We start from the raw sequence: 72,089 nt of genomic DNA on the forward strand, positions 1-72,089 counted from the left end.
AACATTCCTTAGAAGCCATTGGGTGGCTTCCAATTGCTTCCATATAGGCCAACGCAGGGCGTGTTAATAACTGCTCACATGGGATTTGAAAGAATGAATAGTTCATTTATAGAGACGATTTGGAAGATTTAAGTAGACATTCCTAGTGATGAAGAACTTGCTGTCTGCTGGGTAATCAGGCAAAAAGGATTTTTTAACCCACTTCCCCTTCCTTTCTGCCCTCCACTGGGGAAGATAGGCCTACCCCTCCCACGGAGGACAGGAGGTGCCAAGGAATTAAAACGCCTTGACGGGGTTCGGGACCTGTTTTCTCTCTTCTGGGACCTGCTCACTCGGATTTCGCAGGCAGGTAGACTGACCGGGCCAGGCGCAGGTGGCGCGCTGACGGTGGGAAAGGTGTGGAGTGACAGATGACACAAAAATGTGCACGACTGGGAGGCCAGAGATCAGGACTCCCGGGGCGCTCCCCACTGGCGGGGCTGCCTTGGGGAGGCGACCCGTGACCTGGCCGAGGGGTCGAGCCTGCGTTATCCCTCAGGTCTGGTGGCGGTGTCGCTCAGGGTTCCTCCATCCTTTCCTGCCGGCCCTTGCCAGTTACGCCTGCGCTGGCTTCTGCCCGAGGAGTTTGGGGTTTAGCTTCAGAGCGCCTGGACCCGGCAGATCACGGCCGCCCAGGGGAGGCTCCCGGGGCGCCACGCTGGGGACCCGGGGAGACGGCCGGGCGCGCTAGACGCCGACCCTGCCTCGCTGCCAGGTGGCAGAAAGGGACGCCACCAGGGAGCCTCTCCCCGCGCTCCCGCATTCTCGAGCTCGGACGTTGGGAGTAAGAAGGGGCAGGGAAAGGGCCAGTTTTGGGGAAAACGTGGCGAGCTTCAGGTGAAGTGGCCCGGGTCGGGAGTCTCTGGGATTCCGAGGGCTCTGAAGCCGGAGAGGGGTTTGGGGGCGCGGGCGCCGGCGCCGTGCCTTGTCCCCCGCCCAGCTTCTTCTTCCTTCCCCGCAGCCCAAAATGAGGACGCCGTCCTGGCTGCTCTGCGGAGTGTCCATCGCTCTTCCACTTCTTGTCCGAGCAGGTACGTTCTGAGTCATCGGGTCTCAGAGGATGCCCACCAGGGTAGCCAGTCACCGCTAGCCCCCCTGGGCAGACCTCCTGGGGTGTGAGCCTTGTGAATTACTCTGTCCCTAGAAGGCCCTCCAGAATTCCACAGAATGGGGAAATGGCAAAGCTGTAGACTCTAGTTATCTGATGCTCAGCCCCCCAATGTCACGTCGGAGCTTCCAGGTTATTCTTGGGATGGGAAGAAGTGAGATCAATATGCAAGTCAAGATTTGGGTGAAAGTGCTTAAATGGAGGTAGTACTGTCTACTTACAGGACAAAGGGCTATTTTATGATCCAGGATTAAAAACAAAGAAAACTTCAACAGAGCAAATTTCTAAGAAAAATCTAAGTAGCTTGGTAAAAAAAAAAAAACAACCCATTTTTGGGGTGGGATACCTTTTACTGAAGATGTAGTAATTAGGTGGCAGAGTAAAAAGAAAACAGGACCAAGTGGGTTCCCTTACAATGAGGAGGAGGACAGAAAATTAAGTCTAAGAAGGGAAAGAAGGAAATCATTCCAAATAGGAGAGGCCTTTGTGAAGAAGGAACCCAGGATGGATAGGTTTGATGAACTTGGAATTATGTTTTCGAATCAGTAGGCTATTGATGTTTTTTTTTTTTTTTTTTTAGAAAACAGATAAAATTTCAAGTTGACTAGAAAACTGAAGAGGTGTTCATTAACACTAATAATCAGCACGACTCTTGTGTCCCCCTCCCCCATGGCTAATTATTCTTGCTTTTTCCTTTCTTTTCCTAGATACTTGCAAGGACACGGATATGCATCATGAGGCAGCATCAGCAGACCAGCCCTTTGCCTTCAATTGTACAAACCCTCCGCTCACATATGGGGAAGTAAATGTAGTGTGGTACCACCGTGCTGCTAGCAAAGCCCCCATTTCCAAAGACAATCAGTCTAGAATTCACCAGGAACACACCTGGATTTTGATTCTTCCCCTGAAACTGGAGGACTCGGGCATCTACCTATGTGTTATAAAGTAAGTTCCTCATTTAAAGTGGAACTAATTCATATGAATCTTTCTCTTTATGTGTGCATGTATATCTTTTAATAAATTTTTAATAAACATAGAAAATGCAATCAAACAAATAATATTGTATAGTTTTATGGTTGTTATACAATGATTTCCAGTGAACACATTTTAAAATACGATAGATTTGTAAACCATTATTAGAACATGAAATGCTTTTTTCCTATTGAAGTGAAGCCTCAGGCCAGACCAACTTACAAAGTGTGTTTATTAGTATAATATTAGTATAATATTATTGTTGCCATCTTTCTTGGAATGCCAAAATTTTTTGTGACAAGCGGCACACCCAGATAAGGATAAACCTCTTTCGAGCTCTCTTCATAAAGGATCTGTTTAAGGTGAGGATTTAAAAGTCAGTAAGCATTAAGTATTTTCCAAACCCACACAAGGTGCTGTGCTAGGAAATAAATTGATAAGGGACACAGGTCTGGTGGGACTTTTGAATTGTTTCCTATTTTTGGACATTTGAAATAAAGGCGGAAGGAGACCACTGAGCCTAGAAGGGCCTGTGGTCAGCTAGAAAGGGCATATGCTACCAAAGGTAGCTGTCTATTTGAGATTTGAGTGTGTGTGTGTGTGTGTGTGTGTGTGACTTTTCAATTTGTAAAGCTCTGTGAGATGTGAAGGAAATCCATTTGTGGACCACATTTGATCAAAGGGTCATAATTCTGTGATTCACTCTAACTAACTTGTATGATAGTAATACATTATTTGATCTTTCTGAAACTTGGATCAGACAGACAGACTCAGGGTACAGAACGGCTGACTGAGTGGTGTACAGTGGAAGTGGTCAGTCACCGCCTGGCTCCTTTCCCCAGCGCTGGCCACTAGGGGTCTGCTGCTGAGGTCTCAAGGAACTCTGCTCTCCTGCTATAGTCTAGGCTGTGACTTATAACTGCAGTTGGAGATTATGTGCCACATAAATTACTAGGGATATTGGAGCCAGATTTAAAACATTTAAATCTGGAAGTCATGAAATGAAGAAAAATCATCTTTTACAGAAATTAAACAAAGATATTATTTGTCGTGGAAAAGAATAAACATGAATTTTCCCAGATCAGTAATATCCATATATAATATGGATATATTTTTACTTTTTACCTTGAAATGATTTCAAAGTTACATAAAACTGCAAAATAATATAGAGAAATCCTATCTACCCTTCCTCAAGAGTTCTATTTGTATAAGAATATTTTCCTTATAATTTTCTGTCTCCACATAATATCTGTGTATGTGTATATTACACACAATATTTTTTCTAAACCATTTCAGTTGTACATAGCATACCCCTTTTGCTGCACAATATTTAAATGTATATTTCTTAACCACAAGGATATCCCCTCACATAATCATAGCGTAGTTACCAAATTCAGAAAATGTAACCATACATACTTTAACTTGTTGTTTCTAGTCTAATCTTATCAGGGGTCCTATCAGTGAACTGTGCAACTTTTTCTTTTCTTTCCAGAAATGAATTCAGTCCAAGATTATGTAATGCATTTGATTGCATAAACCTTTCATCTCTTAATCTGAAGGAGTTCCTCTATTTTTCATGACTCTGATATTTTTAAGGAGCACAGGGAATTAGTTTATTATATCTCGCTTCCTTTGGGTTTAGGTTTGGGCGGGTTTCTTTGGCTGGGATCCTGGGTAAGTGCTCTGTGTTCTCTGCAGAGAAATGCATGGTGTCCATTTTGCCCCTCCGAGGCTGAGTTCAATTTGATCTCTTCCTTAAGATGTTGTCCAGTTTCTCTACTGTATACATGTCATCTGTTGTTGGGTCATCAATGTTTTGTAGGCTGCAAACTGTTTCTTTTAAGAAAGGATTGGTATGGTGACTTGAAAATGATATGAAAAATGAGAAGATGACCTGAATCATTTGATTTTGTGGTTGCTTAAGACTGTGGGTTTCAGCCTGCTGTTTTCTTACAGGAATGCCAACAACTGTGTCAGAATATGGATGAACCTAACTGTTTTTGAAAAACATTGGTGTGATAATTCCAGAAGGAGTCTACCCAACTTATCAGATGACTACCAACAAATATTACGTATCGGACCCAGTGACAGTCTGACCTGTCATCTGTACTTTCCAGAGACTTGTGTTTTGGGTCCAATAATGTGGTATAAGGTAAAAAAAAAAAATCCTAATGATATTTTTTCCTCCTTTTAAAAAAAATCCATTTGATTTTTCTAGATGAAGTTGGTTCTTTTAAGGCAGATTGGGAAAAGAGATTCATGTGCCTAAGATAGGTCTGTTAGTCTTAGCTATGGATATTATTACTTTGCTAATTAGGTAGTATTTATACTTTCTGGTTATGACTTTGTAATGTCTTATTATTTGTATCATCCATATCCCTGCAATTATCCATATTTTTCAGGGTATCATTTTTCCCCCTGACACTAATTTGTTCAAATGGTTGCTGTATGAAAGTGGGTCAAAGATTACAGATTATACAGAGACCCCCAGGGAATGCCTTTTCCCACTCCTCCTCTGGCACCTTCACGTAAGGCCACCCAGACACACACCTGGGCATAGTCTCGTGCTTCCATGTTTATGCAGACAGAGCCTCCTGTGCTCATCTTTCGGCAGCTCATGTTTTTACCTCTTTTCATGACTGCACTGGCACCTGCCCACTTGGAAGGCAATCCTTGGCTTGGAGGAGCACAGGCTGGTTATTTTAGTTTGCAATTACTTTTTCCTAACTTCTTGGTTGTACTTACCAGTACGGGACGGAGTTTCCTTTATGGGAGGGTTTTCGTCTCGTGATTCTTTTTTTTTTTTAGTGGTAAGATTGAGTCAGTTTCAGGAAGATCTTTTTTTTCCTAAGAAAATGCTCATTTTGTTCATGATTTTATACATATTGGAACATTGTTTTTCATCTCTTTCCATGTCTGCTTCTGCACTGAGTTCAACTTTAGTTCTTGTTTCTCTCCTCTCTCTCTCTTTCTCATACACACACACACACACACACACACACACACACACAAACATAAGTATTGCATTTCACAAGAAACTTGTGAGTTCAGGCTTTTCAAAAAGCTACCTTTTGCTTTTGTTGATAGTCTTTATTAAATTTCGAATGTTTATTTAGGTTGTTTCTATTTTCCTCTTTATTGAGAAATGTGGATATGAATATCTTCATATCGGTCTTCTAGTGGACATTTGACAGCATGAGTTTTTCGGGGTACATGATCACCAGCTCCAGAGAGACATATGAGTGAAATGTTCTACTTTATTGATGTCAAATTACTCTACAAAGTTTTACATCAGTTTATATACTCACCAGGATTCCCTACAACCTCATGTAGGACTTTGTATTATAAACTTTAATTTTCTACAAAATAAGTGAGTATAAAATATCTTCTTATTGTTGTTTTGGTTTGCTTTTTCTTAGTTATTAGTGAGACTGACGACTTTTTTCATGTTTGATTACCATTTCTGAATTCCTGCTTCTTGGTGACTTATAGGATATTTGAGATATTTCTGTATCTTGGGTACCGGTGTTTGGCATGCTAGCCTGCGAATACTGTGCCTCCCTGTTTCCAAAGATCGATTTTCCTCTGACTTAACAGCTTTATAGATTGTATTTGCCAGTGTTTGAACTTTATTTAATCTGAATCACATTATGCATAGTATTTTGTGTACAGTTTCTGTAAATTTATAGTAAACCTGTGAGAATCAACCATGTTGTTGCATGTTCCTCTAGCTGGTTTTTTCTTTTCCATTAATTTTTAAGGGTCAAATTTAATTTTTCCACGTGGATTTATAGTTCACCTGCTCTTTCTACCTTGCTTGGCACACCATTGCTAACTTACATCTGATTGCTATTTGCATGTGGGTACGGTTGGGAACTCTCTGCAGTGTCCTGTAGAGCATTGTTCTGTTTATTCTTGTTAGTTGTTGTGACATTGGGCAAGTCTTATGAGTTTTAAGTCTTCTAAACTTTTCTTTTTCCCTAAATATCGCTTTGGCCATTATTGCACTTATACACAATTTTATAAACTACTTGCTAACTTTCACAAAAAAAGTTTTGGAATCTTGATTGTAATTTCACTGAATTTATAGTTCAGATTTGACATGTGGTAAAATTTCCTTTCTCATGTTGTGTCCTTCTCCTTTTGGGTTGTCTTCTCTTTTGTAGTTCTTCAAATTTTTATTAAAATTTTTGAATGAGTGTTTGGAATTTCACAAAAAACAATATTTGAGTTTCATTGTGATTGAAGTGTAAGTAAATTTAGCATAGGTTGATATCTTTACAATTTTGAGTCTTCTAAATGATAAACATGGCATATCCCTCCTTTTGATTTTCCTTAATGTAATTTTTCATAGAATGGTTTTGTAATTTTCTATGTAGACGTCTGACATTTATTTTGTTAGCTTTATTTCTGGCAGCTTGATGTTTTTAAATATGGATTTTGTGTTATTATCATCTGTTCATTGCTGAAATGTAGAAACACAATTTATTTTTGTGCATTGTCCTTCTATCTAGCAAACTTGGTAAATTCATTCATTTATACTAATAATTGATCTGCAGAGTCTTTTGGATTTCCTACACATTCAGTCATGTTTTCAGATTAATGACAGTTCACTTTTCATTCCCTCCCACCCTTCCATTCTTCATTCATTCATTCCTTTTGATCATTGCAACTTCTATGTCTTTTCCTTTATTCTATTAGCCAGGATCTCTGAACACTTTGGAAGTTATTACATTCCAGGGTTATTACTTTATTCTAGTAGATTATAGACATTTGACATTTATTTTGTTAGCTCTCCAAAAATGGCAACTATAGCATTTTTATATCTTTATACTGGAGGAAAATTTCCCCATTAACTGATATTTAAGATACTACCAAATGTCTTTTATGAGATTAGGGAAATTTCCCTAGCTTACTTGGATGTTTTATTAGTTATTGGGGCCAAATTTTATAAAACACCTTTTTACTTTTTTTATGATTTTTCTTTTTATTCTGCTAATGTGTTGAATAACAAGGCTGGTTTTTGAATGTTGTACCAATTTTGCCTTCATGTATATAACTCAGAATGGTGTGTAATTCTTTTTATACATTTCCAGGTTTGGTTTGCTAATATTTTGTTCAGGATTTTTGCATCTATATTGTAAGTGATACTGGTCCATAACTTTGGTTTCTTGTTAAGTCCTTGTCAGATTTTGATATGAAGGATTTTCTGGTATTATAAAATAAGTAGAATTGAGGCATATGGTTTTTTTTTTAATAGAAATTCTTAAGATGGGTTTCATTTCTTTTTTAAATTTTTGAATTATTTTTTATTTATATATGACACAGGAATGCATTACAATTCTTATTACACATATAGAGAGCAATTTTTCATATCTCTGGTTGTATACAAAGTATATTCACACCAATTCATGTCTTCATATATGTACTTTGGATAATAATGACCATCACATTCCACTATCATTTCTAACCCCATGCCCCCCTCTTCCCCTCCCATCCCTCTGCCCTATCTAGAGTTCATCCATTCCTCCCATGCTCCCTCTCCCTATCCCACTTATGAATCAGCTTCCTTATATCAGAGAAAACATTCGGCATTTGGTTATTTGGGATTGGCTAACTTCATTTAGCATTATCTTCTCTAACTCTATCCATTTACCTGCAAATGCCATGATTTTACTCTCTTTTATTGCTGAGTAATATTCCATTGTGCATATATGCCACGTTCTTTTTTTTTTTTTTTATCCATTCATCTACTGAAGGACATCTAGGTTGGCTCCACAGTTTATTGTGAACTGTGCTGCTATAAACATAGATGTGGCTATGTCCCTGTAATATGCTGTTTTTAAGTCCTTTAGGTATAGACCAAGGAGAGGGACAGCTGGATCAAATGGTGGTTCCATCCCAATTTTCCAAGGAATCTCCATACTGCTTTCCTTATTGGCTGCACCAATTTTCAATCTCACCAGAAGTATACTAGTGTGCCTTTTCCCCCACATCCTTGCCAACATTTATTGTTGTTTGTCTTCATAATAGGTGCCATTCTGACTGGAGTGAGATGAAATCTTAGAGTGGTTTTGATTTGCATTTCTCTAACTGCTAGTGATGATGATTTTTTTTTATGTATTTATTGACTGATTGTATATCATCTTCTGATAAGTGTCTGTTCGGTCCTTGGCCCATTTATTTATTGGGTTATTTGATTTTTTGGTGTCTAGTTTTTTTGAGTTCTCTATATACCCTAGTGATTAGTGCTCTATCTGATGTGTGAGGGGTAAAGATTTGCTCCCAAGATGTAGGCTCTCTATTCACTTCACAGATTGTTTCTTTTGGTGAGAAGAAGCTTTTTAGTTTGAGTCCATCCCATTTATTGATTCTTGATTTTAATTCTTGTGCCACAGGAGTCTTATTAAGGAAGTTGGGGCCTAATCCCACATGATGGAGATTAGGGCCTACTTTTTCTTCTATTAGATGCAGGGTCTCTGGTTGCCCTTAGTCCATTTTGAGTTGAGTTTTGTGCATGGTGAGAGATAGGGATTTAATTTCATTTTGTTGCATATGGATTTTCAGTTTTCCCAGCACCATTTGTTGAAGAGGCTATCTTTTCTCCAATGCATATTTTTGGCATCTTTGTTTAATATAAGATAATTGTAATTTTGTGGGTTTGTCTCTGTGTCTTCTATTCTGTACCATTGGTCTACCAGTCTGTTTTGGTGCTGGTAAGATTGGTTTCATTTCTTTAGAATGTGCTTTTAGAGTTTAGCAGTGAAGCTAGTTGGAATTGGAACTTTCTTTGATGGAAAGAAAGTTTTTTCAGCTACATATTTAATGTCTTTATGAGTTAAACAACTGTTCATATTTACTTTTTCTTATAACAGATTTAGTATGACGTGCTTGTGCAGATATTTGTGCTTCATATTAATTTTAAAATTATTAAGATAATATTGCTAAAATATGCTCTTAATGTCCATATAAGGTTTGTAGGATTTGTCTTATTTTCTTTTTCATGCCTAATATTGTATATTTCCATTTTTCCTACTTTTTTGTTGATTACTCTTGGCAGGAATTTATCAATTTTTATTAGTGTTTTTATAGTGCAATTTTTAGATTTTGTTAATTCTCTCATTAGTTTGTTCTCTGATTTATTAATTTCTGTTCTCATCTAGTTTTCCCCCTCTGATATTTGCTTTTAATTTAAATTTTTTATTAACTTTCTGAGATAGAGTCTCCTATCATTCTTCTATCATAAGCCTTTCTCATTTTCTAATATACACATTTGAAGTTGTAATTTCACTTTGAACCAAGTTTTAGATGCATTCTATATGTTTTGATATATCTGTTCTGTGTTAGGATGGGTGATATGAACTTTGCGTGCTCTATCATATTTTCCTTAGCATTTAAAACAGTTCTGTTCCCTCAGAAGGCACTGACGGCCAGCCACAGTGTCCTCAGCCTCAGTTGGATTTGATTTCAGTATCACCTATTTTTCAAAGCCAGCTGTGGACTTCTCAGGATATTGTTCACACATTCCTCTGTGCGGCGCTTTAGACTGCACCTCAGGCTTCCTGGTCATACACCTGCAACCTTGAAACCATCACATCCTGGCCCCGGAAGTATGATTTATAGTCGTGACAAAAGGACTTTCCTGGCAATTCTTTTCTCCTGACTTGTGACCTATAAATGTGAAAGCACTTGATATTGGTAGACAGTAGATATGTAAGAGTCACCTCTGTCACTAACTTGGTGGTGTTAAGTCCCTGGTATGCTGAGTCTCAGTTTCCGCACTTGAAAGGCAAAGTTTATTCTATGTTATTTCAGAAGGCTTGCTACTGCACAAGAATATTATCTTGAGGACAAAATCTATTCTTTTCCTTTCCAGTGTGATTAGTCTTTGATAGTCATTAGCAATGTAGGAATGTTTGAATCATTTATTATCATCTAATCTAAATTTCCATAGAACTTGGAGATGGAGTCAGAGCTGTGATTAACAGTCTCAAGTAGGCATCCAATTTTATCTATGGACCTTTAAAAAATCAGATGCTTGCCCTTATTCTCCACTCTATGAGAGCATCTATGGTGGGTTCAGATTCTTCATTAAAAAAAATACCTATGGGCTTAAGAGGTAGGAGGGCATAGGAGGCATGCAGTATAAGAGGAAAGGCTCATTCTGAAACTGCCTCACCTGCTAGACTCAGTGACCCTAGTTATGTCTTTGTTTCAGCCACTAACTAATTGGGCTCCTCCATCCTCCCTAGTTTCATCTCCATCAGTCTTTTATAGCCATTGTATCTTAGCCAGAATGCTCTGGGCTATTTTGTGTCTCTGAAACATTGTACATGCCAGGTTAGGGGTGTTCATCTTGATACCTGGAATATATAAGACATTCAAATATTGGCTCTCTTTTTATTCATATTTTAATCATAAATCTTGATAGTGAAACATCACTCTCAAAATTTAAAATAAAGATGAAACCTTGCAGAGAATTTACACTCTGAAATAATTTTCCATTGGATCAGACAGGGCATTCCACTTCACTCTAAAGGGAAAGACTTACCCTCAATTAGTAAGGCCAATAATTAATATTATCAAATATTTGCATATTTTGAAAGGACGAACAAGTCAATCAGCAGGAAGACTGTTCAACAATGGAAGCATATAGGAAGAGACAGCCAGAGATTATGCCTAGCCAGGGACTATCAAATGAAGACTACCCAGGGAAGAGATTTCTGAAGTCTGAGGACTCAAAATTAGTGTTTATTTGTGTCCTGAAGAATGAGACAACATATCATCAGGGTCTGATGCCTTCCATCTGACTCTTAATACTAATTCCCTTTCTATGTGATGAGCAGTTGTCTACGTGATAATTTGGTTTCCCAGGTAGGGTACTTATGGGGAAATAATATAATACTTCTGGGAAGTCATAATGGATATCGCAAATCAACAAATATCCACTCTGGCATTATGTAATGGGTTTCACCATGCAAGGTGGAATTATTCACATTGTTCTTGGATAGGGAATGAGGCATGACTCTGAACTGTGGCTGACTAAATGAAGAGAGAGCTCCCACAGTTAAAACATTTTGAATAAATTTTTATTAAAATAGATGTTTATATGTCTTCTTCATCTATTAGACTGTGAGCTCCTTGAGGACAGAGACTACACCTTATTCCTGAGTGATCAAGGCCTCACACAGTGCTGATAAAGAGCAGGAACTCAAATGTTTGACTGAATAATTGGACTCAATTAGCCAATCAGTCATTCTGGAGTGGAGCTTTCCTGAAGGGGAACAGGTTTGAGAAAGACTGCAGAATTGGCCCAATGAGAGAAAGGTGTGGTGACGAGCATGAGAATACGAGCTTCTGATAGGACAAGTGAATGGTGAGGCTTGCCCTCTGGGTGGTTGCTAAGGGTGACTTAGAGGGAAAGGCATTCCTGAGACTAATTGGCTTCAGGTTGGTGGAGTTTGGTGGCGGCCTGGCTGACATGAGAAGTCATGTGATAGCTGTTCTCTGTGAATTGGAAAGTGTTCTTTTACCACTGTTTACACCTCCAAACATGATTTTTTGTGAAGAGTTATTTTGGATTTTGTAAAATAAAACCCCAATAGTAGAGAAGGTATAATTGAGCCTGCAACATGGTAGAAACAGTCACTATTCACCTAGACTTACAGTCTTACAATCCCCCTGGGCTTTACAAAGCACAAGGGCTTCCTACTATTAGATGAGTTTCCACTTGGAGAAATGGGCCTTGCAATGGAGGACATTCCTACCTGTTCCTGTTCTTCTGCTAAAATCCTTTATGACCTAGTCCCAGTCTTCCTCCATGAAGTCTTCTCTCTAACCTACACAAGTCCTTTCCCTCTCAACTCTTATTGGACTTACTGTTTGTGTCACTCATTTTAGCCTAGGAAATACTTTGTCAAATCTTCTGGAGATAGATGGAGATGGACAGATACAAATATACAGATTACGGATTATGTCACACACACAACATGCATCCACAAATGAATTCCACAAAGGAATTCCTGCTCTATCTATCCATCTGTCTATCATTTATTCTTTTCTCTCTATCCATCCATCCATTCATCCATCCATCCATTCATCTACTTGTCATCTCCATCTATTCTTTCTATCTATCTATCAATCATCTATCATCTGTTGGTCTTTTAATTAGATTGTAAATGATCTAAGGTTTAGGGTTCACATAGATTTCTTATCTTCCTACAGTTCTGAGGATGGGGCTAATTAGGAGTGTAACTGGTACCCCCAAATGCTAACTGGAATTTATTTATTTATTTTATTTAGGATTGTAAAGAGATCACAGAGACACGGTTTGTTCCTGTGGAAATGAAGCTTGTTGTGTATGATGTCTCTGCAGAGGACAGCGGGAGCTATGCGTGTGCAGCCGAGCTGACACATGCCAGGAGAGCATACAGGGTTCTGAACAGCATCAACGTGAGCATCGGTAAGTACGCTTACACCTGTTGCCTGGTCTCCCTCACACAAAGCTGAGCCGGTTGGCTTCAGGCTTTGGGCAGAAGTGATCTGGATTTTTATTTTCTTGAAGATTAATAGGCTTTGAAATATGTCACTGATAGATCAGAGGGTAGAAAGAGTGAGGCAAAAGGGCACGAGCAACTTAGTTCTCCCCATCTGTAAAAAACAAAAATAAAAGCAAACAAGAATATTCAAAACTTTTGGTTGATTTGGGAAAATGAAATGAGATCAGGTATATAGAGTAGCTGTTCTGGTGCCTGACAAAGTGTAGGTATTCAGTGCTTCTTGGGTATTATTAATTTGACCCATATTTCCCTCAGCCTTCACTATTGTGAGCGATTTGTGGGCCACTCCAGCATTGGCCTTCTCTGTCTTGGGCTCTGTAAGGTTCAGTGTTTCTGGCCATAGTTCTAGAATAACCTGTTGTTCATAAGATTTCATTTCTTGACCCAGAACAGCCAGTTTCGTGGAACATATGCCCTGGGGATTTGAAAAGTAGAATCTTAAAAGAAATCCTCAAAATAATTTGGCTCAAACCATGAATCTTATGGGGGCTCAGGACAGAAGCAACTCATCAAATTCACAAAGCTGACTCACGTCAGAAATAGGACTAAAGCCCTGGCCTTCATTGCCCAAGCAGACACGTTTCCTTCTACACACACCGGGCAAAGATTTCTTCTTGTCACTTTCTGCTCATTCTTCAGTAGAGAGTCACTTTCTGTATTTACTCGTCTAGAGGGAAAGAATGAAAGGCTGGATATTTCTTTGACTTGGACCTTCATGTTGGTCACTAATTTCTAGTTCTGGGGGTATGTAGCCAGTTCTTGATGGTGTTATTCCCTAGAGGGTCCTTTCAGCAGCAGTGACTCCCTGCCGCCCCTCTGGAGGGCTCCACGTCAATCCAGGATGGTCCCTTTGTTCCTGGAGTCCAGTGATGCCCTGCATTCCAGCCGGTTCTTCCTCCTGTGTCCCCCGGTACTCTTTGCTGAAATCATGCATGTGATTCGATGTTTGGGGGTGGCTTCCATTTTGACTTCCTTCACCGAGGGCCACTTAATTAAGAAAGCAAAAACGGAGCTAGATTTCATGATTTTTGTGCTCTTGGGTTTCCTGTTGCTGGGAATTTCTCTGTCCTTATCTTGTTCCCAGCTGAATCCCAGCACCAAGCTCAGTGTCTGGCCTTGTCAAAGCATAGGTCCGTTTATTAACCAAATGACTAGCCGAATACCAAAATGCTTCAGTTTTGCATGAGTAAATGGGAAACTTTTTCAGAAGGTTGAAATTTATAAAGGAAAAAAAAAAAAGAATACCTCAAGAGGTCACGGGGTCCAAGAGTCTATAGTTCCTGCCAGTTCAATCAACATGTATGATCTGTCATATGCCCAGAATTTCATTACACCCTGACAATTTAAAACTTTAAGAACATCATTCCTTCTGTTGAGAAACTCCAGCCTGGTGGTAGTGAATTTGAAGATATAAATGAATTATTTTTAACATTATATGCTAAGGTTCACCTTATTGATGGTGTCAAGGGACACAAAAAGAACAGAAGGAGCTACAAGGTGGCAAGAAAATGGTCTAGGGAGGCTCTTAAGAGAAATTAGCTTTCAGTCGAATTTTTTTCCAGTTTTTTTTATTTGTTCTTTTTACTTACACATGACAGTAGAATGTATTTTAACACCTCATACATACATGGAGTATAAGTTCCCATTCTTGTGGTTGTACATGATGTGGAGTTATACTTAGGTCATGTATTCATATATATGAATGCAGGCAAGTTATGTCCAATTCCTTCTACTGTCTTTCCTAAACCCATCTCCTCTCACTTCCCCCCATTTTTCCCTGTCCAATCTGGTGAACCTCATTCATTCCCCCCCCTACCCTGCCCCCACCTCTTTTGAGTCATTATACACATTTCAGAGAGAAAACATTTGGCCTTTGGTTTTGGGGGGATTGGCTTATTTCATTTAGCATGATAGCCTCCAGTTCCATCCTTGTACTGGCAAATGATTCAATTTCATTTTTTATTTATGGCAGAGTAATATTCCATTGTGCATATGTACCACATTTTCTTTATCCATTCATCCGTTGAAGGGCATCTAGGTTGGTTCCATACCTTAGGTATTGGGAATTGAGCTGTTATGAGCATTGATATGGCTATCACTATAGTTTGCTGATTTGAAGTTCTTTGGGTATATGCTCAGGTGGAATTACTAGGTCACATGGTGGTTCCATTTCAAGTTTTCTTTCAGCAGAATTTTGAAGGATGAATAGATTTTATAAATGTAAAGAAAAATAAGAAGTGGTCTTTAGGCAGAATAGCATAAGGCAAAGTGTGGAAGTGTGAAATGTCATGGTTTATGTTGCATCTGTAATGAAGTTCATTTGAACATAAGTATGTCTGAGATGAGGAGTGGAGGGAACCGAGGACATGGAATTAAACAGGGGCAGGCTCAAGTTGGCCATTTATACAGAAGCTTTACCATGTTGCCATTAAACAACTTTTGGGTGGGTACAAGCGCAGAGTCATGAGGCTGAACAAAACAGATCTAAGAGTCAGATCATGAGTTTGGTCATTAATAGGCTGAGTGTGAGGTACCTTTGAGAAATCCAAAAGGAGATGTAGAGAAGGCCATGTCCTTTGTGGGTCTGGAGCTTAAAGGAAGGTCTGGAGATATGACTTTCAAAGCCTGAAGTGGTAATTGAAGATCGCAAGTGTGGATGAGATTGTCCAGGAAAACGAGTAGAGAATAAGATGACTTAGAAGTGGAGACAGAGGCACAGACTATGAAATGTTTGGAGGTAAAATTTGTTGCACTGGTGATGAAATTGAGGAGGATGAAAGAAAAGCTGTTTCCTAGAATGACTTCCAGATTTGAGATGTGTGTGATCCAGTGAGTGGGGGTATGGGGACTAGTTGGTGATAGCTGCTATTTGGGGATACTGAGTTGGAATAGTTTGTAGAATGCACAATTATCATGGCCATCGTGCAGGGCATGTTTTGCTGCATTCTCCCCTAGCTTCCTTCATTACATTTCCACAACCTACCCCAAATATATAGAAGGAATGAGGGACTAAGCAGGGGATTGTTAACTTTTAGTGGGCAAATTGGGAAGGGAAGGAGTGGGAAAATCCAAGGAGCACGGGATCCAGAGGATCAATCTGGAGAGACAAGCATAAAGTGGGAGTGGTATAGATGAAAGAGCTAGAAAATGACAGAAAAGGATTTAAAAGAACACCAAAATGATAGAAAGAAAGAAGAATGGAACTGAAGATACTGATAAGTTGGGGACATCATTTCTAACTAGCCAGAACTTGAAAAGTGTGTTTGGATTAATAAGTAATGAGGTTTTTATTATACCATCTCATTAGTTTACATTTATACCAAATATACAATGAGGGAAATTCCTTTGATAACTCAAGTTCTAGTTTTTCCCTCATCAGCAATTTAGTTATTCCCAGTTGAAAAAAATATATAAATTTATGAATAATTTCTCACACCATAGGTTTTGTCTTTTCTTGACCAGTGTTTATTGATCTGTTCTCTGATGTGCTTCTTGTTATTATATTATGGTATTTGGGGATGTATCATATAGTATTCTAATGCCATTTACTGTGGATTTGATTTCTCAGCAGGAAGAGTTGGAAATGAAAGAAGAATTCCTAAAATAATTTATCCAAAAAACAATTCCATTGAAGTACAACTTGGTGAGTAAAATTATGGAAGCCATTGACATCACCGAGGGCTCAACTCACTATGTCCACATGTTTTGTCTAGTGAATATTCTGAATTTCGATTGTGAAGACAAATCCCATACACATCCAGTTTACGGCTTTGGATATACCTGCTGATCAGGAGAGGCATCAAAATAAAAACAAACAGAGCTGGGGCTTGGAGAGGTTACAATATTGGAGTTCTTAGGGGGAGGGGGGATCACGGTAGTTCTAGATGATTACTGTAAGTCTGTTTGTATAGAGGTGATGAAAATGTAAAGATAACTCTTGAAAAAGACAACACATAATATAAAACTATAACTAAATAATGTTGATTGGGAATTCTGGGTTATATTATCTATTACTGGGAGAACATTAAGGTGGAAGTGATCATATTATATTCCTTCATTTTTATAGGATAGGAACAAAAAAATTGCCTCTCTACGTAGAGAAAAGGTGGTTCAAGTTATTCCTTGAAACATAAAGGAAGTCACTAGTAAAATTAAAAAAAAAAAAAAAAACCTTAAGTACTTTCTCAAAAAGAAAAAGCAAATTAAAGTTTCCATTAAAACATAGGTGTTCAGATTGAATAAAATATTAAAAATTAATTAGAATTTTGTAAATTTAATAATTTCTCTTTTCAAAAGATGCATATGGAAAAAATGCATGACCTAAAAGATGAAAAATAATTGCATAAGCAAGATACTTGCAGACGTTAACATGAATGATCAAGTTGCTTGACTTCAGTCTGATAATAATCTTTCAAGAATTCCTCCCCCCCATGACAAATTGAATCACTTTATATTAATCAAAATTACAATATGTCCTACAATTCAAACTTTTATGTATTAAATAGCAGTACATCAAAATACATAAAGCTAAAAGTCTCAGAAATCTAAGGACAATACAATTAAGACAATATTATTGTTTCAATGGTAGTGGGAGATTTTAATATACTCAGATTTATTAGGCAAATAAGAATCTAAAACATTTCAGCAAAATCACATGCAAAAGTATTTAACAGATCACTCTCATAAATATCTGTGAAAAATGCAGGGTCCCCAAAGAGGAAACTGCACAGACCACATGGTACAATAAAAATGCAGTAAGCCTAGAAAGTCATAACTAAAATCAAAACAATGAAAAAATCTCCCTCATTAAATATGTGAGATGATGGAATTGTTAACTAGCTTGATTTGATTATTTCACATTGTTAACATATCAAAAATCATATTATAATATTGTATTATAACATATAATTATTATTTATCACTTAAAACCTTTAAAAATTTTTATAAAAGAGAAATTAACAACAAACTCATATCCTAAATATTTGTTTTCTTGGGTAGAGATTAAACCAAAGCTGGAGTTCAAGAATATTTAGAAAATAATGACAGTGAGAATATATCATATTGAACTTCCTGGCATGTGACCACTACTGTACTCTAAACAAGTCTGTATTTTTAAATATTATCATAATTAAGTGTAGAAATAATTAAAATACATAAATAACCATTTATCTCTCTAAAAAAAGAACTACTAAGGAAAAAAAGATAAAAATAGGAAATAATGAATATACTAAAAGAAAAAAAAAGTAGAATGGTAAATCCCATAGTTGGTTTGGATTTGGGAATGCATCATATAGTATTCTAATATAGTATTCTAATGGGGTGGAAGAGTTGATGGGTGTCTGGTGGAAGGGAGGTAAATTTCCAGAAATCTCCTTTCCCCAATTCCAGGATACCTGAATAGAAGACTTGGGGATGCCAAGCTTACGAAACAATGAACAGAAATCTGTTGAAAAGGCCCTAGGCCTTTATTTAGAAGTTCTTTTTGAATTTTAAGGAACTATGGATGCCCACTATAGTGGATGCTTGGGTATATGTATTCACTGCATGGATTCCCTTGGAGATCTCATAAACACCTAGAAGACAAGGTTGCCCGACTTCATTTCCCACTTCTGTCTTTGGAAATTCTGACATACTTAGCTAAAAAGCAGGAGTCTTTTAGGAGGAAGATAAATATATAATTGTTTTTAAATGAATATCTACTTAGAAAAAAATGTTAATTATCTAAAATGTTATAAACACTATCAATTCTTCTATAGGGGTTATTCCAACACAAAAGAAACTTTCAAAGCCAGTATCATTTCACAGGCCTGAAATAATAGTATATTATCTTCATGTTAACATACTTTCTCTGGCCTTGTTGGTTATTTCCACAGGCCCTGTAAAGCCTATTTTCTCTTGGGACACAACTGCCACAGGTGATTATGTACGGGCAAACAGCTGTTGGGTAATCCCAGCATCTCTCATCTCCAGAGCACCAGCATTTCCCTTCAAGAATATGTTTGGCATGTCATCTTGAAGTGATTTGCATGATTAGGGTTATTTTCCCCACATCCATTGACATTTATTTCATGTAATTACTAAATTGAAATGGATTCTATTTTCTCTGGATCCATTTTCCATCCAACCATAAGAATTATAAAATTAGCGAATACCAGAATATCATAGTTTCTCTGCATAAAACCAGTGTGTGTGGGGGGAATCACAAGTTAAAAGATCGAACAATATGCAAATATCTCAAATGTTTTCTCCCATATGTGAAAGCTAGAGAGAGCGAGAAAAAAGAAGGAATTAATAAATAAAATTAAATAAAGGGGATCTCATGAAAATAGAAGGGAGACCCAGAGAGTAGAGGAAGGGGATAGAGAGACAGGGAGGAGGGGAGGGATGGAGAAGAACTGGGGAATGAAATCTACCAAAGTATGCTATGTCCTGTATGAATGTGACAAAATATATGCGGCATCTATACACCTTTATATTCATATAATTATAATGCACCAGTTAAAAATAATAATAATAAAAATAATGGAGATCATGAGAATAGAGCAAGCAAATCAAGGGGAGGGAGGAGGAGAGGGAAAGGGAAGATACTAGAGGATGAGATCGGTCAAGTAATGTTATGTGCACATAGAAATATAGCATTAATATGTATAATTATAATGCACCAATAAAAATTTTTAAAAATCATATAACATAAAATTGACCAATTTAAAATAAATAAAGAGTGATATTTAAAGAAAAAAAAGGATGAACCAGTTCTGGAAGTCTGATGGATGTATTTCTTAATTTGATCGTATTAAACATTATAGTATATATATGTGCATACATACACACATTCTATATGTATATCAAGTGTTTCATACTATGTACGTTGAATATATATAAACTCCTTGTTCAATATTTGAAAGTTAAAAATATGAAAAACAAAACAAAATACAAATACCTGTATATATAGAAAATAGTAAAGTTAAAAAGTAAAGGGCAGAGGCTGTGGTTGTGACTCAGTGCTTGCCTAGCATGTGTGAGGCACCACATTAAATAAATAAATAAATAAATAAATAAATAAATAAGGGCTGGGGATGTGGCTCAAGCGGTAGTCCGCTCGCCTGGCGTGTGTGCAGCCCGGGTTCGATCCTCAGCACCACATACAAACAAAGATGTTGTGTCCGCCGAAAACTAAAAAATAAACATTAAAAAACAATTCTCTCTCTCTCTCTCTCTCTCTCTTTAAAAAAAAAATAAAAAATAAATAAATAAATAAATAAAATAAGGTATTGTGCCCATCTACAAATGAAAAAAAAAATTTTAAAAAGTAAAGGGCAAAGTAGGAGAGAATGTTTGGAATAAAGATGACAGAAAATAGGTAATATCATTTATATACTTTTTAAAAAAACAGATCAAGAAAACTGCAGAATCTGAGTGAGGCCATAAATAATTCACACAAGGGAAAAAAACCAACAAAATATTAAAAATATTCATTTCCAATAAAAGAAGTGTACATTAAAGTATATTTACCTATGAAATCGGCAAGGATTGAAAACCATGTGACACCATTTATTAGCAAGGGTAACATAAAGGGCATTCTCACCCGTTACTGACAATGAAGACAAGCGATCTCTTTAAAACATGTTGAAACTCTCCAGAGGTTTCCCATCTCACTTGCAAGAAGGTCCAAGTCCTCACGGTGCCCAGCGTGGCATTTGGTGGCTTGCCTCTTCCCGCCCTATGCTCAGGAGCCCTCCCCCTCATCCTGACCCTCCTGCTCCCACTGCTCCAACAGCCCAAGCACAGCTCCACCTCAAAGGTTCTGCTTGCTGTCCCTTCAGCTTGGATGCTGTTCTCCAGCCATCCATACCAACGAAAAATCCCAAGCAAGACCATAAAATTAAAACTACTACACCTGGATACACCATAGTGAAATTGTGGAAAACCAAAAACAAATTAAAAAATCTTAAAAATAAGAAAGAAAGAAATAAAAAAATCCCTTCTATGTACAGAAATAAGACTGGTAATTGAAGTTTTAGCAGGAATAATAAAGCAAAAATATTAATTTAATTTTTTTAAAACTAGGGATTGAATCCAGGGGCACTCACTTAGCCACTGAGCCACATGCCCAGCCCTTTCTAATATTTTATTTAGAGACAGGATCTCACTGAGTTGGTTAGAGCCTCACTAAATTGCTGAGGCTGGCTTTGAACTTGAGATAATCCTACCTCAACCTCCCAAGCTGCTAGAATTACAGGTCTGCACCACCGTGCCCAGCTAAAATGTTAATTTTTATAGTGCAGTACCATCATGCACATGACAAGATGGCAAAACTAAAATAGACTGGGCACCCTAGCTACTGTTGAGCGTGTGAAGTATAAGAAGGCCCCTGCCCTGCTGTGGAAAGCTAAGCTGTACCATTGTATGAAGTTGAAGAGATGTATGATCTATGATCTACCAGTATTGTATGTGGAATATCCAGGGGACATGCAGAAGGGAGTTCCTAGGTGGGCACCGTGGGACGTGCCTATAATCCCAACAACTCACTAGGTGGAGGAGGGAGAATTGCAAGTTCTTAGGAAACTGTCTCAAAATAAAAATATAAAGTACTGGGGATAAAAATATAAAGTACTCAGGGCTTGATCACCCCTGGTTTCAGTTCCCAATACTGGGGAAAAGGAAAGAGTTCCTAGGAGCCCTAGGCATACTAGACAAACACCAGAAATAATATGAACGGTATGCAGCCGTGGTAGAAGGAATAAATGAGGATTAGTGTATTCCATCCTCTCCAGCAGCATGGATGAGTCTCACCAGCAAAATGCTGAGCAGTAGAAACTGGTGCTCAGGGATGAACATGCAAATGATGAAATATGAAGTAGGGAAGGGGCCTGGGAGACTTCTGGGAGTATACTACCTTCCTGATGGAGTGAGGGTGGGGTGGATATTTGCTTTGTCATAATTCATTAACTGGATTCCATGGTTTTAACTGTGTGTTATATATAGTACACAATACATTTTTTAATGTTTTAGTCTTTTTAATGTATCTTCTCCCGGATTGAATGTCCTGTTCCTAGGACGTCCATGTGTCCTATTTCTGAAAGCCGAAAATAACTCCAGCCTTATCTTGTGTTTTCTTTTCTTTTTTTTTTACTTTTTAAACAATTTGTTCTAATTAGTTATACATGACATTAGAATGCACTTTGACACATCATACATAAATGGAGTATAACTTCTTATTCTTATGGTTATACGTGAATCACACCACATAGTCATATATGCACATAAGGTAATAATGTTTGATTCATTCTATGATCCTTCCTACCAGCCTGCCTCCTCCCTTCCCTTCACTCTCCTCTGCCTAATCCAAAGTACCTCTATTCTTCCCTACTGGTCCCCCCTCCTTACGGTGACTTAGCATCTGCATATCAGAGAAAACATTTGGCCTTTGGTTTGGGGGATTGGCTTCTTTCGCTTAGCATGATATTTGCCAGCTCCATCCATGACGTTTTTAAAGTGCCACCTAGAATAAAGAACTATCCTTCAAACTCCATGTACGATTTATGAGACTTCTGGACAAAGTAAAATGAAAACATGGATTTATTAAACAAGGTGTGTGTGTGTATGTGGAAGCAGGTAAGGGAGAGATGACAATGGGTGTGGGGCCACATTTGTTGATGTAGGAATATGACTGGATTTGGAACTAGAAAACTGTGTTTGTCTCATCTCTCCCTGTACTTCACATATGACCTTGGGCAAGTCAGTCAATCTGTCTGAAACTTCAATTTTCTCATCTCTAACATGGGGATAACTCTTCCCCTTTCTTCTGCCTTGTTGGATTGTTTACAAGATATGAAGACTGAGGGAGAAAATCCGTATACAATACTTTGTAAGCTGTAGAGGTCTCGGCTGCAGCTCGAGTACAAGTGGTATTTGTGTCTCTGATATTGTAGAGGACATCATCTGAAGTGTTGGCATTCGGCAGCATGTGCAACTCTCTTTACAACAGACACCCTAGAAGCCGGCTCATCCCTCCCGATCTCTGTCCGGGAGAGAGAGCCGACTGACCGGGGCTGGGGAAATTCTGGCACTCAAGATACTCAGATCTCAAAAGAAGATGCATTTGGGAATTAACCAATTTGAGTCACTGAAACTTGGTAAACTTTTCACTGAATATTTGTGAATTTGGTTGCTCTAGGCTCCACTCTCATTGTGGACTGCAACATAACAGACTCAAAGGAGAACACCAACCTGCGATGCTGGAGGGTCAACAGTACTTTGGTGGACACCTACTACAATGAATCCAAACGCATCAGAGAGGGAATCGAGTAGGTGTTTTGTTCCTCTGGCTTCTCTAAAACCTGGCAAGACTGTCTCCACCTACTATCTGCTGCCACTGCTGCTGCTTATAGACACTCCCGCCACCTGCTCAGCCACCGCTCCTCTTGGCTTTGTGTTTTGAAGATTGCAGTGTGCTGTGTGGCCCAGCAGCTGGCTCAGAGAGGTGAGCCCGGCCTAATGGGGGGCATGTGGCGAAACCTGAAGCATGCCTCAGTAAAAGAATGTCCATTTCTCTCAACTGCTGCTTGAAACCAGCCTACTCCTATTCAGTTACATCCTGAACCACTGGCCTTTGAGGATTAAATAGTAAAACAAGAGCCAAGGCAGGGGGTCTTGGGGAGAGAGGACATAGTTAGTTCCCAGTGAATTGAGTATAAACTCAATGTATGGAAGTCTGATTGGAGTGGTGTAAAATGGGCCCCGTGACCTCAGGGCAATAGAACTTGTGCAGGGCCTTTAGGTGGAGCTGAGTTAGAGAAGCAAGGCTTTTAGGCTCTCGCTGGCAGAACCATACTTCCTTGCCACTATCCAGAAGAAAATGCAAATTTGGAACTACATAATCTATACACCTCATGGAGTCACTCAGTGAAGTATTCTTAGGGTAAAAAAAAAATTCTTAGGGTGAAAGTGTTCTCCAGGGGAGGGGAGAAAATACATAATTTTGTCTCCAGAAAAAAAAAAAACATTATGAATTATGTTGGGTTAATTTGACCCAAGCGTTATGCTCAACTGTTTTTTTTTTTTTTTAATATAGAACCAATGTTTCTTTTCTGGAACACATTTTCTACACGGTAAACATAACCTTCTTAGAAGTGAAAATGGAAGATTACGGACTTCCATTCATGTGTCATGCTGGAGTGTCCACAGCCTACTTTATGCTAACGCTCCCAGGTAAGGTCCAGTGTGTCACCCACTGCTCAACAGGTTCAAAGTGCTGGGCAGCAAATGCATCTGAAAGAGAAGGGGAAGTCACGTGTGCAATGGTGACCCAGGACGGTGGAATTGGGTAGAAAACCCAGGTGTGTCACCTGGGGAAGAGTTGATATCGTCTCCTACTCTGCATGGAGTAAGGCTGTGATAAAGTAGCATCTTTGAAAATGCCACATTCATATATATTGATAATGTATGCATTAAAATTCCAGGAAACTGAGTTTTCCTTTACAAAACCTAATTGTTCAACTTGTATGACCATTTAGTTGTGATTTTCAGCTTTTAGATTGTTACAAATAATTTCATATGCAAATAAAATGCTTATGCATATTTTCACCACATAACTTTGTAAACTTATGTATGATTCTGATATTTGAGCAGGCGAGCTCCCCACTCCAAGGGCGTACAAAAATTTCACTCAACAACTGTATAGAGCTTTTAAAGGATGCATTGGAGGTCTTAAAGCCAGAGAATAGAGAGTAATAATAGAGGGTGATATCAGAGCCTTGAGATCAACTAAGTTGATAACCTACAAGAGAAGTGTATGAGATACCTTGTGAAATGCTGGGTAGTTTACCAAGGCATTATTTTCTTGATTCTTTTAGTATAATCTCTCTCTCTCTCTCTCTCTGTGTGTGTGTGTGTGTGGCTAACTCATATACAACAGAGAGCTTGAATGGCCAGTGTTCCTTAGTAATCAGTTAAACCTACATACTTATGCATCTAGCTAAAACCCCGCCAGAAGTGTTTTTCTAGAAGTTAACAGAAAACACGGGTTGCTGTATGAAGCTAGCAGATGTGCATCTGCTTCTGCCAAGCTCCTGACGTTTTGTGTGTCCACAGCCTTCCTTAGAATAGTGGGGAAATAGGGGTGTGTGCCCAGCGTCCTGCAGCTCTGGGTGTGCATTCTCTCCTTGTGCTGTGACCAGGAGGCCAGAATCCCTCTGTCCCCAGCAGTGTCTGCTCTGCGTGGGCACACAGCAGCTGCACATCTCTCCCTGGATCTGTGAGGAACCGCTGTGGTTACACCAGGAGGGAGGATCCTTGAGCTTATCTGTCTCCACTGCCTTCTCTTCTTCTTCTCCTGTGCCTTTCATAAGGAGCCAGTTTCAACTACTTTCCTTGGGTGAGTCTTGTGCACCCATCTCTCTCTGTGGTGTCCTTCCTGAGGTCCTGTCCTAAGTGCTGACTTTCTCTCTGCACCCTCACCCCTGACCATCTCACTTTCTCTACGGCTTCGGTGTCAGCCCTGTGCAGGAACCAATGTCTTCCCCTGTGTCCTCTCTTCCCACGCGGCAGCCTGCCTTTCCACCCGTGTGCTAGACCACAGATACATTGGCTAAAGTGTGAAAACACACCTACCCTCTCAAACCTCCTGGTTCCTGTGTTTATTACCTTTGCTAATGGTGTCCCCCGTATCATCCAGGTAATTCAGCTTCATCTCATTCCTTTCCTCTTCTTCCCTCATGCCAATGCCCAGTTAGTTGCCGAGTTCTATGGAGACTTCCTGTCCACTTCCACTGCTAACCTAGATGGGGAGTGTTTCCAACCCAGGACAGCAAGGTCCAGGTTTCCAGGGTCACAGGTCATGGCTTTACCATTTATGAGTCGTGTGACCACAGTGTTGTCATTGATCATAACGGTACCTTCCACGGAGGGTTGTTGTTGAGACTGATTTGGAATTTCGGTTTTTAGTTTTTTAATCATGATACATAACATACATATGAGAAAGGACATATATAATTTACATATTACATAGCAAATAATCACATAGCAAATTCATGCCAAGCTGCCATCTAGATTAAGAAAGACAACCGAATACACGTTACCAGACCCAAAGAGTCTCCGCATTTCCTTCCTGATCAAATCATCCATTTCCTGCGTAGATGATCACTTCTTCAACTTTTAGGAAAGTCATTGCTCTTCTTTCCCATCTGTGTTGCTAGCCCTAAAAAGTACAGTTTAGTTTTGCCTGTTTTTTGAGCTTTATAGGAAAAGGATTCTATAGTATGAATTCTTCCTATGACTTTCATTTCCTCGTAGGTGTCTGGGTTGTGTTGGTACCTCAGTGATCTATGTGGCTGTAGTTCATTCATTTTTTTTTTTTTTTTTGCTGCGTCCTGTTCCTTTGAACAGCTAGATCATCATGCATGCACTTTACTATATATGCACATGGACATTTGAGTTGTTTCCAGTTTGGACTATTAGCCAATAATTCCACTGTGAAGCTTCCTGGATGTGTGTCCTGGTATGGATGCAGAATAGTCCTCTCTGCTACAGTTCTAGGAGTAGAGTTGCCTAATGAGAGTGTGTTATTGGCCTTTCTATATAATGTCACACTGTTTTCCCATACGATTGGACCAATTCATATTCCTGTTGCCTATCACAGTGTAGGAGAGAATCAAGAGATAATTTTGCAGAGTGACCACAGAGCCAGGAAATTTTAGTGAATTCTTAAAAAAAATATGTTTGTTTGCATTACTACTATCCTGGTTCCGGTTGACTATTATGGGTTTGGATGATCATATTAATTTTATTAATGACTTCCTTGCTTTGAGAACTTTTTCTGGTCTACTTATCTCCTGGTGACTGTTGTAGAATTACCTTCTCCAAGGATGATTGGAACTCTGCCACTCCCCTGCCAGGACATTAGTCCCACCTCCTTCCCTATGGGATAAAAATGACCCTCCATGGCTTGGCATTCTCATCCCCCCCATCTACCTCTTCCCACTAACTTATTGGTTGTCTCCTTTGTCTGCCCTATGAAATAGATCAGAGACAAAAGCAGGTCCTCTCTGGGCCTCATATTTTGAGAAAGAAGATGACTTTGAAGCCAGTGAGGGCGGAATTGCTTTTCAAGCGGTGATCAGGGCAGAACCTGCAGACTGGCTTAGGCCAGAGACAGGAACTCATGGTCAACCCCAGAGAAAAGAGGGGAAGAAGAGAAGCCTTGGAGATACCATGAGACCTGAAGTTACCACTTAAATCTGCTTCAACCTAGAAGTTTGACTTCCTTGTTTAGTAACCTCACCTGAATCTGGCCAAAAACAGATTTCCATGACAATCCTAACCTGTCAATATGGACTACCCAGAAGCACTACTCAGGAGGCTTCTGAGGCCAAATCCAGGATTAAAAGAAATAGTGCTATATTTTTCCCCAGTTAACATCTGTCAATCATGGGGCAGCGGGTAGGATCCTTTGTTTTAGCCGGGCCCAGAGGTGAACTTCATGGATCATTTCAGCCTTTTATTCAGGAATGGGATTACACTTTCAGGGGACCTACTTTCCTGGTGGAAAATGAGCCACTGGCCAAAGGAGAATTTTGGGGTTATGTAGGTTACACTGAGAGGTGATTTAGTGAGCATGACAGCTTGGGTACTCAGGAATTTGGGATTTGGGGTTGGGGGTTGGTGGTCAGCACCTGGAGAGGATTATCTTGCAAGTCTCTATGAATCATTCTAAGTTTGAATGGCCCACCTGTGGCCAGCTTCTGAAAAGGATTTATCTTGAAAGAGATGAAAGCTATCAGTGTATGGCTTTCTTTTTCACTCCCTTTTCCCAGGCTGCACTATCTTGGGGTTTTTCATTTCCATATCTAACATTTTGTCTCTTCCTTTTAGGCAGGTTGAGAAGTTCTTGTTTACTGCATTCATCTTCCTTCCTCCTGACACTCATTTCACATCTCATATGCAATGCAATTTTGGTCATGTGCTTGCATTTTTTTTTTTTTTTTTTTGGTGGGGGCACCAAGAATTGAACTCAGGGGCACTTGACCACTGAGCCACATCCCCAGCACTATTTTGTATTTTCTTTAGAGACAGGGTCTCACTGAGTTGCTTAGTGCCTTGCTTTTGCTGAGACTGGGCTTTCAACTCATAATCCTCCTGCCTCCGTCTCCTGAGATGCTGGGATTATAGGCGTGCACCACTTCATTCAGCTGCATATTGTTTTGTTTGTCCTGAGTTCTTAGGAACCTCACCCTCTTAAATCCAGGCTTCTTGGTTTTCTTGGGGGCAAAGTCAAGGTTATAACTTCTCCATTGGACTTCCTTCTTTTTGCTGAGAACACCTCCAAATTTGAATCCTACCAGTTTGTGTGAAACAGAGTCACTAAAAAGTTGTTTAGATGATGTGTCCCTTCCATAAATTTTTTGATCACTTGTCCTCACCGACCATACAGACTTTGTCATTTTTCACAAACTTGACGTTCATGCTATTGGCAAATTTAAAGGCTGATGGTGGCCACATGGACTCAAGTGACAAATACCATTTTTAACAGGGTTTCGGACATACCAGCAGTGAGTTTTCCATTTGCTCCTATTTCAAACTCCATACTCCCTTTGAACTTAGTCATTCCAGTGTCATCTGTCAGCACACTTGCAGAGCATAGAGCATCAACACACCTGAATGCAATGAATGACCGACTCAAGAATCCCGGGGTATCACTCCTGCTACCTGCCACAGGGGCTCTTTGAATCTGATAAATATTGGGGGCATCGTCACCCTATCAATGGCTGCTTACCACACCAAGACCCCTGAGTTGTACATTAGGTCTCCCTACACACGAATTCTCCCAAAGGAAGAAGGGTGGTGTTGATTCAAGAAGGAGAAAGAAGGGCTGACAAAGAGCAAGAGAGGGGGGAATGGGAGGACCCATCTCCTGCTTACAAGTCAAAGGTTATAACATGGGGTCAGGATGGGATTTGGCCCCTGTGTGTGGAGCATTTCTACCTGGCTGCATTGGGACTTAATCAATATATATTTTTTGGGGGGGCAGGAGCACCAAATGTGCTTTTTTATTTTAAACTAAATTATTTTTCTATATATATATATATATATATATATATATATATATATTTTTTTTTTTTTTTTTTTACTTGTCAAAGGACTTTATTTAATTTATTTATATGTGGTGCTGAGAATCGAACTCAGTGCCTCATACACACCAGGAGAGCGCTCTACCAGGGAGCCATGACCCCAGCCCCCAAATGTGCTTTTTGTTACTATGCTTTATGGTGCCACGTATTTCAAGATCTGCAACAGGAAGCAGAAAGTCTGGGGCCTCATGATGTTTACAACATGGTGTGGCCTAGGGAAGATTGTGATAAGCTCTTTAATAAATATTTTTTGTTTTTTAAATGAAATCCCTCTGGGAGGGATCCTTCATCTTCTGGAGGATCAGGAAGGGGCTTGAGGAAGTGGTTTATGGGGTCGGTTGTAGGAATGGGAGGATTTCTCTTCCTCTCTCCCACTTCCTCTTTCCAAATTCCCTCTTTCCTGAGGCTCCTTCTTTGGGGGCCTAGGTTTGGCTGTAGTGAGGTGGGACGCTGCTCTTCCTCTTTGTGTGTGTGTGTGGCGGGGGGCCTTGCTCCCTGGACGTGGGCCCCAGAGGAACTGCTCCTTTCCTTGGTCAGCTCTGCCCAGTGCTTGTCCATCCCCATCCTTGCACAGGAAGCCGAGCAGAACTGGAACAGCCTCTCAGAAACTGTCTCTCACCCAGGGCCCCAGCCTGGACTCATGGCACCCAGAGGCACTCTCAGGCAGCCATGTGAAGTCAGCAAAGATGGCTTCCGGGGAGACCCGGGAGTCATGCTCCTCAGTGTGTAGTGACGGGGGAGCAATGTGATATAGGATTGTAATCAGGACGTGCCGTGGATCAAGATTGTGCAGTAAAAACTGGGGAATGTTTCAAACAAACCGCTGGAGCGTCTGGTGTTGACCGCGTAGAACCAGGACACGCAGAGTTGGAAAGCAGTTGTCCTGCAGTGGGAATGAGAAGGAAGACTTCTGCAGTTTTTCTCTTCCTAGTGCCCAAAAGCCCATTTGCTTCCTAAAATCCATGGCCCAGATCAGATTATTCTACCCCCATACCTGTTATTTAACTTTAAAGAAATATTTAAGTAGTGTCCTCATTGATATCGAATACACTTACCTTTGGAATTTATACTGTAATGTCTCTGAATAAAGGGTTTAATCAACTCTCTGGATTATGATGATGTTATTTTGCTGTCATTTGCAGCTCCAGATTTCCGCGCTTACTTGGTAGGAGGGCTGATTGCTTTGGCCATTGTGGTCACATCTGTTCTATGCATCTACAATTATTTTAAGATCGACATTGTACTTTGGTATCGGAGTGCCTTCAGTTCTACCAAGGCCATAGAAGGTAAGTGTGTGCATATTCTCTGAGAAATGCCTTAAAATTGGTATCTTGTCGTCAGCATAACCATTTCAAATAGACTTTGTCGTATTTCACAAACTTGACTTTCATGCTATTGGCAAATTTAGAACTCCCTGGAACTTACAGTGCTTCAGAGAGATTTGTCCACGATCACCAGTATTTTTTGTCTCCAAGAGCAAAGTGCTGTCCTTCTGTGATGTGTCCTCAGCACCATGGCAACTCGAGTACTGTTTATATTATGGGGAGTAGGAGCTGTCCTCCCTTAGGTCCAGGATGTGTTACCCAAAGGGGTTTCAGTCTCCAACTCTCAATGTTGAAGAGAGATGGACCTGAGTGTGAATTTGAGTTCCCCGTTTACTCTCCTGCCAGAGCTATTTGACAAGAAGATTCCCCAGTGTGATCCTCAAGGGGTGGTGTGGTTGTGACTCTGCACACTCTCTCTCTCTCTCTCTCTCTGGTCTCAGAATGGACGTGACCTTTAAAAAGGTAATAAATCTGCTCTAATGTTCTTTCATTGCTTGGAAAAATTGGTACAAAGCCAAGAGAAGTCCACACAGGATGAGGGATGTACATATTTAAACTTTTCCAGTCCAGAGACTTGTAGTGCTGATCAGAGCATGTTTTTATAAGTAGCTTATGTATAGAAGAGCACGGTTACTCTAAGTGCCTGCTTTGCATATGAAAATTATGGCACAAGTTATTGTAATACTGGATAAAATATAGGTGTCCTAACCTGGACTACTTCTAAGTTAAAAGTCAGGATTAAAGATTGGCACCACAGGGGCTGGGTGTGCAGTTCAGTGATAGAGCACGTACTTAATATGTATGAGACCCTGGGTTCCGTTCCAAGTACCAAAAAAAGAAAAGAAAATAGAACAACGAGAAGCATCGGCAGACCCCAAGCAACGAAGAGAGCAGCAGGTGCCTGGTGGGTGATGAAGTGCCATGTCCAACTCTGGCCTTGTGTGCCAAGCGCAGCATGCAGCGCTCCTAGGGCTGCAGATGGATTGGGAGTGTGTATATCTGGCTTTGGCTAGGGTCAGCACAGAGTTTGCTCTAAGCGCTTGTGACTGTCGTCCTTTTTGAGAAGAGGATCGGGTCCACCACCATTTATTTCTTCTGACGCAGATATGAGTGGTTCGGCTGCTTTCTGTCTTGACTAACAGGATCACCTCACTGACGTGGTCTTTCTGGAAGGTCTAGCTTTTCCGACTCCTTGGCATTTGTCCCTCTCTGACTCACTGGAACTCGCAGGAGCACGATTGGCTGTGAATTATTGGTATCGAGCAGAGTGCCTGGTGAAGCTGACTGTCAGTGAGTTGAGGTTAACAGGAAAAGAAAAAAAAAAGGAAAAGTGACTCATGCCAAGCAGACACGCAGAGCAGAGGAGACTCAGAGAGCCCCACCCACTGCCAAACCTGGCTGTCGCCCAGTTTCCCCACAACCAGTGAGTGGGCTGACAGGCAGCCAATGGTCCCTTTTATTTTTAATTTTTAATTCCGGAAAGAATGTGTGTGCTTTGTGATTAAATTGTCTACACCTCACTCCCTTGTAATACAAGTGTTGGCTTTCACAATGCGCTGGTGATAGACTCTGACATTCACCCCGATCTCGTTTGTGGCTTTGTTTCCCTTGAGGATATTTTCTAAGTGATCTGGGAACAAACAGAGTAATGGATGGCAGAGACAAGGGAGGAGAGAGAAATGATGTCCTCTTACATGCCCGATAAGTAAGATAAGTCATCTACCCCAACTAGGTTCATCAAGCTGTGTGACATGGTGAATAGTTAGGTGAGTCTAACTCTTGGTTTTCGTATGAGTCATTCTCAGGCCCGGCTGAAGTCAGAGAATTCTGTATATCCTCTGTCGAGCTCTTCTGGCAGGTGGGCGTGTGTGCACAGGAATGGAGGGATTAGTTTACTAGGCTCCTGGAGGGATCGCACATGCCTCCTCATACTCCAGGTAGGAGTGTGGAGAATGTGCATGGAGAGCAGAGGAACTAGAAAAAAACCAAAACAGATACAGTGAACAAAGGGTAGAAAGGTTAAATAAGCTGGAGGTAGAGCTAATGACAAGTCTTGGTAGTTAAAGCTGAATTTGTTTTCAAAGCTAAAGCAAAGGCAATTACAAGATTTATTAATATTACTGTTCACAAAAACCTTTCAATTGCTCATGAGAGAACATGGTGTTTTCTGGGACTCATTCCCAAGGGAGATTTTTTTGGGGGGGAATGTCCTCTGTTTAAAGGGTGTGATATAAAAAACCCTGTCTGTGACATTTCTGTGGTAAATGTATGACCATATTTTAGGTATCTTTCCTTTTACTGACTTCTATGCATGCTGGAGCTGAATACCCCAAACCACTAAAGGCATTTAGACGAAGGTACATTGAACCTGTCCGATTTTTTTTTTTTTCTTCTGCTCTGGGTTAATCACGTCTAAATTTTTTTTTTTTTTTTTTTTTTTAAAAAGAGAGAGTGAGAGAGGGAGAGAGAGAGAATTTTAATATTTATTTATTTTAGTTCTCGGCAGACACAACATCTTTGTTTGTATGTGGTGCTGAGGATCGAACCCGGGCCGCACGCATGCCAGGCGAGCGCGCTACCGCTTGAGCCACATCCCCAGCCCTCACGTCTAAAATTTAACAATATCAAATTGAGAGAAAGTCAAGAATTGAATAGTTTTTAGGCAATCTTTCATAAATACTAGTTTATAAAAGTCAGATTTTTTGTGTGTGTTTGGCAAACAATCAATAAGAGCACATGCACATACTTTAATATTGAAGATCAGGTTGAATCTCCTCAGAAAATGAAAGGCGCTTGGCCAGGATGTGGATAAACTGTCACCTCCCCAGTATAGAGAGATGGGTCGTGTGAGTGTCCACAGGGCTTATTGTCCTCAGAATGCTCACCAGTAGGTCTGTGTGTCTGAAATGTTCTTGATGAAATAGGGTACGGTCAGCCCCTCGTTACTTGCTGTTCCAGTAACTATTTTGGCTGGGAAATGAATTACCTCAAAATGTCATGGTGTAAAACAGCCCTTCATTCTGCTTATGGGTTCTGGGGACCAGGGACATGGACAGACACAGTGGGGACAGCCCAGCTCAGTTCCAGCTGGACCACTGGCAATTGACTCTGGCTGTTGGCTGATGGCTTCAGCCCCTCTTTGCAAGAGTTTCTTCAAGTCTTCTCTCTGTGTGTCACATTTGAGCTTCTTCAAGGAATGGTGGCTGTTTTCCCAGGGTGAGCATTTCAGGAGCAAGAGAACCCGGGAAAAGTTGTGTTTTTCTGGTATAATCTAGGCCTCCTGGATTTCTACTGCCAATTCCACTACATCCTACTTTTTGAGGCAGCCATGGAGGCCTCCCTAATTTCAAAGAAGTGGAAATAGATTCCCCTCTTTGTAGGGGTGTGGCAACATTCTGAAAGAACATGTAGGACCAGAAATGTGGCTGGGGCTGCCTTTGGAGAATAAAATCAGTCACAGTTGCACAAGATTGATTGGGAATAAGCTTTATGCCGTTCCCTGCATGATTTTTTAGTATACTGGTCAGTAAATTATGGATTGGTCCATCGAAAGTGATGAAAACACATTGCATTTTTTAAAACAAGGCAGCAAAGAGGATTTTTATTCAAAAGCATTAGTCAGAGGGCTAGGGATGAAGCTCTGTGGTCGATCATGTGCCTAGCAGGTGAGAAATGCTGGGTTCACTTCCTGGCACTGCAAAAAGAAAAAAAAAAAAACTTAGAAAGAAAAAATTGAACAAAAAAGTTGAACATTTTTATATTTTGAATTTTAAAAACTTTTTGAAAGGTGAGTTCTGACCACCCAAATATCTTCTGGGTTTGTAGAGCAAGGTGAATGTGTATCCTCAGATGGCTTGTTTAGATACAGAATATCAAAGAGAGGACACTTAGCAAAAGTGGTTCATTTTTTTGTTTGCTTGTTTGTTTTAAAATTAGAGTCAGTGGGGGCGGGGAGGAGAAGCAGAATGATAAGAGGGAGAATCCAGTGGCAGGCCCTGGGACAGAGTGGTGACGAAGCTGAGGGTTAGCTATAGCTAAGACACCAGGGGAGCTATTCTCTGGGTTGAGCAGACCACCAACACAAACAACCCTCTTTCAGAGACAAAAGGATCAATATTACCAAATTTTCGAATGGGAAAATTTAATTCCTTCCTAAAATTTTGAAAAACATGAACATTTTACAAAATCTTTATCTTTTTTTCCTTCATCTTTTCTCTCTTAATAAAAAATTTATAGTTCCAGGAAGTTGATAATGGAACATTTAAGTTTATACAGAAACATATCCGCTATTTGGAATGCTGGTCTAGTCTGGAGACCTTTAAGATTTCACAGAAAATTCAGTTGTGTTGGATTTTGGTCATCTCTAGACACAAATTAATTGTTCCCTTAATGAATGTCCCATGATACTATCCATTAAAAGGCTGAATCCACCCATGATCTAGAACCTCCCTGTCCAACAACATAGATGTAACCTGTCTAAGTCTTTGCAAAATGGAACTCCATTCAGACGTTCTCATCGATACTGATTGGGCACTCTTCTGAGCAGGGTCCTGCTCCTGGTGCTGAACATAGAGCAGGGATCCAGAGTCCCCAATATCACCCAGTGTCCTTCATGGCAGAGGGTGGGGAGAAGTGCATGCATATGCAAGCATGGTACAATTGCATCATGTGCATGTATGTGTATGACGGCATGTGCCTGAGCATGTGTTTGCAGGAGCATGCACAGATGTGTGTGTACACATGCCTTGTCATTCTCCACAGGATGGCCAAGAATGGTGACCAGAGACCTGGAGATCGGCAGTGTTGGTGTGGGAATTGATGGAACAAGAGAAGGCAACATGTCACCTAGAATAGTATTCATTTTAACTACTGTCAAAATAGACATTTTAATTACTGTTACACAGAAACTAGAGATTTTGATTCCACTTGTTAATTTCTGAACCACACCTTTCTCCAAGTCTGTTCATCAAACTCCCATAAAAAGAGAAAAGAGAAGAATGGATGTCCTCCTGGTACCCATTAGGTTGGCTTTGAATTTCCAAAACCTGAAGCTTGAAATCACATATTCCAATGAGATGCCCACAGCTGGGTGTAACCGGCTCTTCTTCCACTCACACCCTCTACCCCAGTGTCATTCCCAGGATTCCTGAACAGGCCATCAATGTTCCCCCTTCCACACTCGTCTTAAGCTGCTCCCCTTTCTGCCTGTTTACCCTGCACTCTCAGACCCTCATTTCTTTAAAATCCTCTCGGTTGCATGTCCTTTGCAATTTTTATTAAGAGCTTCAAAGGATGGGGACTTTCTTTTCTTTCTGTTTCTTCTGTTCACTTAGCTGTCGTCATCTTGTAGTGCCTCGTGTTGTTTTACTTCTGTGTATGTGAATGGTCTGCCCAGTTATGTCCTGTGTCTAGTTCCTCTTTGCACTGAGTGGAGACACTGTTCTGCTCTCAGTGAATTCTTGCTCATCCTCATGATGGTGATGTGGCTGTTGCATGGACTTCTCAGCCCTGCAAGGCACAGTCACAGTCCACTCAAAGGGCTCATTCTCTGACTGCAATGCCAGCCTGCAAAACTGAACTGACAGAATTTACTGGTGGGTCTAAATCAAGAGGGATTGGGCCCGCTTTCCCTGGTGAAGCATGCACTGAGGATGATGTTGGTAGAATCTCAGTCTCCTCTTGTTTTGGGGCCCCATTTAAAGGCAGCGGTGTCCATAAAATCAGAGGGCTTGGGCTGGATTGAGAAACTGCAGAATGAAGTCATTGTCCTGCTTCAGCTTCATTCTTATGTAGTGGGGATGGGTTGGTGTTCCATTCTCACCTAGTAGGGCTACGGTGGCCTGTGAGTGCCAACTTGGTGGCTGGACACACAGAAGTCATTGAACCCAAGGACAGAGGGCTTCATGGCAGCAGCTCAGGTGTTCGCCTTGTCCACAGAAGGGGATTCAGTAGGAATCACTGTGTGAGTTTCTCCCATTTCCTTTTCAGACGGGAAGCTGTATGATGCATATGTCTTGTACCCCAAGCCTCAAAAAGAAAGCCAGAGGCACGATGTGGATACTCTGGTGTTGAAGCTCCTGCCCGAGGTGCTGGAGAGACAGTGCAGATACAAGTTGTTCATATTCGGCAGGGATGAATTCCCCGGACAAGGTGCGTTTCAAGTGCGGTACCAAATAGTAAATGAAAAAAGGCAAGGAGACCCCTGTCTGCCTTCATGTTACATACAAATGGCGCACTCTGCTCACCTTGCCCTGAGAGTCCTGGGAAGGCCGTGACTGGAGCTCAGGCAGGTGGAACAAGCTGCCTTCTCTCATCAGGCTCACCAAGATGCCCCTGTCTGGGATTCTGGTTGCAGTACTGCGAGCCCATCTTTGGAGTGAGGATGTACCTTACCTGTTCATGTCAACAGGTGGCCAGGAACAGAGTCTTGGTTAAAACACTCAAAGAAGAAAATGATCATTTGAACTCCTGTAGTTGAGTCTACCTACTGAATTCCCCAATTGGTTTAAATATACAAGTCAGGTGATGTTAAAGCTGATTTATGAAGCTCAACTCCACAGGCTCCTTCTCTATCCAAAAGAAGTCGAAGTTTTTAATATACTTCTCCCATTTAATTTTGGCATGAGGTTTGGGGCAATTCATTCAGTATCTGAACCTCGCTTGTCTCATCTGTAAAATGGGGATAGGGATGCTTCTTTAACACCACTACGAGAACTAACCTGAGTGGGCTCCAGTAGGGAGCTTAGGACAGCGTCAACATTTGATACGAAAGTTTCCTCTCATCTCCTTTGTTCTCCTTTCAGGACTGTGCAGCAAAATGTCTATGATCTAAAATCCCTTTTTTTTTTTTTTTTTGGTACCAGGGATTGAACTCCCCAGCACTCAAATACTGAGCCACATCCCCTGCTCTATATTTGTGTTTAATTGAGAGACAGGGTCTCACTGAGTTGCTTAGTGCCTTGCTTTTGCTGATGCTGGCTTTGAACTCATGATCCTCCTGCCTCAACCTCCCGAGCTGCTGGGATTACAGGCGTGTGCCATTGCGCCTGGCTATCTGTTTTTTACTCACTAGGAAATACATTTGCTCACTAATAGAGCAGTTAATCACTGAGTTCTTCCATACACTGTGTACTTGTCCAGATACTAGAAACCCAAAGGAAGCCAAACACTCAAAGAACCTGTCCTTGAGGAGGTGACAGTCTACTCTTATATCCCCTTGGAGACAACTGCACACCAAATATCTGCAGAGCCAGGCGTTTGGAGAACGCTCCCCGCCTCCCCACCCCGGCCCCCGCCCCGCAAGCCATCATCAGTGGGTGTTATTTGGTTTCTAAATCAGTCACATAAATTCTGGTTATGTAAATAGCTGTAAAGAACCAAAGGAAAATACAAATGTTAGACTAACACAACATTTGAACTAACTACGTTTTTCCTGTCCTTCTAAAATTTATTTTATAAATCTGTTCATTCTGTAATATATAATAGACCTTCAGCTATTGGGGGGATACAAAGCTAGGCATGATAAATACTTGTTAGCTAGGGAAACTGACATAACAACAGACTTCCCCAAACAAAACAAAACACAAGTAATGAGAGAGCCAGGAAGGCTTCAAGTTTTATTAATCCATTCCTGCCCAGATCGGGTTGATTTTAAAGGCCATTTCCTCTCCTCAGTGACCCTTTCTAATGTGCTCCGTAGCATTACCACCCAGGCTGAGTCTTCATTCTTTGTTTCCAGCTGTGGCCAATGTCATTGATGAAAACATTAAGCTGTGCAGGAGGCTGATCCTCATTATAGTCCCCGAGTCGCCCAGCTTTGGTCTGCTAAAGAACATGTCAGAAGAACAAATCGCCGTCTACAACGCCCTCATCCAGCTTGGGATGAAGGTCATTCTGATTGAACTGGAGAAGATTGAGGACTACACCACCATGCCAGAGTCAATTCAGTACATGAGACAGAAGCACGGGGCCATCCAGTGGAGGGGGGACCTCACAGAGGCATCTCAGTGTGCCAAGACCAAGTTCTGGAAAAGAGTGAGATACCACATGCCGCCCAAAAGGTTCCCGCCTTCCTCCGGTCCACTCACTGAAGCTCGTACCCTGCAATTTCCCAGCCAGCAAATGGAGACCAAAATGGGGCTCATCAGCCGCTGACTGAGAATTGTCCCCTCATGGTATCTTGTGGCTGGCCAAGGACGCATTTCATTTGGGCTCTCTGCCCCAAAGCTTGCTGTTTTGTGCTGCTTGGTTGGTTTGTTTTGATCAGACTTAGTTTTTTAGGGAAAGACATCACTTCTCCCGAGGGCCCGTGAACTTAATGGGTCCTGGAGACTGGTGAGCTCTCACTGAGCAAGGGATGGATGTGGCATTGCGGCCCCATGGGAATGGGATACAGAGGGCTGTCGAAGTGGATATACAGAGTCAGAAAGCTTGACTGTGAGTTCTGAAGTTGGAGCTTGGGTAGTCTAGGGATGGCGGGAGGGCAGTCAGTGACTTGAGGAAGACTGGCCAGAACCACACTTTGTTTCTCCCCACCCAGTGTCCACAGGGCTCTGCTCCCCAGCAGTATTTGAGGTGCTGGAATCCCCCTTACTCGCTCCTCCAGGGCAGGCAGACAGCTGTAACCACAGCTTTGGCCTGGTGTCCCTGGAAGCTACTTTGCCGTCAGCTAGAACAGTGGGAGACCCCCCTGGGGTACCACTATGAGTGTCCTGTGGTCACCCACCCAGGGAATCCTGTCCTTTGAAAGACTTTACCTGCTAAACCAAAATAAGTAAGATTTTTTTTTTTTTTTTTAAATCAGAGAATGAACCCCGGGGGCAGTTAACCACTGAGCCACATCTCCAGCCAGCCTTTATTGTTTTTTTTATTTTGAGACATGGTCTCACTAAGTTGCTGAGGCTGTCTTTGAACTTGTGATCCTCTGCCTCAGCCTCCTGAGCTGCTGGGATTATAGATGTGTGTCATCATGCCTGGCAAGGAGTAAGAATTTTTTTTGATTTTTCCTTTTGGACGCAGGAGGTGGAGTAATTCTGGTCTGAGGAAAGCAACATGTGTTTTCCCCTAGTGAGTACGCCCTTCTCAAAGGTTAGTTTATGATTTAACGATTTGCCAATGATTTTTAATACTAAGAATTAGCTGTCAGGCCTCTTCACTACTTTGCAAAACCTAACTTGAGGACATTAGTTACAGTTGAACTCTCTCAAGCCATGTTTGATGATCCCAAGATTTAAACAGTGGCCCGTGTTAAGGAAGAGCTATCCAGGGCTGGAAGTGAGTCAGCCCAGGGACAGGAGGCCAGGCCCAGCCACAGTGGTCCCACGTGGAAGGAGGACAGGGTGGCCAGGAGGGGGCAGGGTCCCACAGGCCTGTGCCCCTGGAGTGTCTGGTGCAGGTGCTACAGAGCCCTCTCCATTCTTTTAATTGACATTTCAAGGTGATTTAGCAGGAAGCCCTCATTCAGTATTGTTAGTTAACACCTGCTTCTAAAAAAGTTAATTGTGGCAAAAATAGATGAACCTAAAAATTTACCATCCTAGTTATTTTTTAAGTGGATATTTCAGTGACATCAAGCACATGCCCACTGGCTGTGAGATTGTCAGCACCACTCACCTCGGAGCCTTTCCATCTTTGCAGACTGAAATGGTGTGCCCAACAAATAAGCACCTCCCCCTCCTCCCCCAGACCCTGGCAACCGCCAGTCTTCTGGTCTGTGAGTCTGACCTCACGGAGGTGCAGTGGAGCAGTATGCATCTCCCTGTGGCTGGTTAATTTCGCAGAGCACAGCGCCCTCCAGGTTCATCCTGTTCTTACACAGCGCCCCCTGTCGTCTTTCCTCCTTTTAACATGTTTTCTGCCTAGCGGGGAGAGTGAGAGGAGAGCGTAGACTCTACTTCTGGAAAGTCCTCAAAAGCAAGAAGCTTATCAAGGGACCTTCTCATCAGCTGCTTGTCATTTCTTTCTTTGTTTACCACTCTGACATGGGAATTCCTCATGGAGGATTTGAAGTACAATACCTTTTCTCTTTCACCTGTTCCCCATCCCATCCCCTCACCCTCTAGGTTTTGGTCTGTCCTGGGAGGTTATCTGCAATGCTGGAGAAGCTGGGGACTGCAGGCTGGCTGAGGGCAGCTCACATTACAGTGCCTGGCTTGGAACCTGGCCACACCAGGCAGCCAGCTTGGAGCAGGAGGCACACATCTCAGGGAGCAGAAAAATCTGGACTCCAGTCGGGGAGTGATCACCAGCTCACGCTTTGTAGAGAATCTGGGGAATCCCCCTTGTTCTGATTTGGAACTCCCCTGTCCTTCCCAGTCATTTCCTCCAAAAGAGGCAGGAAAGCAGATGCAGTGTCCTTTTCAGGAAGTAGGGGACAAATTGGGGTGTGTCCTCTCTAAGGGGCTCCTAGTATGCCTGTGAATTTCAGGAAATGAATTCTCCAGTGACTACTTATTTATTCTGATGGCATTCACTGGACCTCAGTTGAGACTGGTTGTAGAAAAGAAATGCGAACTCATCAGAAGAAAAAGTATTTTTGGAAAAACCTCTGATTTATGGGAGACCCGGGCCTGTTGGAGAATTCAATTCCAGAACTTTACTTTTAGGTCAAAAAGCTACCCCCATCCCATATGTGTTTGAAGTTTCTTTCTGTTTAAAAGTATTCAAGATGTATTATTAATTCAAGCTGTAATAATCTTAATGGATTACACTAGCATATTTTAATATTACTTTTATTAAAATATATTTTGTGTCTTATGTGAAAACTCTCTTTCTCAAAAAGATGACATCTCACATGTTTGAACGCTGTGCAGGGTTCTCCAGGTGGAACGATTTCATTGCTGTGCTCAGAGATTTGCAAAAATATGGACAAATATTTTAAAGATCAGTAAGGGTTACCCCATAGCAGTGATCTCCACCTTTGATAATTTGATAAAGGCCATGGACATCTCTCTGTAAAACAAACAATCTTCGCTATGTTTTTAGAAGTTTGGCTGACGTGTTTTCAAGCTCTTCAGCGGAAACTTCTAATGAGTCAATAGACGTGGATGTGGGGTTAAGATGCTTGCGTTAGCCTTTTGTTTTGTGTTTGTTTCTATATTTATAAGACCTGATCTCAGAATTTTTGAGGACTTTATCTAGAGGGTCAGTGATTAGCAACTTGGGTGAATGAGTTAGATCTAAATATTCTTTGAGAAGAAACTCAGCCTGACAATTTCAGTGGTACTTGATCTAGCCCAGAGGCACACAATGCATCACAGGTCTCCGGAGCTGCAGCATCCTGTCATCTACAGGGGACACAGTGTGAGATCCCAGTGGATGCCTGAAGCTCCAGATGGTACTGAACCCCGTAAGCACCATCTTTTTTTCCTATAATACCTACTCAAGATAAAGGTGAATGTGTAGATTAGACATAGTAAGAGATTAACAATGATAACTACTAATACAATAGAGCAATTGTAACAATATACTGCAATAAACATGCAGTAAATGTGGTCTCTCTCTCTCTCTCTCTTTCTCTTTCTCCCATGAAACATCTCACTATGCTGGGCACTCTGCTTCCTGAGTGGATGTGAGATGGCACCAAGCTTGGGTGGACCAGGAATAGCTGGAACCCTGGGGAGTGAGACCCCAGATAAGGGGGCTACTGTATTTCTTCCTGGTGTGTCTGGAGTCTTAAGCCTTTCCTGGTCAGCCAGTGTGCCTTATTCACTTGTGTGTGGGCTGTGATGGGAACAGGTTACCATGGGGGAGACTAAGGCCCTGAAGAATTGAAGTGACTGACGGAAGCCTCTAGTAATCTGAGATGGAGAGGGACAGGTGTCTTGTGTTGAGAGCCACAGCCAAAGGGGCCCCAGTAATCTTCCAGCTGATTGGCTCACAGCGGCCCCAGCAAACTTCCAGCTGCCAGCTGATTGGCTCCTCTGTGGTGATGCTCATTGGGCTGTTTCCCCCGCCCTTTCAGACCACGGAGCTGCTCATTGGGGGACTCTTTTGGCTCTGCCCATGCGACCCAGCCAATCGGCCTCAAGAGCGGGAGGAGTGGGGGTTGAGAGGCTTGTGGGAAGCCGGTGGTGGCAGTTGGGCTCTGAGGGAATTCCTGCAGAGCTCCTGTGGTGCTGCGTGTGCTCTAAAAATAAAGTTCGTTTCTGCTTGACAAATGGCTCATCAATTGTGCCCAGCCAGACTGCAGCAATCTTGGTCTTCTAAGTTGTGCTTTGATTTATATGAGCCCCACCCCTAGCAGGATGCATTGGCCTTAACTAATGTCCATCTCTAGCCTGGACTAGAGAGTCCACAGCTTCCTAGGAATCTGGAACCTGGAGGTTGTGTGCTTGGTGATTTTAAGAGGAAAGGGGACTCACCATCTCCACACTACACCTGTGCAGCCCTTCAGAAGCTGATCAACCTCTCCGAGTTCCTTCATTTTTGTGGTGGCGCGAGTCAAGTTCGGTATGGGCATTATATGTAGTGGTCATTTATATGCAACTTGGACACACTTGAAAGAACTCTGCCCATGCTATTTGGAGAAAAGCTTTCATTACAGAGAAAACATCAGTAGACACTGAATGTTTTGCAGAAGGCAGCTTATGGTGTGGGGGAAATCCTAATCTACTACTCAAAGTCAGACAGAAAAAGCCCGTGAAGACAGGGTGCTCTCTATCTGGATCTATGGGACCTGCAGCTGTGCTGTACTGTGAGGGCTCAGCTGGAGGAGCTGTCCAGGCCCCCCAGCTTCTCCTGCTGGTAGCGTTCTGTCCTGCTTACACAAGGACCCCAGCCTTTCCTGATTGCCCTGGATATTCACGAGACTTCTTTCCTGATGGAACCTCTGATTATTGTCCTTACTACTTGGTCTTGATTGGAGGGACTTAAGGAGCTTTGAAGGCCAGTCTTGGGAGGCAGATGCTAAATAATGCTGAAAGCCAGGACTAATTTTCAGTAGCGACCACTCAGCTAGGTAGTAACCCAGGCCAAGGAGCATTTGGAGGAAGAACCTTCAAAAGGCATCTGCTCTTGACAGTGCCATCCCTAGCTTGGGCCTCCCAAGGACTAGGCTGGAGTAGACAGTACAGGGTCAACCCTGCCCCAGCCTTAAAGTCAGTCCCACCATCTCAGACCATCACCAATTGTTCCTTGGTCCTTCAACAGCCATGATTCCAAACAAGATTTGCAGGTGTTAAGGTCCTGGAGGTGTTCACTTCTTACCATCATTTGACACAAGCACAAGTTTAATGAAACTTGCCAATTTTCCTTGAAGACCCTGCTTCACTCTAGAATTTCTGAAGCAGTTCAGGGGCACCCTTTGTTTGGGGTGGTGGTAGTTGAGAAGAACCTGGGGTAGCATTTGTGTAGTGATCTTCTCTAATTGTCAGTTTTACTTTTCTGTTTCAGTTACCCATGGTCAACTGCCATCTGGAAATATTAAATGGAAAAATCTCAGAAGTAAAGCGTGCATAAGTTTTTAAACTGTATGCCATTCTGAGTAGTGTAATGAAATCTTGCATGGCCCCATCCACCAACCATCCCTTTGTGCAGTGTATCTGTGCTGTATATGCTACCCACCAGTTAGTAGCCATCTCAGTTAGCAGATCTGTTGTTATATCAGTGCTTCTGTTCAAGCAATCTTTATTTTACTTAATAATAACCCCTAAGTGATATTGTTAAGCAATTTGGATATGCTGACAAGAAGTGGTAAAGCCCTTCCTTTAAATACCTTCTCATGTCATCACAAAAAGGGTAAGTAGAGTACAATAAGATCTTTGAGAGAGAAATAAAAATCTCCTGTGGTTAAGGGATTTGGGTGGGGGATCTTTATAGCCTTCTACTTAAGAGGGAGAAGTTAGTTACCCATATCAAAGATGGCTAAATCTCAATGGAAATTTGGGGGGAGAGGTGCTGGAATTCCTCTCACCCAACCACTAAACTCAGTCAGTTTTATCCACTATTTTGTAGGGGTTCTTTAACCTTTGTCTCAACTGAACATGTAATCAAGCTGCTAACAATCAAGAAGTGCAAACCTTATACCAGGTATCTGCCAGTTTGAATCCTCAACAGTTCTGCTGTTTTCCATTTCATTATCACCAGCTGGGGCACTTGTATTTTTTAAATTCCCGTGAACTTTTAACACTGTAGAAGGGATCCAATACAGCCAAAAGGAGAATAATTGAATTAGCCTGGCCTCATTACTGAACGGTAGGTTGGTAGGTAATGGCTCAAAATACCCAAAAGCCAATTGATGGTCTTGTGTCCAAATTTGCATAGGTAGGAAGGGTTAGGTGGTCAGCCATGAGTGCAGAAAAACACAGGTTATCTGAAAACTGAAGACCACCATTAATTTTTCTCCTGTTTAACCAGCTGGGCCTGGTGCAGAGATGCAGTTCTACAGGGTCTTACCCTCCTTCTTGGAAGTGAAGCCTAGCACTGATGGGACAACCTGAGGGGCAGGAGCTGACCTGAGCATGGGGCTTCCAAAAGTGATCAGGTGAGAGAGAAGGTGACTACAGGTGCTGAGTCCCTAGGTTCCCTGTAATAACTGAGTGGTCAATAATGCCCACTTTGTTTTGGCCTTTCCCCTTCTGCCTGTGAGGCTTAGGAGAGACTGAGTCACATCCCGTGAAGTGTCTGGGCAGGTATGGTCTTTCCTCAGAAGCTGAACTGAGATGACGATATGCATGTGCGAGTGCTTGATAGACTGTTGGACTAATCTGGGGAATGGGGAAACGGGGGTGGGCGGGCTTGGCCTCAGTGCTTTCTATTCCTGTGGGGACCCTGCAGTGACTCAGACGGCTTCCTGTTGTGTCAGAGTTGACCTTTCCTCAGCTTGATCCTGCCTCCTGTTATAAACTCTCTTTCAACACATGCTTGTTTGGTTGATTGATCCAGGGTGTGTGTTTGGAAAATGAAGAAGGTGGAAAATTCCTCTCTGGTTTCCCTCTTAGAACGGGGGCTATTCTACAGATGACCAACCTACGCAGAACAGGCTGAACTTCTGGGTCCACTCTGCCTCTAAGAGCTGCAGACTCTTGGGTCTGAATTGCTGGAGGCCTCACAGCTCCAGTGGAACTATTTTGGGGCCCCTGAGAACTGGGAACTCTAGTGTAGACATGGCTATGCTCACCCATACCCAGGGAGCTTCTGGGGGATGCCACCTTTCCTTAAATACAATTAAACCCTGCTCTCCCATGTGATCCAAGGGAGAGATTCCCCACTAGGGAAGGACTCATCTTTCCTCTGAGCTTCTACTGGCTGCCCACCTTTGAGGCCTCACCACCCTTGAACCCATAACACAAGAGCAATGACACCCACAGGGTATGGCGGGTGATTTGAACTACAAGGTGAAATTTTCCTGTTCTCTCATGAGTTTCTGAGCAAACCCACCACCCATCACCTCAGGAAGGAAGAAATACATAGTTCCTGATGTCAGGCCCCAAGCGGGGCTTAAGATCACATGCCTGCCAGAGACCTGCTGATGCTAACTTTTGGTTTTCCCTACCTCTCTTCTTTTCTGCAAGCCATCTATTCCCTTCTGCAGAATGAGGCTGGGGTTGGGATTTTGGACACCCAGCTGAGCTCAGTCTTAGAGGGCACCTGGATGGGGTGCGAGGTGTGTGAGTGTGAGGTTACCATGGTCATGGTGGGCTGACCCCATCAGGAAGCCAGTGCTGAGAGCCATAGCCAAGTAGGAATGACGCAGGGCATTTTTGGTTGAAAGGTGACGCCAGCAAGCCATTGAGATGATATGATTATGTTAAGATCTGCATTCAATTGGATATTAGACCCCTGCTGTCCGCCTCGGCCTGCTACTTTGGAGCTCTAGCGGGACTCCCGGAGAGTTCCCATTGGTTGGGGAAATGCGGTAGGAGGGATTTCCGGAGGAGGGATTTTCCTGTTGGTGTAGTGTGGCCCGGGAGAACGCTGCATGTGTGTGGCTCGGCATATTTCCCGGGAGCGTGCGTGGCATTGGCGGGAGTTTCAGAAATAAAGTTTGTTCCTGCTCGAGTGGCTCGTGATTTTGTGCCCAGCCAGACTGCGGCATTTGGTGGCCCGGGTGGGGGACGCCTGATTTGGCAGATGGACGTCACACACTTGCCAGAATTTGGAAAATTAAAATATTTGCATGTTACAGTTGATACTTCTTCCTGATTTTTGATGGGCTCCCTTCATGCCGGAGAAAAAACTAAAGATGTTATAGCTCATTGCTTACAAAATTTTGCCACTGTGGGTGTTCCAAAACAGTTAAAAACAGATAATGCCCCTGGTTATACTTCTACCTCTTTTAAACAATTTTGCTCATCATTTGGCATTACTCACATAACAGGAATCCCATACAATCCACAGGGACAAGGCATAGTTGAAAGAGCTCATCAAACTATTAAAACGTACTTATTGAAGCAAAAAGAGGGAATTGGAAAGGGGTATATATCCCCGGCAAGCCAGTGCCCGGATGGTATATATGCTCTCTTTCCTGTCTCTTCACATTGAAAACTTTAAACTGTAAGTGCTAGAAGTATCAAAAGTTCCTGAAATAAGATTCCATTTGTGTTTGAGAAACAAATCCCGGTTTTATTTGTTCAACATCTATGTGAAAAAAAAAATCACAAAACTTTGTGTCTAGAAAATGAAAATCTATTTCTACAACAGCCAAGCAATCAGCTTGTCAACATTCAAATAGATATCAACTGAACTTCACCACTATGGAGGTGTAGTCAATTGAAATATTGGTAAAATCCGCACTGCGATTCTAGCTATTGGAAGATGTCCGGGTAATGTGAATAGAAGTTCATGCCGTGGGCTGGGGATGTGGCTCAAGCAGTAGCGCGCTCACCTCGCATGCGTGTGGCCTGGGTTCGATCCTCAGCACCACATACAAACAAAGATGTTGCGTGCGCTGAAAGCTTAAAAATAGATAAATAAATAAAAATTCTCTCTCCCTCTCTCTCTCTTAAAAAAAGGAAGTTCATGCCACACTTTCTCTTTAGCCTGGGAACCCTGGAGAACAAAGCTTTATCTCCCCAGGGGATCTGTGGTCCCTACACCCAACCCCTGACCTCCTCATTTCTCCCTGTTTCTCTCTCTTTGATACCACCACTTACCTTGACCAGAGTCCTGCTTCCCGGAATGCTGAAGTATAACACAGAGAAGCATACTGAGCTAAGAAAGTAAGAGGCTTTATTGAAGATAGTGGAGCAGACTTCTCCCCAGGAAGAAGGGGACCGGAAAGGCAGAATCCACAGGATGAGGAAGTCCCATCCATTTTATACCTAAGGTTTACTTTCTCCTTCTACATTTCTTCCTTTATCTTACACGGGATGGGGAATGCAGGTGGGAAGGCCAAAGGTGGGAAGAACAGACTGAGCTTTTGGGTCGACTCTGGCTCAAAGAGCTGCAGTTGAGTCTGAATTGCTGGAGGCCTCACAGCTCAAGTGGAACTATTTTGGGGGCCCCCAGAGCCCTGATGGGGCAGGAGAGGTGAGGGCCCGATGACAGAAGGTGGGGGGATGGGGGTGGTGGGGGGAGTGACTGGGCAGGAAGGGCCTAGGGCAAACTGCTTCATTAACAATTTTTTAGGATGAGCCTGGGCCTTGGGGACTTTAACATTTCAGTCTCCGGGGTGCAGTTTTGGATTTCCCGGATCGGACTCCATTTTCCTCTATTAGACCCGATATCAGACCTGATTTACTGGCTACGCTAACTACCTATCTTTCAATCTGGCTTTGCCTTCACTTTACTGTTGTCATTAAGATCTAGCTCCCTGATCCACTACTGCACTTAGCATCTTTCTGGAGAGTAAAAGCATTTATAAGGAGAGAGGCTTGGACAAGAGTTGGAGGACTTTACATCATACAGTGGTCAGGACACAGACCATGTTTTCAGTGTCTCTGGGTCCCACGGAAGGCCATACGCTAGACAGAGTCAGGGGTGCAGAGTGCAGACTCTAGGTTTTTAGCTACTGGTATCCATCACCTTGCAGTTCATGTTTTTAAAATTGCAAGCTAACAGGCAGAAAGGCATTATATTTTTGGACTCAGTGTACAGGTGCACACATACACAGAATAAAAAAAAATTCTGTCCCATGTAATTTGTCCTGTTCTGTTTCAGTTTAGTTCAGTTTTACGAAATGCTGGCCACAGCCCAACTTGGTTTAACGACCAACTTCTGCATTTCCAATGCTACTTGGAACACACAGTAACAGGGCTTCCTGGTGCTTCCCTCCCCTCCATCCCATCATGATAATTTATGTTCTTCAATCAACAAGGCTTTATCAAGAACCAATTATGGCTCTTTTAATTATCTAACTTATGGTCCATCAGCTTTGTTTATTGTTTTAAGTGACCACAGGGCAGTAGAGGTCTTCCCACCAGCAAGGGTTTAAGCAAACACAATTTCCTGTGTAAAAGGATGACATCAAGAGGAAAAGAAAGCAGTCCTAGGGGTGAAAAACCTCAAGAAAGAGAAAAGCATCATTTCCTCCCAAAGAAGCCCAGAGCAAACTGTTCAAACCTTAACTTGTCAAAATATAGAGGATTCCGCCCCACGGCGCCATTGCGCCCTCTCGTGGTGACTTGGGAGATGCACTCCCACCTGCGGCTCATGGAGTCATTCTGGTCAGGCAGCCAGAGCAGGTCTTTTCAGGTGTGTGGACATGCAGTCAGCTTCTCATGGATCTCCCACTTAAGGCTACGAGTATTTTCTTCTCCTTAGGCTGTGGAGGGCCGGGTAGTGCCATTTTATAATTAGGTAACTGTGTTTTAAATTCTTGGGTATCATGAAATGCAGCCATCTGTCCCATTAGTGGCGAGTGGGGGGTCAGCGGGCTGTATTACTGTGGTGCCCCAAGGCAGGACCGCGGTCCTAGTGAGAGAATGGTGGCCCTGGACTCCACTCAGATCTCCACCACTGGGTTACCCTCGCTAAACTTGATTTCTTTTTTATTGGTTCTTTTTAGTTACATATGACAGCAGAATCCCTTTTGATAGAATTTTACAAACATGGGATATATCTTATTCTTGTTAAAGTCCCATTCTTACCAATGTACGTGGTGGTGGAATTCACTGTGTGGTTTTTGTATATGTACACGGGGAAACTATGGCAGATTCATTCCACTGTCTTTCCTTTGATTTCTTAACCCTTCAGACAAGTGACAAACTATGCCTCAATTTCTTCATCTGTACCTACATTGTAGGATAACTGGTAAGTGGCACCAAGTAATTCAGTGTAATAACATTTACTCATTATTACAGATTGAATATCCCTTATCTGAAAGGCTTGGGACCAGAATTATTTCAGATTTCGTATTACACATATATTTATATATAATATTTAAATATATTACATATATAATGTTTTGATTTTAAACTATATGAATGTATTTATCTTGTATTTGTCTGACCAGGAAATTCAGAAAACTTTTGAATTTATGTTTTATATGCATCTTATTCACATAGCCTGAAGGTAATTTTATTTATCGATGTATTTATTTTTTATTAGCGCATTATGGTTATACGTAGTAGTTGGATTGGTCTTGACAAATGCCTACATTCATGGAATTTGATTTCAGTTCATGTCCCCTCACTTTTCCTCCCTCTCCCCCATTCTTCTTTCTCTACCGATCTTCCTTTTGTTCATCTATGTATTTCATTTTTGATAGGTCCTTTCTATTTATACATAAAGGTGAAATTCTCTGTGATATATTTATAGATGCACACAGCATGAGGTCAGATGTGAAAGTTTTCAGGTGTAGTCAGTGCTTAAAAAGTTTCAGATGTTGAGATATTTTGTATTTTCAGATTGAGATCATAATTAGTATCCTTATTATACTAATATTTTTATTATCATTGTTATTTTTGCATTTTTGATTTCAGATTTTTCTAGCGTTTGCTACATTGCATGCTTTTTCATAATTATCTTGAAACAAGCCCTGTGAGTCCCATGTTATATTCATTAAGAGCTTTTCAAATGCTTTTCTCTTTCTTGAAGTTTTTCACCCCTAGGAATGCTTTCTTTTCCTCTGATGTCATCTTTTTATACTTATTTTTTATTACTGCTTGAATGATTATGATGCATTTACAGCATTTCAGATATTGCTCTCCTGACTTACACACATTTTTGCATTGGGAGCTCTGTGAAGCAGGTGCTTTAAGGACTTGCCCTCTGAGGCAAGGTAAGTGTGGTGTAGTGTTAGGGAGGCTTGGGAGCTGGAGGACCCTGTTCCAGGTGTCTGGCCTCTCTGGGCTGCAGTGCTCCATCTCCAGGTGGAGTAAGAGTGCCTCCAGAGAGTGGTTGTAAGGATTAAATGCAGTGTGTGAAAAGTACTTATTTTAGTCAGCTTTTTTTGCTGCTTGACTAAAAGGACCCAACCAGAACAGTTGTAGAGGAGGGAAAGTTTATTTGAGAGCTCGCAGTTTCAGAGGTTGACAGAGGGCTCCATTCCTCTGCGCTGTAGGTGAGGCAGGACATGGTGGCTGAAGAGTGTGGGGAGGGATGCAGCTCACATCATGGTGATCAGAAAGCAGAGAGAGGGTCTACTCCAAGATACAAATATATACCCCACAGCCACACCGCCAATTCCCACCTCCTCCATCCGCACCCTACCACTTCAGTTACCACTCAGTTAATCCCTGCCAGGGGATTAATTCACTGATTGGGTTAAGGCTATAACCCAATCATTTATCCTCCAAACCTTCTTTCATTGTCTCACATGTGAACTTTTGGGGGACACTACATCTAAACCATAAACAGTACTTTAAATCCTACGCAGGGAATAATTATTGCTAGTATTGTGAACTTGGCAATTGCCAGACAGCCTTATATAACTGAATTATTTATAGACTGTATCTACTTAAGAAAAATCCAATTTTATACAAAATATATGTAAAGCACATGAAATTAGAGAATGATTACAGCTTGACTTTATTTTTTAAAAAATCGAGACAAGTTCTCACTATGCTGCCCTGGCTGGCCTCCAACTCCTGAGCTTAAGTGATCCTCTGCCTCAGCCTCTCAAGTGGCTGAGATTATGGGCATGCATTGCTATGCCTGGATATTTTGCTTTTTAAATAATAACTAAAAAGATTCTAGGGTTCATTTAAAAGCAGCTCTTAAAGTTTATACGGACCCCAAATAAAAGAAACCAGCAAACCACTGGAAAACATAGTTATGTGTTATATTGTGTTAGCTTTTTGTCACAGTGACCAAAATACCTGACAAAAAACTTGGAGGAAAATAAGTTTGAGTTCACAGTTTCAGAGATTTAGTCCATGGTTGACTGATTCCACTGCTCTGGGCCCAAAATAAGGCAGAACATCCATCATGTTGAAAGGGCACGATGGTGGGAAGCTGCTCTGCTCACGGTGGCCAGGAAGCAGTCGGGGAGGGATTGGGTAACTGCCTACAGTTACCACCCAGTTGGTCCATTCAAACTGGAATGGACTAATTAGGTTACAGCTCTCATAATCTAACTATAGAGCCTCCTATGTAGAAGCCTCTGGGGAACACCTCATATTTAAAACATCACTTCTTGGATTGGAGCAAAGGGAAGGGAAGATTGACACATTTTACTACATACTTGCAAATAAAGTGAAATGCATAGAACACATTGAAAAAAATGGGGGGAATAAGTATTAAAAAAACAAGATTTGCTATCATTACTGCCTCATTGAAAAAAGGCCAAGGAATATGATCAGAACATTTACAAAATAAGGGCTAACTCATCAAATGCTTAGCAAATGGAAAGATGGCTAACAGCACAAATGATCCAGCACTGTAGTGAAGTACATTTACAATGTGTCAGCCTCTTTGTCTAGATCTTTAAATACATTCTCTCATTAGTGCTCTCAAGTATCCTATATCCTCCCATTTTAAAACCAAAAATAAGCCAGGTTTGTAATCCCAGCAGCTTGGGGGGGCTGAGGCAGGAAAATTATGAGTTCAAAGCCAGTCTCAGCAATTTAGCAAAATCCTGAGCAACTTGATGAGACCCTGGCAAAAAATAAAAAAAAAATATAAAAATGGGCTGGGGATGTGGCTCTGTGGTTAAACAACCCTTGCTTCAATCCCCAGTACCAAAATTTAAAAATAAATAAATAACAAAATAAGTAAGAGATTTAAGTATGTAAGAATTTTTGAGTATGGACAAAATTTGGTAACATACCCAAGAGTAACAAAGTTGTAAGAAATAGACCTGGTCCTGGGGGAATTTATCACCAATGGCCATTTCATGATGTTACAGCATTACTATTAAATTTGTAGACAGCATAATGATAGCATCCTTCTGCTTCAGAGTTGATACCCTTAAGATATTCAGAGATGTGATACTATGACATTTGAGATTTGCATCAAAATAATCCAGGACAGGGAGATGTTCAGGGCCTTGAAGAGTTGATTAAACATGATTGGCCAGGAATGAGGATCGTGGGGTTCACAATACTTTACTTTTCTACTTTTGTATATTTCTGAAATTTTCTTCAAAGAAAGGTTAAAAAATAAAGTAGTTAAAAAGAAAATTGAAAATAAAAAAAATAACACTTAGACAAAAAAAGAAGTTTGTTTGTTAAATAAATAAATACTGGGCTCTCTAAAAAGTAGATGAATCTAGGGAATCTAGGGAAGGAGATACTGTCTCTCTCTCTCTCTGTCTCTGTGTGTGTGTGCTTTCAAAATATAAAGTGAATTTTCCTGCCTGAGAATTTGTTCATTAGAAAAATTCATAAAAATAGTCAAATGCAAAAAATATATATATACATTAGCGTTTTGGTGTAGGGATGACTATTCATGTATTTCAATCTTGCAAAATATGTGCTTCATTTATTTAACAATCCTATATTTATGGATTACAGTCAGAGTTTTCCAGAGAAACAGAACGAAGAGGAGGTTTACACCACACACACACACACACACACACACACACACCACACACACACACACACATTATCTCACAAGATCCATCAGGGAGTCTGAGATGCTCCATAATCTGTTCTCTGTAAGCTGGAAACCAGGAAAGCCATGGGTTTATCCATCAGTCAGAGTCTGGGCTGGATTTTGATGTATTCAGCCCCTCAGTGGCCTGGTGATGTTCACCTGCCCTGGAAAGTTCCATCTCCTTCACTGAGCCCACTGATTCAAATGCTGATCTCATCCAGAAACATCCTCAGAGACACACCCATTAATCAATCCTGGGCATCTCCTGGCCCAGCCAAGTTGATACAAACAAAACTAAACAGAACAGAACAATAAAACAAAACAAAACAAAACTTCTCACCAAACAGAATTCTCATGAACTCTGTTGTTTCCAATTGGTCACTTTTGCAAACAAAGTACACTCATCTGATCATTTGCCTTGGATAGACTACTGGAAATAGAATTTCCAGGTTGAGATATCTGATGTATTCTTCCAAATTCCTCTCCAGAAAGTTCTACCAATTGTGAATCCAACCTCTATTGCCTGAAGATGCTGGAAGGTGAAGTACTCTAAGCGTTCTAGAGAAGAATTAACAGCATCAAGTTTGGATTCCTATTATGGTAGCAGCATTGGGGAATTTGTTGTTCTATTATATTGATGTACATTTCAAAAGAAATGATCAAAGGGCATGAGGATTTGTTTTGCTCTTGAGTTCCAGTTATTCAAGTCTCCCTTCTGGGCAGGGTTATGTAATTTCCAGTCTTTTGTTTTCCTATCTCATGCACTTAGCGCCCTTGCATAGGCCATGCATATTCTCAGGTGGTAGAGCATCCCTGAAAGTTGGGTTGCTGTTTCCATCTCTCTGGGCACATCCTGAAAACTTGAAAGGCCATTATCAGAAGAAAGGAAACATCCAGACTCAAAACAAAAAGGGAATCATCTAGTCATTTCTAGTAACCACTCTGATACAGAAAGTTAGTTAAACAATAGCAACCAAAAACTCTGCTTGGTGTTGTCTCCTTTTCTTACCCACCCCACCCCACCCAAGGGCAAATCAAAGCTATTGCAGGTTGAGCATCCCATACCCAAAGTACTTGTTACCACAGTGTTTTGGATTTCAGCATTTTTTGAACTTTGGAGTATTTGCATATACATAATAAGACATGTTGGGTCGGGACTCAAGTCAAACATGAAGTTGATGTATGTTTTATAAGCATTTTATAAACACACTCTGAGGGTAATTTTTTTGGGGTGGTTTACTGGGGGATTGAACCCAGGAGTGCTCTAACACTGAGCTACATTCTCAGCCCTATTTTGCATTTTATGTAGAGACAGTGTCTCACTGAGTTGCTTAGCACCTCAATTTTGCTGAGGCTGGCTTTGAACTCAAGATCCTCCTGCCTCAACCTCCTGAGCTGCTGGGATTATAGGCACGTGTCACTGTGCCTGGCTCTAAGAGTAATTTTATACAATAGTTTTTTATACACCTTTGTTTGGACTGTGGCCTGTCACATGAGGTCAGATGTAGAATTTTCCACTTGTGGTATAATTTCAACACTCAGAAAGTTTCAGATTTTGGAGCATTCCAGAGTTTGGAATTAGGGAGCCTCAACATTATATTTTGTTGGGGGGGGGGCGTCTATTGCATTTAGGATCTCATGTATGAGATAAAGCTGAGTGGTCCCAGAGAGAAAGAGATGGAGACAGGGGATTGCTTCCCTAGACTGTAACAGAAAGCTGCTCCTTGGTGAGAAGGCTGAAATCCCATGAAACTCAGAGAACACTTGGGGTCTTGAGATACAGCTGTGAAATGGAAAAGAATCAAAGTAATACTATTTTCTTCTGACCTGACTCCATTTGTGCTTGCTTGAAATGTCTTCTTTTCAGCCTCCTGACAGCTGTCTCTATGTTGACAGCACAGTAGGGCCTTCCCAGGTCCCTGATTATGGCTCTGATGTTTAACAAAAATGGCTCCGAAATGTAGATCAAAACAATTCTCTCATGTATTCAAAATATCTGTCTCAACAAGGTCTTTTCTGACCCACGTCCTTATGGTTTTTGTGGGTTCTGCCTTTATAAACTCTGTACTCCCAAAATCCAGGTGCTGGGAATTCTTTGAGGTGCTAGCCTGCTCCCAGTCGCTTGGCTGGCACGCTCATTAGAGGCCTTTTTTCCCCCCTTTCAATTTGGCTCAGTAAGTGTGATGGCCTGTAATTCCCCAATGCACACTCTATAACAGCTGACCCTGCTTGGATGCCACCGTCTGTGATTTCATGTCACATATCAGTATACAGGGAATACATGTTCTCTGAAGACAGTTCTGAAAGGAATGTTTGGGGTCTTGAGAAGATTATAGGTCTTATAGTAGGCATTGAAAGAAATCAACAAAATCAAAGATTTAATTGGGAACAAGTGCATGGGAAACAGCAGAAAAATCATTCTCACTCTCCATGCTTGAAAACTGGTTCCTTTCCCACTTTTTTTTTTTCTTGGCTCAAGCAATGGTGATGAGTTGTCAAAACGCCCACAACACTTTTCTGACTGCATGAATAATAGGTAGCCCCTGCGTGCAAATAAAGGGTCTGTAACTTGCGATTCTTACAAGAGTCAGTATATGCCCCAAAAGGTACAACCATGGACTTCTCTGGCGTTGAAGACCCCCAGCATGGGGGCCTTGGCTAGACCTCTCTGCAGAGGTTTGTTAAATGAATGAACAATGAGATTATGGATGCAAAAGCAATGATAAGATTTGCTCATGGTCTTTCCCTGGCCCAAGCTTGATTTCTCCCCCTGCACCAAGCAAGGTAAAGACCTGTTGTTTCGATTTTATTTGTATCTGAAATCTGAGCTTGCCACGTGAAGGTCAACACCAAATGGGTGGCAGATTTTTGTTCCAATGTTGGCTTTGTACCATGCAGCTCCCAAAGCATGGGCAGTCTGGCCTTGGAAGCTACTCCCTCCTCAGGCTGTGATAGCTCCAGCTTTCAAGGGTGTGGCCTGAGCCAGGGAATCCAAAAAGTGTGCTTGGTTTCTGAAAAATCTTACCTCTGCAGAAGGGTGGCTGGGGATCTCGAATGAGCAGTTCTACACTTCCGTTTACCCTACCTCGCCCCTTTCAAATTGAAAGTGAGTCCTCTACAGAGACACCTCTGGAGGCAGTGAGAGAGCCCATGAGGTCAGTTGGTGACGCTCTGACAAATGCCCCAAACTGTGTCTTCTACCACCCATGGAACAAATGCCTCTCCTACTAGGTTACAAAAAGGGCCAAATCAGCTTGGTCTCTGTCCTGATGACACACACCCCAGAATGAATGGATAAGTCAGCAGCAGGAGGGAAGGTGGCTGGGAGAGGAGGTGGGAGATGCAGAGCAGAGATGAGAACAGAGGAAATCACGGAAGAGAAAATAATCGGATGGGCTCTCTTTCTCTTGCTCTCTCTTGAGCTTATCTTTTAAAAATGCAACAATAGTTGCAAGAGAATGTGACTGACCTGAACGCGCTTTCCCTAATGAAGAAGCCTCAGCACTCGATCTGGTTTTGACCTTCAGGCCTCCGTGTGGGAAGGGCTGCAGCCAGGGGCCTTGTGGGGTTTGGAGCAGGGTTGCACACTTTGTCGAGTTGATTGGTTTAAATTAAACCCAAGGTTAAACACTCCACCTAAGGAGTGTTTAAAGGTCATTTAGTGTGCTCTTTCACTCAGGACTTGGTGAATTTGTCATCTAGTGATATCAGCCTCAAATGAGCCCAGGGAACATGTTTGGGGGACCCTGCTCTCCTGTGGAGAAGGGTGGCGGTGGCTTGTCTGGGACAGGGGTTTCCAGATACCCTGGTTTGCTGAGGACGGAGCTAACAAGAAGAAGCCTTGTCCTCAGGATTGCTGCTGCCTCCCTCTGTCAGTACTCCCTCTGTCAGTCTGTCTGCCACAACGTGCCTCCTGCCGACATACCTGCTAATCTAATCTCAATGTCAAATTCCTGACTTTACCATTCCTGGTAGTTGCACAGCTAATGTGTCCCCAATCCAAGAAGCGGGTGTGATCGGGCGCGATTGCTCCACGTGTCCTGCAGAGGGCGCCCTGGCGTTTCTTTTCTATTTTGCAGCAGATTCTTGATTTGTCAGAAAGCAGTGGGGACATGCTGAGAACTGACTTTGCACCTTCTTGTCTCAGGCAAATGCACACTCACACACGCACACATAGTTGAAAATAACACACAACCTTAGGTTTCTTCTATGATTGGAGGGGTGAGCATTTTTGGGTAGACTTTTCTGGAGACGTGCCATCAACGTGGGAAAAGTGCAAAATGATTGTTGTCAAGAACAATCCCATAAGACTGTTGTGGCAGGTGGAAGACAGGAGGTGTATCCAGGTAATTTAGCTCAAAGAGAATGGCACAAACATGATTTTTCCCCAATCCTGAGCCTTCTTTCCTACTGGATAGAATCTCCTGTGCTGATATTTGGGCTAGATTTCATAGCTTTGTGGTCACTTTTTTTGGAGTTTGAAGAGGTGTTGGGGTTGACAGGACACATTGCTGGTCCATACTAATACTTGTACCATGTGATTAGGGTTTTCCTTTTCCTCTTGCCCTCGTGGAGTAGACGGAAGCTGACCCTCCACTAGTTGGAGTGAAGGTGGGTGTGGGGTGCTTCACACTCTTGTCCTCTTCCTCCCTCTCTCCTATCCCAGTTGGAGCAGTGGGAGATGGAGAAGGGCAGGTCCACACTTGACTGCAGATGGTGGCCATCCTCTCTCTCCCTGGGCCACCACACCTGCTCTCCTAGCTCACTGTCAAGGGCGTCAGGAAGAGGGACCCTGACAACCCCTCAGGCTGTAAGGATCTCACATCTGAGCAGAGCCCTGGGCAAACATGGTCCTTGGAGACATGTCATTGTACTCTGCTGACATGCAGTGGGTGCCCTCATGCTAGATACTGGTCACACCTGCTTCATGCCTGGCTTCCTGACTCAGCTTTCTGTACTGGTTGACTCTCAGGTGGCAGGGACACTTGGCACCCTTCTTCCTAACCTAGAAGCCAGACCCTCCTGACCTGTGTCCCCTTGTAAGAGTGGGAGTGTCCATGCCCTGCCCCACTGGGCAATGCCCTACCTGGCCACCTCTTCCAAGTCCACTTTTCTCTACTCTAGAGGCACAGGGACAGTTCAGCACATCTACCAGCTGAGCAGATGCACAGCAGAGCTCAATAACCAGGCTCTCTTGCTGGCTCAGAGTTTTAGGAGTGTTTTCCTTGGGGATCTTGCCCTGTTGAGATGGAAAAGAAATGGGCTGTTTGAACAAACCAAACCCTTCTATCAAAAGTCCAAAGTTGACCCTTGATCTTTCTCCCCATCAGGATGGAGTTCTAGTGGTCATCAGCGGGGAAACCAGTTTTTGTGAAATGTCCCACTCAGTGGCCCTCGGCCACACCCCTCTTTAGCTTCTGCCTCGGACAGAGGAACAGTCCTGCCTGGTATGGGACATCAGCCTTTTACATAGATCTTCTTGTGAGGAAGAGTGGAAGGTTTTAGGTGATATGTCTGCACCCTGAGGTATTAGAGTTAGTCCCCCCTACCCCCAGTATTCTTCTTGGAGCCACGCAGGGAGGTACGTGGCTGGAATCGGTGTTCCTCCCCCTGTCATTCACCCTATTCTGACTACACATCTAGGAACCAATGCAGGGGAAGGGGAGGAGATGGGCACAATGCAGCAAAGGCACTGACAGTTGAAGACAGGGGTCGGGGAGTTTCAGACATGGATCGGGACGAGCCGTAATGGGAAGACACCCAAAGAGACAAAGTGGAAAGATTGTTGTATTTTTTAGTCCATTTTCTATTGTGGTGACCAATAGCAGGATAAGAAGGATAATCAAGATCACAAGACCCTCCACTTTTATCTGTCCTGAAAAGGGACGTCCAGCCTGTGAGTACAGCCCATCTTGGGGTCAATGGGTGTGGCTGCAGCTTTGCCTTTTCACAGAGGACACATCCTAACCGGGAGGCGAGCTCTCTTTTTCCAGTGGGCTGTGACTAGGTTATGGTTTGAGTGTGCTGTCCGAGGCTTCGTGTGTTGGGAGCTTGGTCCCTCGTGTGGCAGGGATGACTGGCAGTGAGTCCTTAAAAGTTAGGGACTCATGGAATGTCCTTAGGCCGCTGGAGGAGCTGCTCTGGGAAAGGATTAACACAGTTCTCTTGGGATTCCTGAGCTCTCTCGAGAGCCAGTTGTTAGAACAAATACAACCCTTGAATTGCTCTTTGGCTTTCTGTTTGTGATCTCTTCCTTCCACATGGGCTCCCACTTCTGTGATGCCATCCACCACGAGGTCCTCATCAGAGCAGAGCTGATGCTGGCACCTTGCCCTTGAGTCTGTAGAACTGTGAGCTAAATAAACCTCTTTTCTTTATAATTACCAGCCTTGGGCATTTTGTTATAGTAATGAAATACAGACTAATACTGTCTGATTTAAAGGCTACTTCAAGATCTGTAAAGAGTGACATAGAAGAATTCTGCTGGTTACTTGTCTTGTGTCTTCTGGCCAGAACGCCCTGATTTGCTTACCACCATCAACACATGTGCATTCACATGTAAAAAAAAAAAGCATGTTTGTTTACTCATAGTTGTTCCTGAGTGGAAAGTTGATTTTTTAGCTCCCTTAGCTGATAGCTGCTGGGTTTACAATAAGATGCATTCTTAAAAAGAAAAAAAAAAAGGCGGGGAGTGAGGAGAATAAAACCAACAAGAAAATATTGTAAAAGAGGAAGAAGAATCATGAGATACCCTTTCAGGGAGTTCAACAGGAAACTGTTGACAATCCAAACGATCAGGAACGATGTAGGTCACTGATGCTAGAGCAAGCAGAAGAGGCAGATATCACACTAGGCACTTTTCTAGGTAGTGATTGGACAACAAAACAGGAGCTTTTAGTGAAGCCTACTACTGAGCACTCATTCAGTGACGGAAATCTCAGTGGAGGCCCTTCAGGCCAACCCTTAAAACTTTCTGTGTTTTGAGTTTCTTTATGCCAACTTTCTAATGGATTATTGAAATCGGACTGAAGAATAAGATCATAAATACCCCTAATAATTTGTGTTTTGCAAGTGTTTTGAGTTGAGGTCAGTAAACTGGTTTTATGTCTAAGGTTTCACATTAAGACAGGCATCTTGAAAATTGAGACATTATCTTATTTTCAATTTTTTTGATTAAGAAATAAGTGGGACAGATTTCATTACAAGAGAATAAAATACGCTCCCTTCCCCAGTGAAAGGCTATCTTCCATCTTAATGTTTTTCTTTCATCCGTTTTTTTCCCTTCATGTATTTCCCTATGCTAGAACAAGAGGAAAGAGGACAGGAGAGAAAGAGGTTGGAGAGAACATTCCAGAGAATGTGATTCTGGTGCAAGCCGGAGTCTGATGGAGATGGTAGGTGTGGTGGAGGATGAGGGGAAACCATGTGAGCAAAGAAGCACAAAGTCATGTGGACGGTCATGTGTCACTTGATGATGGGGACACATTCTCAGAGACACACCCTTAGTGGATTTCATGGCCACGGGGCTGAATGAAATGTCTTTTTGTAGGGGTGTAGTTCAGTTTCCTGATATGTGACATCTAGAAGGAAAGTGGGACTGAGAGGTGTGGCGCCGCCGGGAAGGGGTCAAGGAGGAGCAGAGGGAGGAGTGTGAGTCTTCGTCATCCCTGAAGTCCCTTCTGGATTGGGGAAGACTCGGAATTCTACAAATGCATTTTATTTTCAGAGATTTTTCTGATTGTCAACCCTTGGAAGTTTTGAAATTGTGAAAAGCACAAAGAAAAAAATCTTCCATGATCCTAGCCTATTTCTATAAACACAATTTTAATGCTGTATAATGTGTTCTAACATCTGTGTTTTAATACAAATAATTCCATATTGTTATACTTTTTATTCAACAGTTTCCTGACTCTTGCTCATCCATTAGTTTATCAAGTTTTGACGAATTTCTGTTGGTATTTTGATTTGAATTGTTTGGGATTATGCAATAATTTATGATATTTTACCTCTCTACAAATATAGTATCCCTTAATTCAATATGTCTGTAGTGTCTTGATATAATTTCATGCTTTTCTATGCATCCTGGACTAAGCTTCTTAAAGAATTTCTTCTCAGGAAATATTTTGTTGCTGCCATTGGGATTCCCCCCCCCTCCCTGGTTTTCCCTTTAATATTTAATTCCAGGTTAAAGGAATTCTATCTATTTTTGTATTTTTATTTTACCATGGTCAAACTGCTATTAATTTTAATATATTTTTATCAGATTTGATTATTTTTTCCTGCATGGATAACCATAACTAAATGTCATAATAAACTTGTCCTTTTCTTTCCATGATTTATGGCATTTGTTTCTTTTTTGTTGCCTAATTGTTAAAGTGTCTAGATTTTATATCATAGGGATAAGACTATGTCTGGGTCTCTAGGGTCTTACTCTTAGCTATGAGGCTAGCTATTAATTTTCTTTAGGAATTTTTAAGTGTTTTAAATTTAAATTAGTTTAAATTAAATGATCACCTAGGCCTTTTTGCCAAAATTTTTAAAACTCGTGTGTTGAATTTTGTTGTAGGTGTCTTTGTCAAATATTATGATGATTATATGCTTTTTCTCCACTAGCTTTTTGATATTACATTTTCTGCTGTTAAACCATCTTTGCATTCCTGAGGACACACCAAATTTATATTTTTTAAACTATTTTAATTATATGTTTGGGGGAGGGCAGATTTTTATTTATATTTGCAAGTAAAATTGACCTTTACTTTTTCTAATTCTGTCTGGAAATTGCCTGCCTTATTAAATGCATTGTGAAGATTTCATCTTTTAATAGGCTCTGAAAGCATTAATGGAGGCTGTTTACTGTTTCTTTTTTACAGGTTTGAAAACCGTGTCAGGAAACAATGTGTGTCAGGGATTACTTTGCTGATGACTCTTAAATTATATATATATATATTTTTTACCTTCTATCACATAAATTGATTTACTTGGATTTTTCTTTAGTCATATGTAAATATTTAGACCTTGTGTATGCATCTTACTTTTCAAATTAATTACCACAGAGAGACACAAGGTACTTCTTCTGACAGCAACAGATGCCCCACACAAGCCCACTGGTGTTCTTTGTTTGCTCTCTGAATTTTTTTCCTTTTGCTTTCACTTTTCCCCTCTGTGACTTAATCAGCTAAAGGTCTCTATTTTGCATTCTACCCTCTGTCCTGCTTGGATTTATCCATGCAAACATTTTCTCCTTACCTCTTTCTTTCCTTCTTTCATCTTTAAGTCCTTCTTCCTCTTATTTTTTAGGTTTATTTGTAATTGTTGGTCCTCCCCACCCCCAACTTCTCAAGGTAAGTACTTAAGAACTTTATTAAAATACTTTATTTTACTAATTAAAGATTTGCTCCCACAGTACAGCTTTGGCTGCATTTCAGAGATTTGGTATGTGGTATTCTGCCTGCCAGCCTTTACTGGATTAGTATTGAGACACTGAATTTTGACTTTTTAAAGTTTTGATTTTCATTTTAACCAATGTTGTCTCTCCTTTTTTCCTTTGGACTCAATTTCTTTGTTGATCACTGCTAGTTTAGTGGCATCGTGATCCGAAAACAGATTCTTTACCGATTATAGTATGTTTTTAAATAATCTCTTGGCACAACTTCTGGAATTCAATTGGCATTAGAAGCAAGGTGGCGATTTTCCCATGACTACTTCAGTGTCCAGAGTACCAGTTCATTGTCAAGTTGCTTTACTCACCAGCTACGAAGTCTACAGGACTAGGTGGAGCCAAGTGTACCTGGAACATAACTTGGAAGTGCAGTTATATATCTGTTGCCAGAGAGCAAATGTGAACAGGCCCTTCCCTCCCAAGCTCTCTCACCCCCTGCCCCTCACTACTCAAGGGGCATAAAGGTGCTCTTACTTCAGGGCCATGAGATGGTGGGGATTTGAGCTTCAGAAAACCAATGTTTCAGACTCTGTTTTAAGTGTAAGGTGCTCGGGGGCTGGGGATATAGCTCAGTTGGTAGAGTGCTTGCCTCACATGCACAAGGCCCTGGGTTCAATCCCCAGCACACACACACACAAAAAAAGTGTAAGGTGCTCGGGATGGGCAGGTGGCTCCATTTCCTTGGCAGAAGGTCCAGGGAGAGTGTGGCAGTGAGGTACAAGTTTGAGGGAGGTCCCACACCAGCAAAGCTGTCCCTGGAGGCATGCCCAGAACACAACGGAGAGGGCTGTGGGCATATCCCGTTATCGACAGTGGGCATCAGGTCAGGGCAACTGCGAGTACATGCTGCCCCCACCCACTTCCATGTCTCTGGCCACCAACCCCTCCCCTGTGTAGGGCCACTCCTTTTTCAGCCCAGGACAATCACTCTTTTCTACCTGTCCTTCTATCCATCCTTCAAAGGAAGGCATTGCCATACCAACAATATGACCTCCTGAATAAGGTGGGGGTCTCGAGGAATCCCAAGCCTTCTCTCACCCTCACTTCAATCCCCTGAGATCTTCTCTCACATCTGAGCACGACCCCTTGCTCACACACTCACATTCAATTTCCAGCTGGGGTATCTCTCCACTAGGTCACTCGTTACACAAGAAGAAATAAACATTCTGAAATATTCACCGAGTTTCTATTTTCTTTCTTCTGCATTGAGTCCACAAATAAAATGTCACATGTCTTTGAGCTTCTAAATTGGACTCTGATAGGATCTGTGCCTCCTAAACCCTTCCAGAATACTCTTTTCCTAAAATTTACATTTTTTACACAAAGCTGTGCTTCCATTGCCTGTGTCCAAATTGAGTGAGAAGAATGTCACTTGATTCTCAAGTCACTCTTCTCCAGGCCCCTTCTATGGTGACCACACTGTGCTGTTTCTTGCTCAAAATTCCACAGCCTATCATTATTCATTCTACTGCTTGTCACAGCAACAGGAAGAGCATAGTGGCCTGGATTCGAGACCCAACCTGGTGACATAGTAGCTGGGTGGCCTGGAGGATGCCGCTTTGCCATTGTTTTCTGGCCTGGGGACTTAATGATACCAACTGTAGAAGTGCTCAGATATGAACTAGAGAGCCTGGGACCCTGCAGACTCTCAGCTAGTGCTGACTTCCTGGTTCCCAGCAGCATCCAAGACTCTTCAGAACACTACTGACCTAGTTCCGTCCCCAGTCTCTGTCTCTGTCCCCAATGATGTCCCATCTTCAAAGCTTTCTTCACCAGCCTATCGCACACCCTCCTGTAGAATAAACCTGACCTCTAGGACAGTGGCTCTCCTTTGTGACTGTACCCCAGGGGTCATGGGAATGTTTTTGCCATGCCTGGAAACCTTCTTAATTGTCACAATTGCAAAAGGTTAACACTGGTGCTTAGAGTAGAGGTCAGCTGCTGCTGAGTGTGAGGTAGAAGCGCACCTGCCTGCAGGTTCTTCTTTTTCTGTATTCTGAGCACTTGGTGGTGGGAAGCCGTGTCTTGTGCAACTCACAGCCACACAGGGAGGTGATCGTCTGCAGAATCACGCAACGATTGATTAGTACTCAAGAAATAGCTTTTCATTTCACCACAGGGGACGGAAAGGTGCATTTAGTGACAGGCAATTAAAACTCTCAAAACCACAAGTGGTGTATGTTATGAGAGCACAAATAATACAGTGAAAAACTTTTTCTTTCCTTTCTGAGAACATTTCCTTTCTCAGAAAAAAAAGTGTGAAGATCACTTTTTCTTGTAAAGTGGTGACTAGAAGCAACCATTGGTCACAACTGCTAATTCAGCTGCTCTAAGAGGCATATTAGATATGGCTCCTTGGCTTCCCACCACCCTCCTGCACCCTCACGCACGCACGCATACATGCACACACACACACACACACACACACACCCCTGATTTTCTGCATGTGGTCATGTCTGGGGCCACAACATATCACACAAGTTTGCACTTTTTCTTCAGCCTGATATGAGTGAAATTTAAAGTAAATACAAAACCCAATAATGTTTTTACTGTTATTCACTAAAAGTCTTAGAGCTAGCAGGTTCACAGTATCTCATTATGACTGGAAAGTATTTTAATTTGCAACTGGAAATTTTGTTTTCCACAAAGAAACAGTGACTTGGGTGGCACCAAGGGTTGACTTTTGTTTAAAAACAGTGTTTTTTTTGTGTGTGTATTTTTTTCTTTTCTTTCTTTTTTGGTTTGTTTTGTGATACTGGGGATTGAATCCAGGAGTTCTGTAACACTGAGCTACATCTCCAGATTTATTTATTTATTTATTTACTTATTTATTTATATCCTGAGACAGGGTCTCCTTAAATTGCAGAGACTGGCCTTGAACTTGTGATCCTCCTGCCTCAGCCTCCTGAGTCACTGGGATTACAGGCCTGTGCTACCACACCCAGCTGTTTTGGTGGCGTTTCTATGACAGGCATGCATAGTTTATCCCTATGAATTCCTGCTGTTTTCCTCCATCTTTCCTTGTAAGAAGAGACTTAAAAATATCTAAATATATGATATCCATTATCTCTTGGCTATATTTCCAGTTTTGTTCCTCCTGTGGGTCACCTTTCCTGGCCCTTACCTTTCTCAAGCCAAGAGAGAGGAGGGCTTTGGACATCATTGCTGTTTCTCAGACCTGGTGGCACAGAAGAATGACCTTGGAGCTTAAGGAATACGTAATGCCCAATCAGAGTCCAGCTGTGACTCGATGAGAACCATCTTCTAGGTTATTTCCATCTTTATAATCCTGTGATCTGACAGCACCTGTGTGGGTGCAGGTAGTGACGTTAGTGTGCCAGCACTGTCAAGTGGAACGGTGAGGGTCAGCTGGTGACTCTGAGAGTCAGTAGGATCGCAGCTATTATAAACCTTTAAAAAGCACCTAACCTTTGACCCAGCAGGTCTATTTCTAGGTATTTATTCTGAAAAGGTAAGTACACTTGACCCTCTGCATCTGTGGGCTGCATGGTTTCAACTAACAGGGAATGGAAAATAGTTGGGGAGAATTCCATCCATACAGGAAATTAAATGGAGAGTCCTGAGATGAGGGTGAACACAGAGAGCAATGAGGGAGTTCTGCTACCATCCTGGTGAAACTTGATGAGATTTGAATCAGGGCAGTGGCAGTGAGCGATGACAGAGTGGATGATACTGTGGAGACGGCATGAATGAGTTTGCAGACGAAATCTTTCCTTGTCATGATTCACTCAAGAGAACAGTAGAGCCACTGTGTCCGTGGCATGACATTGCATTAGATATTGTAGGTGATTTCAAGTGTGGGGGAGGATCTTGGTAGATTAAATACAAATACCATGTCATTTTACATAGAAGAGCTCAGTACCCATGGAGTTTGGTATTTACCATGTGTCTTGGAAGCAAACTTTCATGGCTATAGAAGGACAACCCAGTATTTGGTTATGATGATGTTCATTCTGTAATTACATGAAATAGAGAAAAAAATGAAAATAGGGGAATCTTTAAATAAATTATGATATGACCATCCAATGCCATACTACACAGACACTGAAATAATAATGTTACGGAAAAATATTTTTTTTATCATGGGGAAATGCTCATGAGATACCAAGTGAAGAAATACAAAATAATCTCTTTTTATCTTGGCGGGGGGGGGGGGGACATGTATAGAGTGACATTTGTAAGGTTATAAAGCAAAACAGTGACCAGGCAGCCATTATCTCTCACTGGTAGTAGTTTGGATTTCTCTTCCTTATTCTATATTCTATATTCTTCGATGGCCGTAGTGCACTGCTGTAATGAGGATTGTCTCTAATCTGTCCCTTTCCCCAAATATGTATTTACTCCATGAATTCTTTCAGCTTTATCCTGATGGAGCTTAGCTACAAACCCGGGCTTTCCAGAAGTATTGAGCTCAGACCAGCAAACACACACAGACTTCACTCTCCATCTGGCCTTCAGGTCACCCAAAGCAAATGGAGGAGACAGTTTCCTAACGGAGGTGGCGTGTGCTCCATAAGCGAGCAACCAGGATGGGGGACTCATGGGGACTTCCAAGCTGGGCGGGATGCCCAGAGCCTTCCCAGGTCAAGAAGCACCCGGGAGTGAAGTTTCCCAGGTGAAACTGGGGGGAAGACCTGCTGCAGAGATGACGGGAACTTTAGCAGGTTGCTAGCACACCTGGCATATTTGGGGAAAATAGATTGGGCCTGAGTGGCACACATGGGGAGGGAAACATGTGCATTGATGAAGAAACCTAGGAAAGTCCCAGGCCTTACTCTGCCTTTGTGTGAAGGAGGGAAATGTGCTTCCTATTAAAACCAAACTCAGACTCAGCCCAGGCCATGGAATTGACAATGGTTGTAGGTTGCGTTAGATTCCTGTTTCTATTTACTGTAGTGGCTGGGCACACTCTTGCAGAGCATGACCTGGACAGTTGCTCCTACCAAGGATACAGTGACTCAAAGAAGGTAAATAATTATTACAAAGTCCTGTAACTTTGCAATGTGCAGGGACATGCATCCAGATTGAAGCAATAAATTCGGGCTTTATTTTATGAGCTATGAGGAGCATTGTCGGTTTTTGAAGAGGAAATTACATTGAGAATCCTGAGATGAGGGTGAACACAGAGAGCAATGAGGGAGTCATTGCTACCATCCTGGTGAAATTTAATGAGACTTGAATCAGGGCAGTGGCAGTGAACGATGACAGAGTGGGTGGATGCCGTGGAGATAGCATGAAAGAGTTTGCAAATGGGTGAGGTAGGAAGGTGTTAGAAGAGAACCTCTTGAAATGGACCTCCAAGGCATCCGCATCTGTTGATGGCTGAAGTTGTAGGAATCCGTGGAAGGTTAAATAAGCACAGATCTTCAGAGAATGCCGACAGGGGGAATCAGTGGGGCATCCTGAAGACAGCAGAAACCAAGAAAGAGAGGGAAACCGAGAATGGTGTGGGACGTCCTGGAAACCAACCGAGGAGGGAGATGTAATGGAAGCCAAGAGTGGAAGAATGGAGCGGGGTTTAGGGGGGCCAAGAGTGAAGTATCAGGGAGGAAGTGGTCACTGCATCAGATGATAGCAGTGGGGAATTGATTTGCCCAGAGAAGACTCCATCAGCGGGTCAGCTGGAAGGTGTCCCTTTATCCTTAATTCATAGTCCTGCAGGGCCACAGAAATCTGATCCTAGGCCCCAAGGGGTAGGTGCGTTGGGGTTGGTGAAGGCTGGAGTCGACCTCTCTGGTAAGAATGTGAACAAGAAAAGGAAGGAGAGTGGCAGGGCAGCAGTTGCATCAGATAGTAAAGACCAGGGAAGGCTTTAGTTATGGCAGGAGACTCTAGAACATTCTTAAGAGACTAGTGGTGGGAAGCTATGGAGACAGAGGTTAAAAGTGATTCCAAGCAGACTCATATAAAGGGTGAGACCATCAGTGTTTGGGAGGTTGGAAAGATCACATCTACCCACCAGTGGAGGAGCTAAGCATGGCAGAGGAGGCATGTGTTTCTCAGAGCGGGGTGAGGAATTGGGAGAAGGTGGGTGCACAGCCTGGGAAATGCTGGGTTGGGAAAAACAGGTGATGATGATGTGCCACGTGGTGTGGCTACAAAAGGAGACCTTGACGATGAATTCTCCAATTTGGGTCAAAGAGAACATCTGAAAAGATGCTTTGGGAATGGGAAGGACATAAGTATTGGGTGCAGACTGAAGTCGGATAACTCGATTCCTGTGAAATTTGTGAGGAGGGACACTATGTCCATCTTGGTACCATTCCATTTCCATTGCATCTCTGTGATGGAACAAATGGGGGCTCCATCTGGGTCCAGCACCAGATGCAAAGTAGATGGTGGGTAGCTTCCCCTTGTCATCCAAAGGTCAGAGGGCAGTGTGTCACCCTGAGTTCACGGACATTTTCCACTGTATCCTTTGTATCAGTTTCCTTTTCTCAAATCTGTCTGCCTAGCTTGGTGCAAACCAGCATATGCACAGACAATTCCTGTTATTGGCTGGGAGGTTGCAGGGCCTCCTACTGGTGTGGAAGTGTGAAGTTTCCATCGCAGGACGGGTCTCGCTGGAGGCGGTAGCTCCTTTCCTCTTGACTCTTCTTTTTACAAATAAGATCTTTTTTTTTTTTCCTTTTCATGGTCCCATCACCTTTCATTTGTATGCTATGATTTTATACCCATATGTTCTCTTTGGCTTCATCACCACCACTCCACCCCCGCCCACCACCACCACCATTTCTCTTCTGGTCTTTGAAGCATGAAGACCTTCTTCCTGGGACCTGAGTTTCTCTGTCTTTGGCTCTCAGTTGAAACATCTGTCCTGGGGATCTGTGGCTCACCAATGTGGCTGATGTTTTTTTTTTTTTTTTGAGCCCATCTGCATGAGAATTCATAAATCCATTTCCAGTGAAGGACAGTCCCACTCTAGCTATTTCCCTGTGTTGGGTTCTACCTTTCCCAGACCACTTTTGGGGTGTAGTCTTCCTAATGGAGTGTCCTGGCAGGCCCCTCTAAGTAAGTGTGTGGTTCTCTCAGCTTCTCCGGATGAGGTCAGGTGGGGTTTCTCTGAGCCCACACTCCACCCCACAACCTCTTCCCTTCTTCTGAATTCTTTTTTTTGTGGGGGGCATGGAGGTGCCAGGGATTGAACTCAGGGGCACTCAACCACTGAGCCACATCCCCAGCCCTATTTTGTATTTTATTTAGAGACAGGGTCTCTCTGAGTTGCTTGGTGCCTTGCCATTGCTGAGGCTGGCTTTGAACTCATAATCCTCCTGCCTCAGCCTCTTGAGCCACTGGGATTATGGGTATGCACCACTAACCTCCGCTGAATTCTGCTTCCCCAGCCCATCCTGGAAGCTACATTTTAGGATTCATAGTATATCTTAGAATGGAAAAGAGAAAGAGAGGGAGGGAGGGAAAGAGGGAAAAAGGGAGAGAAGGCAATTCATTTTCTACTTGATTTTCTGAAAAGCAAAAATCATACGTGAATCCTGGCACCCCCTAAGACAGTGTTAAACCTGGGTAAATACAGGAGGATGCCTCCATGCTTGAGGCCCAGTGGCTTGCAATCTTAATAAGGAGGGTGGTGAGTTTCCTTCCAGGTGGCGGAAGCTCCTCTTCTTGGCTGTGCCACTTTCTCTATGAGTGGTTTTTCCTGTCCTCGTGCCCCAAGGCAGCAGGGTGGAGAGAATGATTCACATGGTTGGCAAAGGCATTGTGTTTCTGAGGTGCTGCTGGCTATGAGAACTTGTGTGGCTTGAAATTAAGGTGAGCGGGGGGCATGGAAACCACGGACTTGTAGGCCCCCTTTAGGTGTTGGGTTAGTGGGAACTCCACTGTGAAAGTGAATCCACCGCACGACCTGGGGTGGCTTAAAAACGCACCTCCTTTTCTGTGGGACATGTGAATGCAGATCCAGCGTCCACTGTCTTCCATGCCACAGATAAGATTGGGGATGGGTTGCTGCCAGTTGAGAGAGGCCAGTATGTGCCCTTGGGTCTTCTCATGTTGTGATGCAGAGACCCCATCTGTATTAGCCACCGTGGGCTACTATAACAGAGCGCTACAGACTGGGTGACTTAAACGACAGAGGGGTTTTATGGATATAATTATATATGTTTTTATATGCACATAGTATAATTATATATAATTATATATAGTTATATATATTTACATAAATAAATATGTACATAGTATAATTTGATCACTTTCCTCACTTTTCCTCCTCCCCCTGACACCCCCTTCCTTTGCCTCAATGATCTCCCTTCTATTTTCATGGATTCACCCTTTACCCCTTATTTTGCTATAGCTTTTGCATAGGAGACAAAACATTTGACCCTTGACTTTTCTGAGTCTGGCTTACTTCACTTAGTATGTTCTCCACTTCTACCCATTTACCAGCAAAGGCCACAATTGCCTCCTCCTTCTATCCATTTACCAACAAAGGCCTTATTTTTCTTCTTTATGACTGAGTAAAACTCCACTGTGTACCTATACCACATTTTTTTTGCTGATAAGCACCTGGGTTGGTTCCATAACTTGGCTATTGTGAATTGCACTGTTTTAACATGAGGGTGCCTAACAATAGAGGTTTATTTGCTTACAGTTCTGGAGTCTGGAAGTTTAAGATCAAGGTGTTGTTTCCTTCTGAGGTTGTTGAGGGAAAGGTCTGCTGCAGACCTCTCTTGTGTGTCTTCACATGGCCTTTACTTTGTGTGTGCACATTCCTAGTATCTCACTGTCTTAGAAGGATATCTATCAGTCATACAGAAACTAGGGCCCATCCATATGCAGTAGTCCCCAATTAACCTTGGTGATTATGTTCCAAGATCTCTAGTGGACACTTATAACTCTGAATAACACTGAACCCTATAAATGCTATGTTTTATAATCCACACCTATGATAAAAGTTAATTTATAAATTAGGCACAGTAAGAGTTTAACAGTAACTTAGCATAGTTCTTAGCAAACTATGTTCTAAGCATACGATGTTTTTCCTTTCCTTATTGAGAACTTCTACTTTTTTACTTAAAGGAAGTACTTTACAGCCATTCTTTGGCTTATTCAGGCTATAAACATCACTACTCTTGCACTTCGGGATCATTAGTAAGTAAAACATGGGTTACTTGATATGTTAGTTACCTTTCCCTTGCCAAAACAGATATCTGAGACAATCAACTTTATAAAGAGAAAAGGTTTACTTTGACTCAGAGTTTTGGAGGTGTCCATGATCAAGGGGGATTGCTTTGGGCCTGTGATGGCCCACCCTAGTGGCCAAGAAGCAAAAGAGATGAAGGGAGAGATGACAGTTCCACAGTCCCTTTCAAGGGCATGTTCTCAGTGACTTGAATATCTCCCACTAAACCTCACCTTTTAAAGTTTCCACCGTCTCCCCAAAGACCAACACTGTAATCCACGAGTCACTGGAGAACACTTAAGATCCAAACTACAGCGCTTGAAAACATCACTCGGATACCATGACAGTCTAATAACCGAGATGGATATTAATACACTGTATCCTAACTGGACAAAGAGATGATTCACATCCTGGATGGGATGGAATGGGACAGTGTGAGATTTCAT

General features: G+C 42.1%; 1 protein-coding gene across 1 annotated transcript; it reads left to right on the forward strand.

Moving 5' to 3' along the window:
• Nucleotides 1–380: 380 nt before the first annotated feature.
• On the forward strand, nucleotides 381–40,885 carry Il1rl2 (interleukin 1 receptor like 2). The gene is made up of 11 exons (XM_058571436.1): nucleotides 381–538; nucleotides 1,001–1,070; nucleotides 1,855–2,092; nucleotides 4,076–4,271; nucleotides 12,422–12,581; nucleotides 16,247–16,321; nucleotides 22,856–22,985; nucleotides 23,753–23,889; nucleotides 29,948–30,091; nucleotides 36,119–36,280; nucleotides 37,869–40,885. Exons 1-11 carry the CDS (start codon nucleotides 422–424, stop codon nucleotides 38,282–38,284), a joined length of 1,845 nt encoding a protein of 614 aa, XP_058427419.1. The 5' UTR covers nucleotides 381–421; the 3' UTR covers nucleotides 38,285–40,885.
• Nucleotides 40,886–72,089: the final 31,204 nt, after the last annotated feature.

This window comes from Marmota monax, unplaced genomic scaffold, assembly GCF_021218885.2.
Source record: "Marmota monax isolate L192 unplaced genomic scaffold, Marmota_monax_Labrador192_F-V1.1 WCK01_AAM20220418_F8-fsc00178, whole genome shotgun sequence".
Taxonomy (NCBI): domain Eukaryota; kingdom Metazoa; phylum Chordata; class Mammalia; order Rodentia; family Sciuridae; genus Marmota; species Marmota monax.

Coding starts and splice junctions, on each gene's coding strand:
- Il1rl2 (XM_058571436.1), top strand. CDS start 422: ATGTGCACGACTGGGAGGCCAGAGATCAGGACTCCCGGGGCGCTCCCC. Junction 539..1,000: donor GAGCCTGCGTTATCCCTCAG/GTCTGGTGGCGG, acceptor CCTTCCCCGCAG/CCCAAAATGAGGACGCCGTC. Junction 22,986..23,752: donor CGCATCAGAGAGGGAATCGA/GTAGGTGTTTTG, acceptor TTTTTAATATAG/AACCAATGTTTCTTTTCTGG.